The sequence below is a fragment of the Rhea pennata genome, chromosome 10, assembly GCF_028389875.1.
Source record: "Rhea pennata isolate bPtePen1 chromosome 10, bPtePen1.pri, whole genome shotgun sequence".
NCBI classification, from domain to species: Eukaryota; Metazoa; Chordata; class Aves; order Rheiformes; family Rheidae; genus Rhea; species Rhea pennata.
In genome coordinates, this window is record NC_084672.1 from 22,604,172 (window position 1) to 22,665,399 (window position 61,228).

The window sequence follows — 61,228 nt, forward strand, 5'->3', positions numbered from 1 at the left end:
CACCAAAGCTGCGGCTTGGAGGATGAGTCAGATCAGGTCCTAAGCCAAAAAGTGTGTTCAGCAGTTTTGATTCCACCCGGTAGGAGGCAATAAATAACACGCGCACGCGTGTGCACGCGGGCGCACACGCGCGCGCGCCGGCTCGCCTCTCGCAGGCCTGGGATTGCCACCTATCGTCGAGGTTCAGCTCTGAGACTGGAAACTCTCCTCGCTTATACCGCTGCCAGATTTGGGGGCTGAATTTTCCCAGGCTGGGTCTCTGCGTCAGGCGGACCCCCCCCCCCGCCTCCACACACACACTCACACACACACGTGCATGCACACACGCACACACACTCTTCTGCTTGTTTTTTTCCCACCCAGGCGAGTCAAATCCTGCAGCACGGACCACCGTTAAGGTGTTTTTCTTGCATTCATGGAATTCCAGTGGCTTTTGCAGTCCCAAGGGATAACGGGCCCTGAATGTGACCTTCTTTTTTTTTTGGGGGGGGGGGGTGTTAAGCCCCGCTGTCCCCTGCATGGGGACAACCACCGCGCTGGGGGTGGGGGTGGGGGATGCAGCCAGCCCTAACGCGCCCAGCCGGCGCTTTTATGCCCGCGGGCGGGAGGGGAGGGGGGGACGAGCAGAGCCACCGCCGCCCTCGCCGCCCGCGCGAAGGGGCTCCCGGCCCCTTTAAACCCCCGCCGCCCGGCGGAGGCTCGGCCCCTTTCTCTGACACAGGCGCCGCCGGGGCGAGCCGAGCCGCGCCGCGCCGCGCCGAGCCGAGCCGCGCCGAGCCGCGCCGGGAGGCTGCGGCCGCGCCGCGCCGGGCGCCGTCCGCCGCGCTCCGCCCGCCCCATGGCGCTGCCCGGGGCGCCGGGCGCCGCCCGCCCGCCGCCGCCGCCGCCGCCCGCCCGGCGCCCGGGGAGCGGCCCGCGCTGAGGCCGCCGCCGCCGCCGGTCGGTGCCTGCGGCGCGGGGGAGGCTGCGGGGCCGGCGGGAGGGATGCGCTGGCTGTCCGCGCTGCGGGGCAGGGAGCAGGGTTTGGGGCGGGGGGGGGGGGGGGGCTGAGTTGGGGGCGGGAGGGGCGGTTTTGCCCCCTCCCCCGCCCTTCCCCTCCGAGGCGGGGCCGGGGCTGGGGCTCGAACCCGCGGCAGCGCTGGGGCTGCGAGGCGCCCGGCCGCCTCGCCGGCCCCGCTCCGGCGGGCAGAGCCGGGGGGGCCCCGGCGGCCTCTGCCCGCGGGGCAGGCTGCCGCCTCTGCTAACATGTCCCCCCATCTGACAGCAGCCGAGCGAAGGTGGCCCCCGGACGCCGCTTGTGCCACGCAAGAGCCCTGAGGGAGGAGGAAGAGGAGGAGGAGGAGGAAGTAAAGGAGGAAAAAAAAATACAAGGAAGGGCTTGGACTGGAGCCAGGGACGGGGGAAAAGGAGGATCTGGCTGTCTGCTCGCCGCTGTGCCGGTAAGTTCCCGGGCTGCTTGTCTGTCCGTCTGTCCACGGGGCTCGGGAGACCCGCGGTGTCGCCGGGGCTCAGACCGGAGGGGAGGGGGGAGCTGGGGCAGGCCCAGGCTCCATCCCGCACCCGCCGGCCGGAGGGGCCGCCCAGACACGGCGGGGTCCCCGCGAGCCCGGCCGTGGCCTGTCCCCGCAGCGGGGCCACGCTTGAGGCAAGGCGGGAGGGAAGACAGAGACACCCCCTACCTCCCCCCCAGGCTTTCCAGCTCCAGAAGGAATGGCTCCCGCACGCTGTCTGTCTGTCTGTCCCTGCAGGAGGGGGCCTGGGCAGCCCAGGACGCCGGGTGCCCCGCCAGAACACCGGCCCAGCGCCACGAGCGGCAGCCCGTCCTCGCCAGCACCTGGCGTCGGAGAGGAGGAACGGGGTGAAACGCTGGATTCGGGCTTCCCGGGACGTCCGAGGGGCTCTTCGTCCCCTCCCAGGGGACATTGCCGCCACCGCGGGCAAAGGCAGCCCTCCGCAAGCAGCGTGCTGCCGCCGGCCGCCTGCCCCATGGCCGCCCCGCGCCGCCCCACGGCCCGCGGCTGACGGACGCGCGCCCGGACCACCGAGCCCTCCTCCGGCGCCCGGGGCCCGGCTCCGCATGCCGCAGCCGGACCGGCGTGGCGAGGCAGCGCCCGGCCGAGCCTTCCTCCTCCGGCGCTCCCGCCCTGCCCCGCCGCGCGTCGGAGCGGCCTCGGCCGCCGCGAGGGGAGGCGAGCGTGCGGCTGCGACTTCCTCGGCGGCAGCGGGGCGTTAAGATGGTGAAAGCTCCCCGGGCGAGAGGGGCTCCGCGGACGCCAGGCCACCAGGCTAGGGGGGAGCAGGATGGACAGAGGCGTTGCGGCGGGGAGCCGAGGCCGGTAGGGAAGGATGAACTCCCGCACCTCCCAGGACAGGCAGCCCCGCGAAGACCCCGGCAGCGGCAGCAGCGGCAGCAACTGTAGCAGCGGCAGGAGCAACTGCGAGAGGGAGCGCATCCGGAGCCGCATGAAAATGGTGATCGGGCAACTGGAAGGCATCTTGCAGGAGCTCAAGGAGGTGGCCAAGGAGCTCCGGGAGGTAGGAGAGCCCGGGGCCGGGGGGAGCGGCGGCGGAGCTCCGGGCGCCGTCCCGGGGGGCTGAGAGTGGGGGTGGGGGGGGGGAAGGCGTTGGGGGGTGCAAGGCGTGATCACGCGTCCCCGGGGGGAAGCCGGTGTGCGTGCGTGGGGCGTGATGGCGCGCGCACGCACCCCCCGCCGCCGCCTGCAGGTTGCGTTCCCCTCCGAGCAGCCGGCGCGGCGGCAGCCGGCGCGGGGCGCGCGTGCAATCGCACGCCCCGCGGCCGCCGCGGCCCCGCTCTCCTCCGCGCCCGAGCGAGCCCCTCGGGCCGCCTCCGTGCGTCCGGCTTCCCCCCCCCCCCCCCGCCCCGTCCGCGGGCCGGCCGCCGCAGAGCTCGGCGCGACGCCGGGTCAGCCGAGGCAACGGCGCGGCCCCGGCCCCGGCGGTGCCGCGTTGCAGCCCGCGATCCCCGGAGGTCGGGAGAGGCCCCATCTTGCAAAACCGCTCGTTGACCTTGACTCCGAGCGGCCGCTCGGTTTGCCTGCGGCCGGGCGTCGCGCGGCCTCCAACGGACCCCCCTTCCCCTCGGCACTGCAGGAAAGGCTGACCGCCGCGGTGAAGGTCTCTAAGCCCCCGCAGCTCCCCGAGCCGGTGATCCCCCTGTTTGCCCGGAGCCCACGCTGGCTCTGCGCCAGCATCCTCCTCGCTCCCTCCAGCCAAAGCCCCCCGGGGAGCGCGTGCTCCGAGCCGGGTCTGCGGAGGGGGTCCGGAGCGCGGGGGGGGGGGGGTACGTGTGGCTGTACACCGTCGTGCAAAAGACTGAGTAGCTGTCCTGTAGTTCAGCTGTCGGGATGCACTTGTGCTGCTTCCTGTTAAAAATATATAAAAATATTTTGTGTGTATATATTTTATATATATATGCACACACACAAGCGTAGCTGGAGTTTCCTGCCGGCGCAGAGGCACAACAACGTTCGTTTGCTTGGTAATTTCATGCTGTCGCGGCTCAAAGCTTGGGTCTGGAGCCCCCAAAGCTATGGGGAGAAGGTGGACTCAGACGTGGCTGGTGATTTCGGACGCTTCCGCTGGCGCCGGGGGAAGCTGCGAACGGCAGCCGCTCGGCAGCCCGGAGCGGAGCTTGACCGCTCGCTTCTTGCGGCGGGCTGCGCGCGTACGCCTGTCTGCTCCGGGTACGTGGACCGAGCCAGAGGCGCTCGGCTTATTTCCGGAGCGGTGGGAAGCAGCCCAGGCTGCGGGAGCACGCAGGGGGCTTAGGGACATCTCGCCCGCGACGTGCCAGGCTGCAGGCGGTGGAGGGCCGGGGCTCAGCACCCCGACCCCGCCGGCGGCCGGGTCAGAGGAGTCTCGTACCGAGGGTCTTCCAGCAGAGCCCTGGAGGGGATGCAGAGCTTTACCGGCCTGGCAAGGGGATGCAAGCAAAGCACGGGCGTCCCTGGAGCAAAGCCACCCCTCCAGGATGCTCCGCAGGAGGCTGTATTCGTGCAGGGAGCAGCTGGGCATGCCAGGAGAGGTGCTCTGGGCAAGGGCGCCGGGTTGGCGGGGTCCTCCTGAGCCTCCCGGCGGGGGCTTTTTATCGTCCCCTTCTGCCCCATTTGCCCTGCAGATGCTTCGGCGCCTAGAGGGGTTGGAAAACTATGAGGTCAAAGCAGCGGGAGACGATCCCGGGGGAAGGCGGCCCCGGGGACAGCTCCGGGTCTGCAACCCGGCTTCGACAGCGCCCGCGCGCCGATGCCCCCGCGGCTCCGGAGCGTCGGGGCAGGAGCAGGCCGCCGGGGAGCGCCCGGATCCACGGGGAGAGGCGCGGAGCACCCGTTAGGCTGCGGCGGCGAGTCGGGCTCGCGGGATCCCCGAGATCCTGGGCGCGCGGCACGTCCCTCGGGAAGGTTGCGCTCCGTCCCCGGCGTTGCGGGGAGGCCGCCGCTCCGGGGGAGCCGGATCCCGGCGTTCTCCGCGGGCCTGCCCGGACGAGGGAGCCGCGTCCGTCCCCCCCCCCCGGCTTTCCTCGACCCGGCTCCGGCAGAGCCCCCCCGGCTTTCCTCTCCTCCTCTCGTTTCTTTGCCAGCTCCTCCTCCAGCAGGAAGCAAAACCCGTTAAATAACCCAGAAGAGGCCCCCGACCCTTGTTAACACCGATGGGGAAACCAAAGCCACTTCAGCAAATCCCCGAAGGATTAAAAAATAATAAACAAAATAAAGGCAGCGGAAGGCAGAGCTGTTTTCCGTTTAGCCCGAGCTCACTTCACGCTGCCCCGAGGGCCCGGAGAGGCCGTTACAACGGGACAGGGGTAATTTATGCCCCCTTTAACGGCACTTCCATAGCGCTGCAGATTTTTAAGGCCGGACGGGACGCTGCGCGAGCAGGGCAGGGGGAGGGCTGAGCGAGACCCGAGCCGTCGTTTCGGTGCAGCGGAGCCCCCGTTAGACTGCGGCGCGCGGTGCTGCGCGCAAGCAAGGTTTCCTGCCGCCGGAGCAAGGCGCAGAGAGGGGTTTCCAGATGCGGAGGGGGAAAGGCGGGCTCAGCTGCCCGAGCCCTCCTCGCGCGCCCCGTCCCCGTCCTTGTCCCCATCCCGCTGGCTGGTTGAGGGGCGCCTGGCGCGCTCCCGCCGCCGCGGCTCAGCGCACGCGCGCGGGTGGGAGGAGGCAGACTGGGTGCCTTGCTGTATTTCTGCCAAAAAGCCCTGCCAGTTCTGGGGGTGGGTGCAAGTTGTGAGCCAGCCCCGGCGGGGCGGCAGGAGCCGGGGAGCTTCGGCGCGCTTCCCGCTCGGGTTCGCCTGGGTGGCCCGTCTGCCGGCACGTCTCGGAGCAAAGTGGCCCAACGATGCAGGGAGGTGGCTCTTGGAGTCCCTCGGTGACATGTTTTGGGTAAGAGGCCCTAGCGGCTGTGCCAGGCCCGAGGGAGGAAGAGGAGCACTGGAGGGTCGTAGAGCCAAGGTGGGCCCAGCAGGTCCATGTGCTTCGACATTTCCAGGCTGGTGGAGCCTGCTCAGCCCCTGCCAAATGCTTCTTCAGGCTACGGACCACCGTCCTGTGCCCTGCTGTGCCCCAGCTCCGTGGAGATGCTACTGGGAAGAGGCATCCATGGAGAGCTGGCAGCATGCAAGCCAAGGGGCCAAGCTCAGCCCTGCGCCGCAGGGTGGCTTCTGCAGGAGGTGCCATGAAACAGTATGGTCCAGAGGGGACTTTGCCCCATGGCACAATCCTTGGACACCAGCGATGGTTCAGGCTGTCTCTGTCCAGCTGTAGCTGCCTCAGAGAAGCCGCTTGTAGTGCGGAGCTGTGCGGCCAAGTTGACCTCAAGCCTGGCCACCAGATCTTCCACGGGAGAGGGGCCTTAAGTTTAACCATTCTAAACAACTTCTATGACGTTTCCATAAAACTTCACAGAAATTCGTCATGTTTATACAGTGCAGTGTAAAACTCGGTGCAACAGCAGGCACTGGGAGCATCATACAGCAGCGCAAAGGCTCTCCGTGCAGGCAGCTGCAGTCCAGGCACCGATGGTGTTCAGGGCTCAGCGACTCCAGAAAAACACCGACTCCAAAAAAACACCGCAGGAAGGCCAGCCTGGGGAAACCCTCCCCTGGGGCACTACCAGGGTGCTTAGGAACATGGAAGTGTCATGCACACAGCCGTCTGCAGCAGGAGAGACTTACTGTTTTGGTGCTGCAGATCTGGTCATTGCAGACCAGAGCGCAGGAAGGGATTAGCAAACTGAAGGAATCACCTTGCAGCATCCCAGGCATGTAGAGATCTGGTTTTCTCTGTCTCTCCCAGTACCACAGGCTTTGGAAATTCAGCTCCTTATTTTGCACACACGATCAGAGCGTGTGTGCATGTGAGCAAGTTACGTGGAAATCTCTTCTAAGCCCACCCAGAGAAGTATATGGTAGACACCAGATGGCAAATTGTGAGCTCTAGGAAATCAGCATGGTGAAAGAAAAAAAAAAAAAAAACAAGCACCTGTGTTCCTCTACCTTGTACTTAGCAATTCTCCTTTTTTTTTGGTTGGACTTGCCTCCTCCTGCCCAGCTGAAAGCAAGAACAAGCTCCCTTGCGCCAGAGCTGCTTGTGCCTGCTGCTGATGGGCTTGGGGGGTTCTGAGATGAGCACAAGGCGGAGCTGGATTTTGGAGACTGCAGTGTGTATCGTTCTGCACCAGGCTGGGGATTGATCCGTGGGGCCCAGGCAGCCAGGCAATGCCTCCTGTCTGCCTATAAGGAAAAAAATGGATGATTGATGCTGGTGATTTTGCCTTTGTGTTTTGGGAGGTGAGGCCACCTCAAAATCCAGCTTGCAGAGGAGGACTGTGCTCGCACATCGGTGGAGTGTTTCGGAGATAGCACAGGAAGGTTGGGGGACCATCAGTATCTGCACTCAAATGTCCCACTCTCATGGGGTGTCCGCTGCCAGCTGCTGAATCCCAAGGTGGTGTCAGCCAAGTTGGACAGAGAGGGAGAGGTCTCATGCATCTAGCATCTTCCTGGTGGTTAGAAAGGAAAGGTGGTATCAGCCTTCCTGGAGAGGAATTCCCAGCTAGCAGCAGCACCTCTGTTGGCACTGCTATCTGTCAGGCAGTGATGTAGGGCAGACAGGAGCGCACAGGCAGGAAGACACCCTGCCTGCTGATGATGCAGCGAGGGCCAGCAGCTCCCTGCCCGAAGGGAGCCGAGGCAGGACCCTCCCTGGCAGGGCACAGACCCAGGGGCCTGAGCACAGCAGGCAGAGCCAGGTGCTGGTAGTATGTCTGTTGACACAGCAAGCAGTGAACTAGGGTCATCCAGGAAGTCCAGTGAGAAGTAAAATGAGATGGGGCTAAAGAGAGGCCAAGAGACAAGCTACCACGAGCATCTGAGGCACTATCTAGGAGATGACCTACCTGCAGTGCTGATCCAAGGTCCCAGCAGAGACAGGGCTGAGGACAGACACCTCCACAGCAGAACTCAGGCAGGGACTGAGCCCCCAGGTTGAGCTAAATGGGCTCCTAGGCAGAGGGTGGGGTGGGTGGGGGTCCCAGGTGGGGCTGGTCAGGGCCATTGATGCCTGTTAGCACCCTCAGGGCCCTGACAGTTGCAACTATTTGTCTATTGTATTGTCCAGATTGCCTTTTATCAAAAGTTTTAGGAAATGGGGCTATTAAGAGTGTGTCCAGATAGTCCTTGCCTGCACGGTCCTCTTCTTCTGGGAGCTCTGGGGTCAGCTGCAGCAAGAAATTAGAGTGGTGGCAGTCACCAAAGACCACAGGGGCTGAGGCTGCTGGAAAGCCACGGCATAGGACCACGGTCAAGGAGCAGGCTGAGGGCTTGGGCAATAGCAAGAGAAACCAGTGCTTGGCAAGAGGAGAGGGACAGAGCCTCTGATCTGATTTATCCGCTCAGCTGAACATGAGGCATTGCCCGGGTTTCCCATGGAGTTTAGGAGCCCCCAGGAAGCGCTCAGTGGGTGAGCTGCACTGCAGCAGCTGCCTGGTCCAGCACCCTGCTTGCCCACCCAGGGAGGTCTCCTGCAGACACTTGGGTGGCAAAAAGAGCAGGCAGTGCAAAAAACACTGCATTGGGAAGGATGGAGGGACATCTTGCCTGGGGCTGGCCTAGGTCCTGGCTGACCCGTGAAAAGGCACATCAAGGTCTTCCACAGCAGCTGAGGTATCCCAGTGCTGTTCCAAACCACGTCTAAGCTTTTTGTGATTTTTTTGGGGGGTCATCAGGGACATCAAGAGTTGCCAAAAAGGTGAGAGGCCAGAGCTGCATTTGCTTTTGTGGTTTGTCGGTGCCCAAGATCCCAAAGACCCCCAGCTGCAGGGTATGGCCTCAGGGTGTAGCACATGGCAAAGCTGAGCTCTTGGAGACATCACAGTGAGCTGAACGCTGGGCACTAGGCAAGTGAAGCCACCGTGGGACCTTGAACACCTCCATTTGGGCAGTGTCTCCTCTATCTGGGGCTTTGCTCTTCAGGTGGGAGTTGGGGTTGGATGCGCTTAGCAAGTGTGAGTCGCAGGGATCTGCTACTGCATGGGACACTCCGCCAGACCCATCCAAGGAGACCTTCAATAAGCAGTATTCAAGGGCCCTTGGTAGCCTTCTGCTTCTCTGAGATTTTGCAAAGCCCTGGTGGGAGGTTCTGGGTGACTCCTCACCACGGGGCAGCTGATGGCTTTGCAGATCTGCAAGACCAGTCACCCAAGGGTGATTCCTGCTCTGTCACTGCTCACCAGTTCAGCTAAGGCATTTCTTCTGGTCTGTCCCTGCTTCAGCAGCGAGTTTGAGTCTCGGCCTCAGCTCCCAGTGGATAATTTGGATTGCAGGCTGCTCCGACCGGGGAGGCACGGTGGGGAACAGGCCCGGCCCTGGGGAAGCTGCAGGTCGGGAGCAGAGCCCAGCGCTCCTGGGCTCCCCAGCCCGGTCCCCGCTGCTCCGCCGGTCCCGAGACGGCAGGCGACCGCGCGGTTTGGGAGCAGAGCTGCTTCACAGGGGAGCTCCGGCACGGGAGCCGGCTTTAATCCCCTGCCGCTGCCCCGGCACCCTCTGCCGAGGGCGATTCCCGTCTGAACACCAGCAAGCCTCCCGGGGCGTTTTACGTGTCCATTTTATTCAGGGTGATGTTTTACCAGTTTCTTTTCTCCGACTCGCCTCTCCCCCTCCCTCTCGCTTGCCTTTTGTGTATATAATTATTCCCCAGCACTCCAAGACAGGGCTGTATTATGTGCGGGGAAAATGATTATTAATTCTTCACCTGAAATCGCACACTGGAAGTACAATCACGCAGGAGGCAGGGACCGGAGGCGCTTCCGCCGAGCCGTTCGCATGCCGGCTGCCTCCCACTGCCCTCCCGCCTGCCGGCCTGGGCCCCGCATAGGGAAAAAAAATAAATCCAGCAGGAGTTTGATCCTCCTGGCGAGCCGGGCAAAGGTGCTGCCAGGCCCGAGCCCCATCCCGCCTCCGCAGCGTCGGTTGGACCAGCGTGGGAAACCAACCGTGGGAAATATTCGGGGGGGGGGGGGGGGGGGACGACTAAAGGAAATAACTCAACCACCTTTATCCTGCTGCATAACATGTTGCTGGTCTGAATACAGCCTCTAAATCCCCCTACGCCTTCGTGCTGTGGGAACGGGCGCTGTCTCCGCCGGGCATCCCCCAGGTACCACCCGGCCCCGGAGCAGCGTTGGGATCTGCCAGGTCTCCGTGCGGTAAAGCTGCTCTGGGAGGTTCCTGAGCTGCTGGTTTTAGTGGAAGGAAGATCCAGAAATGCTACTGTTATAATAAATACCTTAATAATGTTGTAATCGATAGGTGATTAGCCAGGAACGCTTTGGAAAGTTCACGAGGAGAAGGCAGCTTATTACTCTAATGACACGCTTTTCGAGCGCTGCGCGATGATTTTTGACCATTCAGCGGCTGATGGTTCTGCACGCGATCCGGAGGTTTGTGGTGCACTGGCACGGGCAGCGCGGCGCAATCGTTTATGCTTGCCAGCTCGGGGAGAGAGGCCCCTGTAACCCAGCTTTCCTTGGCTCCGATTAATCATTTATTTGCTGTTAAATATTTACTCGCCTTGCCTTCTCTGGAAAAGGGTTTGGAAACGCGGGAAGGCGCCTTTGCTGGAAAAGTTTGGCTGCTCAGTTGCAGGGGGGGCTTTCAGGGTGGCTGAAGTTGCTGTTTTCCCAGTGGAGGAGCGAGGCAGGAGATGGTTTTCGAGGAAACGGTGTCAGACGCCTCAGGGTTGACTTTGCCCAGCGGCATTGCCTCGGGAAGGGGGGGTTTCTGCCCAGGCCACGTGGACCCGTTCTAGCTCCCTCCGTGCTCAGCACACAGCGAGGGAGAGCACGGAGGGAGGCAGGTTGGGGCCAGCACGGGAAGCAGCCACGTGGGCTGCCTGGGGCACAGCCCGTGGAAACTGCTCTTCCTTCTGCGCCCAGACCAAGCAAGCTTCTTTCTTTTTGCGTGGAGGTGGGGAGCATCTCATGCCCCTTTTGACAGATGGAGAGCAGCATCTGAGATGCTCCAGTTCCTGAAAGGACCATTTGAAATCACTGAGAGCAGCTGGCAGGCCTGGGTGGCACCCTGCCAGCGCTCAGCACACCTGGACTTCAGGTCTGGGATGCCCTAAATCAGGTTTTTTGTAAAATCAACGTCCCCATGATCAGAGCTGCAAGGAAGAAGGTGCAGGCACCACCCGAGCTCCTGCCCTGGTGCTCCCAACATTGCGCTGTGCTGAGCTCAGGAAACCTGCACGGTCCCCCTGCATTTTGTTGCAATGTCCTACCAAAGGAAAAGTCCCCAGTCTGGCAGGGGGGATCCTTTCGCTCTGGGTTGGGAGAATGCAATCGCACTCTCCATCCTTGGTTTGCAGCCCATTCTCACGCCATCCGCCAGCTTTTCCAGGGAGCAGCACGCTGCCGACACTGCCTCTTGCTGCAAGAAGTTCAGTCCCTCTTCCTTTCAAGTGAAGTCTCCACCAAAACAGAGATGATGCTGTGGAAAAAAGTGCGTTCCAACAAACTGTCATTTTCCATTTTTTTTTAAAAAAAAGCCATTGAATTGAAGAATTCCCAGGTAGCCGGCACGTGCCCAGCGCCCTGCTCTCCCGCCCCCCGGGGCGGCCGCCCCTGTTTAATCGCCCCTGGCCCACGAGTGGTTTCTCCCCAAGGCTGAGCACCGCCGGCCCCGAGCGCCGGTTCACTTCAAAGGCAGGATTGTGGTGAAGCGGCCGCCAGCGCGCCCGACTTTGATCATCTTTGAGCATCTCCCGTCTCCTTCTGCAGCCCACCGTCTTCTATAGTAAGAGCAATACGTGTTATCAATTACCACCTGCACAGCTCTTCACCGGAGCTGATGAATCCATGCAGCCCATTCAGATGAAGCCTTTGAAGTCCCATCTCCTCCTCCCGCCTCGTCCATAGACTCTCCAGTGGCTTCTCGAGTTTTGAGGAGAATTAGCCTACGAATAGGAAACAGTGTGGCCAAAATGTTCACATTCAAGCCACCAAACCTAACTCACAGCTAGAGACCCACATGGAAAGTACTTGATTTGCAGCTGAGCTGGTTATTAAAACTCCTACTGAAAAAAATGCACCAGATGTTCAACATCTGCCTACCCAGGTATCCAGCTGGGAAAGGAAGTAGCCAATCTGGGACATCCAGGCTTTTATCATAAAACCTCCTGGCTCCCAGTGCTGTTTGAAGGTGTGGGGACCTTATGCAAGACCCCAGGGAGCCCACTTCAGGTCTCGTACTAACAGGGCAAGCTAAAGAGCAGGGTACACAGGTGCTTAAAGACCTTCTCATGAAGGTCATGAGACAGAAGGGAAAAGGTTTACTTGAAAACTCAGTAATGGAAATGTAGGTTATAGAGTGGCCAGAAGGGAAGAGCACAGAGTTAAAAGTATTTGGCAAGTGTAATTGCCAAGTACTGGGCTTGTGGCAATGGTCACAGAGACAAGGAGAAGGCGGTGGCTTCCTCTGCAGGTCTTGGCATGCAGGCAAGGACATGGGGTGGATGGAGGAAGTCAGAGCTGTGGACAGGCTGGCCCGTTCCAGCCAGCAACCTGATGGCTTTGCTCACTGTGTCCCCCAAAACACTTCTTCCAGATGGGCTAGTGGTATGAGTTGATTCTTCAGGCCTGGGATACTGCCAGGCTTGTACCTGCCCTTCCCTGTCCTGGAGATAGCTGCTTTCCCCAGGGGGAGGGTGACAACGGTCACCCTGTGAGAGGGTCACAGTGGCTGCAGTGGTTCGCTGAAACACCTAACGCGGTCAGAGAGCAGGACATGCTGCCGCTGGGCTCCCTGCTGCAAGGAGCCCGCACAGGGCTCTGGCACACATGTGGGCGCTGTCGAGATGCACGTGATCACAGTAGACAGGAACAAAAAAAGCAGAAAAAGACATTAAACCCTGTGCTTGGGGGCTGACAATGATCGCTCCTCAAGACAAGGATGAAGCCCGCAGAGAAGCACTTTCTCCAGGGTCCCTGCATACCTGTGGGTGCACACACTGCCCACCCTGGGTCCTCAGAGCAGCATCTCCTGGGTGGTCAGGCTGCAGGAACAGGTGGGAAATCCCACTGCAGCTGCACAGCTCCATCCCACCTTCCCCAGGAGCCGTCCCATTCAGTCACTCAGTCCCATAAGCCACGTGGAAAATGACCGGATCCACCTCACATCCCAACTGGGCCAGCGCAGGCGTTCCTTGTGGGGTGGTAATGCAGCGATGTGGTTTCAGAAGAAGGTGGCCCGGGGACTTTTTCCTCCAGGCTGGGCTGGGCTGCAGCCCGAGGAAGGCAGGCAAAGGCAGAGAGCGCCGTGGTTCCTCCCTGCTCTGGGGAAGCGTTGTAGGAGCTGGCTGCTGCAGCGAAGAGAGGCCGTAGGAAGCGAGCTAGGCACCTCCCATACTCCATTCGCATCACGTCCTCCCCCTCCGTCACTCCCGCCGCGCCGCCGAGAGGCTCTTGCAGCCTGGGTGGGAGTGTACAAAATGGGGCCCCACCACACCTGCCCCCAGCCTGGGCTGAGACCCCCGCCCCCACACGACACAGCTGGGTGCTCTCCCCCTCTGGGTCCCCTTTCTCCTGTAGCTGGAGGAAGCCTCCCACACCCAGGTTCCCAACCCACGCTGGGCCCAGGGGGCATCTGGGTCTGGCCTGCAGGTCCATCCCTCACCCCCCGACTTTGTCTATCCCAAGCTGTCACCAGGGGTGGCGGATAAGGGGCACGTGCCTGGTTGGTGGATGAATCCTTCCTCCTCTGGGCTCTTCCCTGCATAATCTGCAGTCTCCAGCAGCTGCCAAAATTGGCACTCACAGATATCTCAGATGGGGAAACTGAGGCACAGAGCAGGAACAGGTTCCGCCCAGGTGCCTCGAGATGGGGACAGACCCCATAACCCATGGTCCCTTGCTGTGAGCAGCAGGACCCACTCTGCCCCCAGCGCCGTGCAGGCAGTTCATCAGGTGCTCAGAACGAAGCTAAGCAACAAGACTAGCGCTAAGGTGTTTAGCTGGAGGACATCACCCCCACGGCCATCCTTGGAAATAAGCAGGCTCTTCGGGACCCATGTAGGGAGGAAAGCTCTGGTCTTCAGGGTGGGGGCAGCCTGGGCAGCTCTGCAGTTTTGCTTCACGCCTGTCTCCACAGCTCTCCAGGCACCCGGTCCCATCCAGTTGCCCACTCTGCCTCGCGCTGGCTCTTCCTCCTGCTGCTCCAGTGGGGAAGGATGAGCAGAGTTCCCCCAGCAAGGCCAAGGCCACCCCTCTCTGAGCTCTGCCGGAGATGGATCCATCCCCGAGCCCCTGCTCAGAGGGTGCAGTACGCCCCTTGGGCTCACCCAGACTTTGCAGGTGCAAAGCCACTCAAAGCGTCATTGAGCATTACGGTGTCAAAATGGTGCAAGATAAACATTGGAAAGGCTGCGAGCTGCCAGCCTCTGGGATTTAAGCCAATCTCTATGTAGTTGCCAGCAAGGTGAGACCTAAAGGCAAGGGAGGAGGAGGGCATCGCCCTCTCAGCACCCAGAGGTCACCCCCCAGCAACCATAGGGACAGCCCTGTTCTCTTCTCCATTAGTGGGCAGCAGAGCCACTTCTTGCCTCTGCAGACAGTGAGACCTTCATCAGGGTCTCATCCAGAGATCCCCCAGCCAAGGCTCCCCTGCTCCCTCACTGCTCCATCGCACCCAACTCTGGCAATGATCTTCCCACGACAGACCATCAGAGTGTTTTTAGCGGAGATGGAGAACAGCGTGGAGAGAAGACCAAATCCTACTTTACATTTAAATCCAGGCCTCAGCAGGTACCAAGTGTCACATAGGTACTTAATACCCCACCACCACCCATTTAAAATAGAAAGAGCGTGGAGAGCGCTTCCTAAAAATAGCCCAGAGCGAGCCGCGGCTGATGTGACACTAATCCCCGCGTGCCGCTGCGGGGACAGGCGCCTGGTAGCTCACACCGGAGCTGGCAGCAGGGAAGGAGATGGGGAGCTGTGCTTTGTCCCAGCACCACCAAGCTCAAATCACAGCCTCCAGCCAGTGATCCTGGGAACACACCAGCTTTTTTTTCCCAGACCTTTTATTAGGGAGGGAGGGAGGGGTATAGGAAGACTCCCCTATCGCTGATGGGAGAGAGGGACCCACCAGGTTCAACTCACCAGGTTTTGGAGGTCCTTAGGTAAAGCTGGGAGAAGTTTCCCCTGAACCTGGTGCTGCAGCCACAGGCCTGAGAAGCAGCTGGGGCAGAGCCTTCCCAAAAAGCAGAGGTGATCTCATTTCAACTCAGCATTTCAGTGAAACCATTTTCTGCCTTATTAAAAAAATAATAATAGCTGGGTGTTTCCCAGGACAGCTCTTTTCTCCTTTCTCCTAATTCTATTTTATTACTGCAAAATAAAAGATCACATGCTCTCCCACCCCCAACTCTTCCTCATATTTCCCCCCCTTCTCCCTCAAAGGAAAAAAGTTAAAAAAATACATATATATAGTTGTGTCTTGGGAACAGAAGCAATTATCTTCTCTAATTTGGACAGTTATATGCAGGTTCTGGGGTTCACACAGTGTCTGCTGGTCAGGAGGCTCAAACAGGGGTCCCACTTGGCTCGCAGCAGCCTTCAAAGCCAAAGCATTGCTGTAAGACATCCTCCAGCAAAGGACCTGCTAGCCTTTCCTGGGCTCCTCGTGTGGACAAGGGTCAAACAGGCAAGAAAGAGAAAAATCCAAGTCAATAGGAGAGGGGGAAAAAGCTCAGGTAAAGCACGTGTGTGCTTGCACACACACTTTCCATTATTGCTTGATGACCCTGTCCAAGAGCAGCAAGAGCAGAGCTGCCCCCGGGCAGGATGGGACCAGCCACAGAGTCTATCAACAGTCCCAGATGGAGCAAGCAGTGAACCAGGTCCACAGGCCACCCAGGAGACAGGGTTAGAGACAGAACTTGAGGCAAGCTACTTACAATGTAAGGCCAAGGTCCATTCAGAAAACAAAGCTGGAGACAAGGCTATAACACACATCCAAGGGGTCCACCCAGGAGATGAGCTACCTACAGCCTAGGTCCACCCAGGACATAAAGGCAGAGACAGGCAGCCCTAGCAGAGCTCAAAAAAGCAATTGATGCTCCACCTGAGCTTAAATGGGCTCATGGGCAGGCGGTCCCAGGTGGGCCTGGTCAGGGCCATTAGTGCATGTTAGTGCCCTCAGGGCCCTGATAGCCCCTGGCATCTCCGAAAAGGGGCTTTGTTCCTCCTCCCTGAATGCTTAGGGCCTGGTGGTTGGAGCACTCCTCTAATTTCCAACCAAAACTTGATCCTGGCTAGGCTGTACCCGTTTTTCCCTGGAAAGATGTTTTCCCACACCTTACATTGACATGATGTTACTGGTCAGCGTGCTCCTAGACAGCGATCCTTGGCGCTTCAGCCCAAACTTTCCTGGTGAGACAAAGCCAAGCAGCTCCAGGATGCCCCAGATGCTCCCCTCACTGTCCACACTGCTGGAGGCCACTGGCCAGGCCAGCAGCTGGCCCTGCTGGTGGCCTCGTCGGTGGCCCAGGCGCCATGGCAGGCTGAGCATCAAGGCAAGCAAGCAAGAGTGGGTCCCACAGTGCAGCTACTCCTCTGCCTTGGGGCCAAGGGACACCCCACTTGCAAAGAGGGGACATTCACCAGCCTCTGCTGGGAGCCTCAAGCCCTTCCATCCTTCCTTCCTTCTTTCCTTCCATCCTTCCTTCTTTCCTTTAGTCCTTCGTTCCTTGCTTTCTTCCATTCTTCCTTCATCTCTTCCTTCCATCTCTCGTTCATAATCCTTACTTCTTTCCTTCCTTCTGTCCTTCCTTTCTTTCCAGTTGGAAAACTTGTGGTTCATTTCCACCAGGAAAGAAGGAACTAGGAAAGAAGAAGGGAAGGAAAAGGAAGGGAAGAGAAAGGCAGTAATGAAAACTAGCAAGCAAAATGTTTGCACTCAGAGACACTGCCTGAAAAACGCCAGCAAAAAAGTTCTTTTTTGTTGCAGAATGATGGGTGTTCAGGCAAGACTAGGGAGTAGCTGTAGCAAAAATAATCTTAGGGCACTGGGGTGAGATGCGGAGCTGGATTTAGCCAAGGGGAGGACACAGCATCCCATGGGAGGACCCAGGCAGCCAGAGAGCTGCTGGGCACCTGCAAAGTGACCGTGCCGGCGCTGAGCCAGGACTTGGGGAGCTGGCATCCTTAATAGGGCTCCTGCTAATGAGCTTTTCCCTTTATAGTTTTGCTTCCCTGTATGTTGGGAAAGGCTCAGCCTCGGAAAGGGGTCTCCAAGCAGCTGTTGGGAATGGGAAGGAGAAGGTGGGGGTGCATGGACAGTTCAGTCACTGCAACACTGGGCCAAGAGGTAATTTTGACCAGACAAGCGTCCGTCCCTGAGTATAATCTGTCCTTGCGTCCATCCAGCAAACTCCCAGCTGGATGGATGGATTGCCACCAGCAATGTGCCCCCCAAAAGCGCCTGCATTCAGGGCAGATGTATTTACCTGATCCAAGTCCAAGATGCTGCTTCACCGTGACAGAGCCAGGGCAAACTCCCCGCAAAGTGCCTCTGGCCAGCGAAGGGCCCCAGCACCGCCACGGCTGCTGTTGCTCAGCGTTTGCGGGGTGCCGAGCGCAAGGTGCTAGCGCACGCAGATGTCCGTGCCGGGGTGAAATGCGGAATGCAGCACTGGATGTGCCAGCGCGGACAGGGAATGCCAGAGCTCCTGGGTGCCTGCCGAAGGATGCCGGGGTGCAGCCTGGGGCTCAGCACCCCGTCTGCCTCAGCCCCGCTGCAGGCTGGCAGTGCTCTCTGCAAGGAGGGCACGGGCCCTCTGCCAGCTCCCCCAGCGAGGCGAGCGCGGGGTTGAGAGGGGGGAGCAGGAAGTCCAGCCACCCTGCCAAAAATATGCGCTTAAAAATGCTGCTGATTTTAGTTTTCGCTTCGTGCACTGCCTCCCACACAAGAGAAATGCCACACACACACACGCACACACACACACGCACACACGGAGCCGTGCAGAAATATCAGCCAAGAAATCACACACTTCACCCAGACACAAAGCGAAGGCAAGGCTCGACACAGATGTAGCACCGGCGGGGAAGGCTAGTGCTCAGCCCCTGCGTGAGCCTGGGCAGGATGAGGCCCTGGTTGTGCTCGGGGCTCAGCAGACCTGGGATGAAAGCCCGCATCCCCCGAGGGTCCGTCAGGTGCGCCAGGCGGTGGGCGAAGTCGAGGGTGGTGGATGGGAGCGGGAGCCCTGCGGAGCCGACCGCCCCTGGGCTCGCTGCGGCGCCGGGCACTGCGCCGCCGAGGGACGGGGACAGCCCTGTCCCGGTCCGGTGCGAGGAGAGGGTCGGGAGCGATTGCTGCCGCCCGTTTTGCAGGCAGGAGAGCAGGAGCCGAGCGAGTCGCTCAGGTTCACGCAGGGACTCGGGCTGAGCCGCGAAGGCAGCCCAGATGTCAGACCATCTGCTCGGCGCCTTGCGAGCCCCCTCGGCCTCCCGCTCCAGCCCGCCGCGCCTGTGCCGTCTCTCCCCCTCCCGGCTTTGCCCGTTCGTCCGTCCCTGCTGCACCGGGCCGTGGTGACCGAGCGCCTCGCTGTGCACCCACGCGAGACTCTCCACGCACGTGGCACGATGGGCGCACAGGGATTTGCCCCCATCACCCAGGGAGCTGAGCGAGGCTGGGGCTGGGATCCAGCTGGCCCAGCTCCTCCTGTGTCCAGTATCCTCTGGCTGCTGGAGAGGAGAGCAGACTGGGAGGTGATGCCTTTAGGAGCCAGCGTTCAGCGCCCTGCTCCATTCCTGAACCGGCCGCTGCTGGCCCAGTGGGAAAGGTCCAGCAGCACATCCCAGTGGGAAAAGGCTTGGAAGTCCTGCAAACTCGAGCTCAGGGGCCGTATTCTGCTATCACAACTTGCCCACGCTGAGCTGACAGTGCCCATTAGCTTGTTCAGCATTTCCCCCCGTCGTGCTGAGCATCATCATCATCCCTCCCAGTTCAGTTCGGGTGGGTGTGGTTCAACTAGTTTGTCTCCAAGTGGGTTTTTGCTAAGCATCATGCCAACCTCATGGGGAGTAGCGAGACTCACATCGCTGGGCCATGTAAGTAAGTCCCTCGATGCTGGTGAAATGCCCAGCGGGAGCTCTGAGGTGACTGACAACTTGCTTCTGAACAGCTGTATGACACTCTGCCCTGGAAGCAGGACCCCCCTTCTTTGAACCAGAATTGAAAGCCGTGAGACTACTTGTCACGGTCTCTTACTGGTGCCCTGCTCATGTTTGCCAGGAGAGAAGAGTCCCCGTTGTTAACGAAAGCAGTCTAAATCAAGTCGTGATCAAAACAAATATCTTGCTTTAATTAACTGGAGGATGTGCAGGTGTTCATGAGATAAGTGCTATGAAAGTTCAACAACTTGATCTGTATTTGTGAAGGGAAAAACCCTGTTCCAAGCTCGACGTCTGCCTCTGATCATACCCTTCAGATTGATAGTGCAGTAGCTAACAACATCTTTAGGGACGCATGACGCCAATTGAAAATTTTTAGCAAACAGCTTCTGCTCTCCAGAAACCACACTTTCCATGATCAATATGTCTCATACAATTTAAAATGGCTTTTGTATAAACGAAAGTATTGAAGGTGGATGTCCAAATGATGATGACCCTGTTGCTTCATAAAGCCTTCCTTGAACACCTGCCTTCCCCCGAAGTGCTGACTGAATACCAAATCCAGGGACTATAACTATCCTCCAGATTTCACTCTGCTCTGATCTATAGTTCTGACTCCAAAAATAAGTGCACAGTTATCCTATAAAAGCAAATACCTTGACCTTAAAGGTGATGTTCAAGAACACATCACAGCATTAGCAAAATGACAGCTAACGTAATCATGAACAGCAGCTGAACATTTCAGCAAATCTGAGCAGAATTTGTTCTCCATCACATCAAGCCTGCTGGTGAAGACCAGGGCCCTGACTTGAGTCTTCAGAGAAAAGTGACCTTTTGGTTAACTCTGACTGCACTTTGTTCAGGACACCTGACCAAGGCTTGCACTGGACACACATTTCCCACTTTTTTGTGGTTTGTCACCACTCCTGTGGTGGCAAACGTCTTGTTGAGCCACCCAGACTTCCTCTGGGCGAGGACAGGTTGCCACATTCATCCATCACAGGGGCTGATGTGCTTCACGTGTGAAGTCACTGTACCAAAACTTCTGTCCTTCCTACTGAGTGGGGTCTCCTCGTGCTTGTAGGCAGCTATTGCCATGGACCTGGACCCCGAGAGATTGCAGGAGAACGCTGTTCCCAGAGCTCCATGTCTGAGAAAGGGCCACCTCCTGCGAAGGTGCCGCTCTGGGGGGAGCTGTGGGGCAGGAGACACATGGCACCTGCCTGTCACACCACAGCTAGGCGCTCGGTGAGGGGGACACAGCACTGGCTCCTGGACCCAGCGACCAGGAGCACGTCCGTGCTTTACATCTAGCCCTTCTTTAACCTATTTCTCTGGCTGGGCAGGCGTGCTGCCACCTTCTCTTGGGGCACGCAGGCCTCTTCCACCATCTGTAGCCCCTCGGGTGCCTCCAGGGCCTTGGGCAGCACTTTGCGGCCATCTGCTCAGGTGGTTTGCAGCGGCCTTGGGTACGCAGAGAGCTTGCGCAAGGAGCTCGGCATTGCCCGACGAGCAGAGGGAGGGCAGGTGGCCTCGGCACGGGCCGGCTGCTTGCTTCTGGGCCCTGGGAAAATCTAGGTGACCCTCGGCTGGAGGGGTGGCCAACCTGCAGCTCCTGATGGTCACGCTCGGCTCGCCGGCGGCCCGCCGCGGGTGCTGAGGCTGCCCGGTCGCCCCGCGACCAGCCGAGCGGGTGGCCGGCCGGGGGCTCTGCTTTCTCTTCCGGCCCCAGGAGCGCGAGTCACCGGGCAGCGGGAACTGGGACGTGACGGTCTGCTGCGTTCAGTTTTACAGGGCTTGTTTTACTGATGCCCGAGCAGCGACGGCCGCGGCTCGCTCTGCCCTCGCCTCGGGCCGCGGCGCGGCGGGGGGCGGCGAGAGGGGCGCGGGGGGCCGGGGCGGGCCGCCGCGGCCTCGGCTCGGTGCCACGCGGGCCGTCCCCTCCGCAGGTGGTGAGCCAGATCGACCGGCTGACGTCGGATTTCGAGTTCGACCTGGAGCCGGACGACTGGACCACGGCGACGGCGAGCAGCACCTCGAGCAGCGAGAAGGGCGGCGGCGGCAGCGGCGGCGGCGCGGAGCTGGGCCAGCTGGACCTGCTGGCCTCCGACATCCTCTCCGACAGCTGGGAATTCTGCTCCTTCCTGGAGGCCTCCACGCCGTCGGACCCCGGCGACGGCCCCGAGCCGCCGGCGCCGCCGGGCCGCCCGCTGCTGAACGGCGGCGCCCCGCTGGCCAACGGCCCCCGCGGCGGCACCCCGGACTCGTCCAGCGAGGAGGCCTTCGGCGGCGGCGGACCGGGCCCCCGCGGCCCGTCGGCCCGGCCGCCCGGCGCCCGCGAGCGCGTCCGCTTCAGCGACGAGGTGCTCTACCACGCGCTGTGCTGCGACGACGACCGCGGCGGCGGGGAGCAGCAGCGGCGGCGGCGGCGGCGGCCGGCGGCGGCGGCGGCGGCGGTGGCCGGGCTCCGCCGGCGGCCGCCCACCAGGAGCAGCGGCACGCAGACCGTCGCCGACAAAAGCACCCAGACGGCGCTGCCTTACGCGCCGGCCAAGGCGAAAATCCCGAATAAAAACTGACGGACGGAGCCCGGCGCGGGGTTGGGGGTGAGGGCGGGGGGGACGTTGGGCCGGGGGCCTGGGCAGGGGCAGAATTATATATATATATAAATATATATATATATTTAAATAAATCAATAACTGATAATAAAAACAACGTGAAAAAGGTGGCAGCGAGGAAAAAAAAAAAAAAAAAAAAAAAACCAACTACCTAACCGTCTTTTTCGAGGCTCAGGGAATTTTAAACTGTTTTGTGGACGGAGGACTCAGATCTCAATAAACCGTACCTACCAAATGGCAGCCTAATCGGAATAGCGGAGCGGTGTTACGAGCGCACACGCGGGCCCCGAGAGAGGAGAGACCCCGCAGGGCCGAGCCGGCCGGCTAAAAACTCCTTCCTCGCAGTGACGGGGGTTTTTTGGTGGGGAGGGGGAGAAAAAAAAGCCTTTTCAGGCTGCCGTATTGGTTCCGTTCGGCCTTTTCCGCCGGAAAACCGGGCTCTCGCCTGCCCGGCGGGCGCAAACCGCAGCCCCCGGCCGCGTTTAAAGCCCGTTTAAGGGCCGCGCGGGCAGGGGCGAGAGCGGCCTCCTCCGCGCTGCTGCTACGGGGGCATCTGCAGCCGCGCGAGCTTCGTTCCCCGCGTTGACCCTCCGGACCGGCGGCGCCGCGCGCCGAGCGCCGCCGGCCCCGAGGAGCGGAGCGGCCGATCAGCGCTCGCCACCGCGCGCCCGGCGGCCGAGGGCGCGAAGCCCCCGCGGCCGGCGCTCGGCTCCGCAGCCCTCGCTGCCGGAGGACGATGGCGGGAGGGGAAAAAAGCTCGGGGGAAAAAAAAGAAAAAAAAAAAACACATAAAACAAAACATGAACCACTGGGAGTTCCTATATAAGTCACTTCCAAGGGCGACTTTCTGCTAGGCACCGAGCTCTCGGTCAGACCCCCAAAAGCGGCAAAATTTTGCGTTTCCCTGCCCTCCTCGAGGTGGGAAAGGGTTAAATCAGCGCACGGCGCTGCGAGGGGCGAGAGCGAGCGAAGCCCCGGTGGGTCGGCCGGCCGGCTGGCAGCGCTGGTGCGGGAAGGGCGCCCGGGGGCCGCAGCAGCGCCGGCCCCCACCGGGGTCCCCGCCTGGGCGCGCTGGGGGAGGTGGGCTCCGTCCTTCCCGGTGCCTCCGCAGGAACGCGGACGTCCCGCGGTTCCGGCCGTTCTTCCCTCTGCAGACCTCAAGCGCATCTTTTCTTTGCCTTTCCTGGATGTGAAGGCTGGTGCTGGCTCCGCCGCTTGTAACTGAGTTGACTTGAACTGAGGTAGGTTCTGGTCAGGCCCGGTATTTCTGTGAAATTCCTCCAAGCTAGCCCAATCTTGCAAAAAAAAAAAATAAAAACTGAAAAGTCTCCCCAGAATAAACCTTCTCAGCACGTTTTGCTTTGCTTAGGGCTGCAAATAGCCCCCCGCGCGTCTGCCGGGAGACTTCACTTCTGAGCTCGTGGACATGAAAAGCAGCGCTCAAAGCCGCTACCCGGATACTTTCAAGCCTCCGGAAGAAGTTCAGCCTGGGGATCGCGCTCAAGGAGAGCGCCGTGCCCCGGCCGGCGGGGGCCAGGCCGAGGCTGGCGAGCGCGCCGCGGGACGCCGCTCTCCGAGGGCAAGGCCGTGCCTCCCGCCCCGCTGACGCAGAGCGTCTCGGCTTACCCGAGCAGCGTGCCGGCGCCGTACGCGACGCTTCCGCGTTGTAACTCCGCCAGGAGCTCTCTCCGCGCCCTCTGCTCTTTCCCCGTTCCCTTCGGGGCTTGCCGGAGCCGCCTCGGTGCAGCGCCCCGCGAGCGGGCCGCCGGGGCTCGCGCGCCCTTCGCTGCCCACCCGGCCGTGCCTGCGGCCGTGGACGGCTGCGCCGAGGCCCGCGGCATCCCCGCGCGGGAGCCTCTGACCCGCTCCGCGGCTCCGCGCTCCAAATTTTGGCAGGACGCGAGCAGTGAGCGTCGCGAGGGGGGACGGCGGGAGCTTGCCGGGAGCAGCAGGACGTTGTACAACGCGCAGCTCCAGAGCAAGCCCCAGCTTCAACTGGGGCCTGAGCACCTCTGACCCAGCCCTGGGCCCATGGCTTTCTCCAGGGCCCATCTGTTACCAGCCCCCCCCTCCCCAGCTCCTCGTGCTCCACGGGATGCTCGGGGGCAGGAGCAGCCACTTCTGTCGCGTTCCCCAGCGGTGAGGGACATCCACTGGGCCACTCCAGCTCGGCTGCACCTTCTGCAGCCCGGTTTTGCTCTGCAATGCAGGGAGCAGCGGGTCACGTGCCTCCTCGGCCGTGCTTATCTCCGGCTACGCTTCCACCTGGCGCGTGTGCCTCAGAGCCAGATAACTCGCCCGCAGCACTTATCTCTCTTGCAAAATTCACTCAGCGAGGAAACGCAGAGCGCTCCCGACACGGCGCGGCGAGGCACGGCCGCCAGCCGAGCCGGGAGAGCGGCGGTGGCCTCGGGCTGCGTGGGGAGGAGGTGACGCGCGTGCACGCAGCGGGATGCGCAGCCACACCAGCCAGTCCTGCTTCAGCTCCGTAGGGCCCAGAGACCTTGCAGGCCACTGGCCATCAACACCATGCTCTCTTCCGGAGCACCACCACCAGAGCAGAAGGTCCTCCTCTGTGCAACCACAGACCACCGTTGCCCTATCCATCACCTAGACATCTTCCCTTCCCAGCTGGAGATTCTCCTGTTGTTTGCTTAGCTGTTTGATAGGGATGAGCACAGGATGCCCTTGAGGAAAGCAGTGCCTGGTGGCAAGGTGACGGCCAGCATGGATGTGTCAACCACTTCAGCCTCAGCCACCTTCACTGGGGCTTCAGGCTGGCATTCCTCTTGCAGCCCCTTGAGACACCCACCTCCATGCTGATGTCCCTGTCCTCATCCAGCCCTGTGTTCTACTTGGTTAAGACCTCTTGATGCGCACTAAATGTGAAACCCACCTCCCTGCTCTTCTGCCAATGCCTCTCCGTCCCCTAGCACCCCAGAGCTCCTTAGCCTGAACCCCCATCTTGCTCATGACTCCCTATTGCCCTGCTCTGAGGTGGTGCAGACCCCCTTCGTGGGGTGCGTCCAGTCCCACCCAGCCAGGATAGCAAGGCAAAGTCCCACTCAAGCCAGCAGGAAGGCTGCTCCCAGCCACCAGCAGCATATTCATGATCTCCTTGAGATGTTTCAGTCCCTCAGAGCTGCCAGAAGCAAGAGAAGCTCCGGTTCCCACATCCTGCTCCAACAGACCCACCGCTCTGACCTTCCCCAGGAGCAGCAACATCTCCATGATGGGAAGAGAGCTTGTACCTGCCAAAATATGCTGGAAAAAAAAACCCTTCTCTCACAGCTGCAAGCACAGGGCCAGGAGGTGCCTGGCTGTTCAGACTCCTCTCCAGGCTCATCAACCAGGGCAGAGCCTGCTCTTGCCTCTCGCTGAAATAAAACCACCTGTACCTCTTCCCTGTGCCAAGTCAAAGGCCTCCCAGTAACCGTAAGAAAGCAAGGCATAAGCACAGCCTGGCTACACTCAGGCCTCAAATAGGTTCTCACGGCCATGATGCACCAATTAATTCTCATTTGCGCCCTGGCACTTGCCAGCCTTTAATTTCACAGCTTGTTAGAAGCCTCCTTGCTGCAGGATGGCTGCCAATCGATCTGTGGCTGGGGGGTGACAGCTTCCCTGCGCTCGCAGGCTAAACAGCTCAGCCAGCAGCCTGGGGTGGGCTCCAGCCTGCTCGTTTGCCTATTAAACCGATGACAGAGGGATGTCTGCATGGCATCCCCCAGTTACAGCCTTCCTGCAGCACCTGCATTGCCCGCAGGGAAACAGGACCCAAGGGATAAATATCCCAGCAGCAGGGCAGAAGCTGCACCAGCCGGCGCCCCGGCATGCCGCTGTGAGCAGGACCTGCTGGAGGGGAGCTGGAGCCAGCCAAGAGGCCGGCCCGCAGGCAGGTTTGAGATGGTGAAGCAGGTCAAAGAGCAAGCCAGGAATCCAGGCCACACTCAGGATCAAAGGGGACCAGCTGGAGGGCAGAGCTCCTCCAACAGGGCTCGGGCAGGGACTTCCTTTGAAGGCACCAGGCTGAGCTTCAATAGGGCTCCTGGGCCCAATGGCAGAGCGAATGTGGGAGTCCCGGGTGAGGTTGGTCAGGGCCATCAATGGCATGTTTCTGCTGCTTGGTTTTGCTCGTTCTGTCAGTGCTGGCCTCACCCTGCAGCAGGTGTCTGTGTTGGATCAAGAAACAACATTGGCCAACGCAAAGAGCCAACAGTGTTGCTGCAGCATGTTGTAATATCCAAAGAAACAGGGTTTTCTCCTCCACTGGAGTTCCCGACCAAACCCACTCATTCACAGCAGAGTTTAGTTTTGAGAGCATGGGGTGGCCACGCCATGAAGAGGGACAGCCTCAGCTACAGCTGTATCGGTGCAGAGATGGCAGCGAGATCTTAGGCTGGCCACAGTTTAGCGGTCAAGATAAACAGAAATGTGTTGCCCGAGCAGTGAGCTGGAGCCCAGGCTCTCCTGCTGGAGGCAGGGAACTGGAGCAGTGCCTGGCTTTTGGGTGGAGGGGGGATCGAACCGCCCGTCACTGCTCAGTGCTGGGATTTCAGAACGGTGCAGAAGCAGCGGCGGACCGCCGTGCCACAGGGAGCCTGCTCTGCTTAAACCTGCCTGCGAAGAGCACAAGTTCAAGCCCATTTCCTCCTGGCATGCGGTGGCCCAGAAGGTGCAAGCTGAGCAGGCCTGTTTGCCTTGGAGCCCCACCACGGAGGAGGAGCCCCCTTGGGCCAGGAACTCTACAAACGTGGCATTAACTATATAGTTAAGTTAAAGGATGTGTTTCAGCAGGTGTGTCCGGAGGTGTCCCCCGCTTCAGCCTGGACCAGGTCTGTTCTGGCTCCTGCTTTCCTTACTGGGCTGAGTAATTATTAGGACAGGAGAAACAACCCAGGAGGACCCAAGGAGAGCTGCAGTGCGCGTGGTGCCCAGGAGGCAGCCACTGCTGGTCTCCTCGACCGCCGGTGAGGGAGAGGGGTTTGGCTGGGCTGGTCCGGAGCGGACGAGCCCCAGACCCTACAGGGGGGCTCTCTGGCACCAGCCGGCGCAGGGCCAGCGCGGCCAGAGCCCCGGACGTGGCTACGCTCCCGGATAGTAATACAGACTCCTCTTGTAGTGTGTTATGTTCGGGAAGAAATGTGTCTTGCTGAGTGACAGCTGGGTGCTCTTCCACCACTGGGTGGCAGTGGGCACACGCGCACCCGTGCACACGCGTGCACGCCCACACGCACCTCTGCATCGCCTGGCTCCAGTTAGGTGCTGCCTCTTGCCTTGCTGCCCCTCCGGACCCACCCCCCCCCCCCCAGGTGCTCCCAGGGTGTGAGAACCTGCGCCGAGCATGAACACTGCAGTGTCCCCGTGCTGGAGCAGGGCTTCATGCTGCGGATCAGTGGGGACCCAGGGAGTGGAGCTTTTCCACCTGGTACATCCTGGGCTCTCAAGAGCCCTGCCACAACACATCTCCTCTGGAGGTAGATGGAAACGGCACCTTTGAAGCTAAAACAGTCACTTACCTCCATGTCACTCAAGGCAGGCGAGGACCATGTCCACTTCCTGCTCTCTGGGAAGTTAGAAATACCATAGCACCACCCACAAGGAGAGGAAAGATGCTGGGAGACCCTCCACAGAAGAGCTCTGAGGCCCATCTAGCCCTCCTGCGGCAGCACTGGGCTCCTGCGTGCCCAGCACAGCGGCATCCTGGGTCCAGCCAACGTGGCGTATGGGGCTGCAGAGCCTGCGGGAGTGCAGCTGCAGCGGAGGAGCCCTGGAGGTACTTGTAAGACAAGGGATGACATGCTTGATGGGACTTCTTAATTAGATCTCACTAAACCAAAATGTACCGGGGCTCCCCTGGTGGAGCAACGTCAGACAAAACATTAATCACGCTCCAAATAAATAATTAAAACGCTGTGGCTCTTCAAAGGAGAAAAAAAAAAAGAAAGAAAAGAAAAACAGGAAAAATTAAAGCCATCAGTCCCAGCTCATGATGAGGACCACAGCCGCTGGGTGTAGAGACGTTGTGCCCTTGGGGAAGGAGTGGCTGCGTCCCCAGGGGCAGAGGTGCTGGCAACAAGGTTGCCACAAGCAAGGGGCTGGGAAGAAGGTATCAACCATGGTCCGGACTGTGGGAGCCAACATGGGGGGCAGTGGTGGGGAGCATAGCTCAGGTTCAGCCTGAGCCACCTCCAGCTCTGGTCACTTCTTGCCACCAAGGCCACATGTTTCAGGTTCCCGAGGAGGGCACAGCCCTTGAGATTATCTTCCTTGTTTGCAGGAGAGAAAACGCAAAGCACGTTAGCCTTGGCCAGCGGGGCCAGGCTGAGCCTCAGCTTGGTCAGACAAAGCCTCATCCACCCCCAGTGACAGCAAAGGCAAGCTCATGCAGGAGAGACAGGCTGGAGATGATCACCAGCCCACCAACCTTGTCCCGGTCACTAACGCACAGCAAAGCCTATGTGGCCAAAGTCCGAGAGGTGTCAGGATGGGGTTTAAGACAGCCAGATCTCTGCTTTGCATTAAAACAAATTTATTCACAACTAACCTGAAATGATAGATGGCCTCAAATGATAGATGAAAAACATGCTCCTTGCCAGCACCATCACCGTTGGCTGTATTTCCTGGGGTAAAATGATTGCCCACCTTCTGGTTCATGCAATCTCATGAGACTTTATCTGCTCTCATTTCTACTTGTCCAAGACTTGTAGCAAGCCAGGAAGGGAAGTAGTGGGAGAGGAGAGGGACAGTGAGACATAAAGTTGCTCTTCTCCTCAAAAGCCTCTCCTTCTCTGCCAAGACAAATAGGAATGAGAGGAGCACTGTGCTTCCTGTTCCCATGGCAAGTCATGAAAGGTCCTTTCTTACTAATGGAGCATCCCCATAGGGAGTTTTTCTGGAGAGGAATGAAATATGTCAGGGGAAGCAGGGGATGTGAAAGGGCTACCAGAAATTTGCTGAGCTCTTCAAGTAGGTACCAGCAAGAGCAGTGCCCAAATCTCGGTGAGTGCCAGTGGCTGCCCAAGGCAGTGTGGGAAAATCCCAGTGGGAAAAAATTCTTTGTCTAGCACCTAGGAAACACTTCTGTGAAGAAAAAAAGAAAAAGAGGCTTCCAAAAAGATACAGCTCCCTCCCCATGCCTCTTTGCTGGACCGGAGATGATTACTCAGTATAAGCAACAAGGAGCTTAAATTATGCATTGAGCTATTTGCCTGGAAGAAGATGATTTAGAAGAAGCCAGGCTGGCCTCCCCATGGCCACCTGGCCACGCACACGTGCTAGCGGGATGGTTCTGTGCAAGGCTTGGCACTTGGCTTTCTCCCACGCACTGGGACATCCATGTGTCTCCACCCGCATCACCCGATGGGTTGGACACCAGCTAGCATCCACGGTGACCCTAAGGCCCGATGGAGCCAGAGGCCTAAATCTTTCCTGGCAGTGAGCTTGGATCTGTAGTGGGACAGCCCAGAGGCTCCAGGGAGGGAGGTCACGGCCACCACGTCCCACTCGGCAAGCTCCTCGAGACCCTCTCAGCCATTGCCACTGCACGGCCCCCGTTCTATGCTTGCCCCAGCGCCAAGTCTTCTCCGCTTGCACCGATTTAGCACGCTCTGGCCGAATGAGAGCAGAGAGGACATAGCGCCCAGGAAGGGTTTCTCTTCCCACTGCATATGTTGTCTTTGCTTTGCCGCCACTTTCTCTTTTTTTTGGAGGAGGGGAATGGAGGTATCTTTCTTTCATCTAACATTTTCTCCAACGTATTTATTGAAAAGCGAGACAGCAGTTCAAAGCCGGGGCTGTGACTGAATCGGGCTACTCTGCTCACTCCATGGCCAAGCCGAGGACTGCTGAAATATTTAGAGCCATTACTGTGTTCTTAGGTTTCCGTTTCTACCCCCCAGCATTCAGGGGCTGTGATCCTACAGGGAAGGGGGTGATGCCCTGGACCCGGCCACCTGGGAGATGCCACTGCTCCTTGTGACACCCGCATGTCATGCCCCGTGAAACCTCGCGCATGGCACATGTCCCTCACCTTCCTCCTCCTCCTCCTCCACAGCAGCATGCACGTGTGCAAACACCCAGCTGGCTCCGGACCCAGAGCACACACACAACCACACATACTCCAGCCATGGCCAAAGGACTCGTCTGCAGTCTCCAAAGGAGCCAGCAGAAGCCAGAGGATCGGGCAAAGCAGCAGAGCTCCCGGGGCCCAGCGTCCTCGCCTCCCCTGAACCCAGACACGGGCACCCCTCGCTCAGGGAACCAGCCCGAGCTCAGAGGTGGCACCTTGGTGAGAAGGGTCTATCAGAGGGCTGTGCTGGCCCTTGGGTCCTCAAGCCAGCAAGGAAAGCGCTGCTGAGAGCAAATTTGGTGACTGGCCTCGACTCGCTGCGGCTGGCTTTGCTGTTCAGTTGCTGTTTTATTTTGTGTATTCGGTTTCTTTAAACACGCTATTAAAATCTCTTTAAGAAAAGAGGAATAGATCTGCTGCTTGAACGCTCCCTGGCCAAGTGTTTAAATAAATCAAGAGGAGGGATGGCAGGATACGCAACCCAAATGGTCCGGGACGGTTTGCTCCGTGCATACAAATGCCGCCCGGCTCCCGCTGCCCGCCGCAGGGGGAGCAGCCAGGCTGGGACCGTCCCAGCACCCACATCGCACGGGTCTCCTCGGGCTTTTCCACTCAGGCTAGTTGCCACCAGCAGAGACACTGAGCCACCGTGTCCGAGCGTGTTCGCCCACCTGGGTGTCTCGGGGCCCAGAGCAGTCCCAATACAAGATCTCATTTTTATTAATAGTGCAAAGAATACCAAGTGATGCTCCAAAGCGCCTTTTTACAGAGGCCCTGATTTGCCCCTAAACTTTCGCAAAGTAAGTCACTTGTAGGCCTAAACCTTCTCTGAACAGAGCCCTCCCCAGCTTCCAAAACAAAATCACTGCTGCTTGCTCGCCGCCCCAGCCCGGCAAGGAGGCATCTTGCAGCATCCCGAGAAAGCTGCAATATCCGCACTCAGTGCCGGGCTAGAGCTGGCGAGAGGACAAGGCACGAGGGCTCGGCCAGCACGCAAAGCTCAGGCGTACGGGGTGGGGAGCACCCGAAAGCAAGCCCTGGTGCTCCCGGCAGGCTGTAGGGTGCCCGCGCCGCCCCTTGCAAGCCCGGCACCCGGCTCTTTGCATCCCCATGGCCCAGGGAGCGATGGCTCCATCCCTGCCACGAGCCCGGCGGAGGCACCGGAGCTCGCTGGGAGCGAAGGCCTCCACCAAACCGGCTTTATTGCATTAATATTTGCTGGTAATGAAGTTAGATAGCACTTAGAGTCCCAATCAAATTAGGAAAGCTATAATGAACAAGAAGTGGTGCATTAATTCATTAGCAGAAATTACACTAAATTATCTCAGCAAATAAGGCAAAACTCTAATTTACCAGTGGTGTTTTCAAATGGCTTTTACTCCTTTGCTTCCCTTTGCGCCATAGCGCATTTTTTATGATAGCAAAAACAAGAGAAGTGAATTAAATCCAGGTCCTTAGGGAAACAGCTTTGTCGCTCAGCTGGGAATAAATAGCCAGAAGAGGAACTTTCCTCTTCATCTCCTTTTGCAGGAGGCACGAGGCAGAAATCCGGGGCTTCGCCCTCATCTCGTAGGGCACGGAGAGGACAGCCAAGCCCAAAGGAAGTGAATTGCGGCCCAAATCGTGGCTGGAGACGGGGGCTCCGAGGCCGCTCTCCACCCCGGAGGTGCTCAGTACCCAGCCGGATGAGGCCCGAGCGATCCCGAGACTTTTGGGCCGAGGCACGAGCCAAGACCTCCCCACTGCCCCGGCCGCTGGGGAAGTTTCTTCATCCCCGAGTTTCTTCGTAACCTCGGCGAGCAAGCTCCGGGCCGGGATGCCCACGACAGCCGCCAGCGCTTTACGATACACCATCATCCGTGGCGCGGGGAATCAGTCACGCTCCCCGATCAGGCAACCGAGGCTTTTAAAAACAGCCAAATAACAAGCAATAAATAACAGCAAATGATCTCCAGCACTTTTTCTAGGACACTGCCTCAGATAGAGCTTGCTGGGGCAGGAAAAGGCACCCCGGCGCCTCTCTTGCAGGCGCCATGGGATTGAACTGCCACCCGAGGACCGTGGCACGGTCCCTCCACTCGCGCTGGCAGGTCAAGCCCTCCAGGACTACTCAAACAGGCCAAAAATCCTCTCCTGCCTCACTGTAGGAAATAGGTGTTATTTACACCAAACAACCCGACCCCACGGGAAACACCTCCGCAGCAGTCACTGCCTGTAAAAACTGCACCAGCAACGAGTCCCAGGGCTTAGAATAATGTTCTGCTTTGCTAATGGCCATGGAAAGAAAAAAAGATCACATAGCAATTTCCTTGGACATCTGCAGACAGTGCATTAATAATGCATGTCTTTGGGAAATCAGCCCCAACATGGAGCTGCCGATTTGTACATGCTTAATACACAAACGTGGGCATCAAAGTTTAATGCCTGCTTTGAGGGGGCACAGTCCCGCGTGGATGCAGAGCGCAGAGGATGGGCACAATTCATGTCACATCCTCAGCCTGGCATGATTTAGGAAATAAATACTTGGCAGGGAGCCAGAGTCCTCGTGCCCAGGCAGACACGACACAGCGCTGCCATTTAACTCCTGTGCATCACTTCTGGGGGTGGTGTCTTCCTCCTACCCAGGCAACAGGGCTGGAAAAAAAAACACATGCTAGCACCCTCTCCAGGTCTCCTCAGCCACAAAGCAGCCTTAAAACTAGGATTTTTTTTTCTCCTCCTCCTTTTCTCTGCTTTCTTCCAATGCAGGATTTTTTTTTTTTTTAAAAAAAAAAAAGGAAAAAAGGACAATTTTCTCATGCATTCCCATGAGTCCAGAAGGTGGCAATTCAAGGACCTGGAGGTGCAAGAGCACGGCTAGAGCCCCCACGAGCTGCAATCAGATCATCTTCACCTCGGCCCAAGGGACATTTCAGGCAGAAGCAGGATGCTTGGTATATCAGAGACCTTATTCACATGCCAACTGCATGGCCAGAGGCTCGGGCTGATGGGGCAGAAAGGAGCCCTCAGACATGGGCATCAAGGCCCTCAGCCACCTGTTTTGAAAGCCTGCCCTGCAGCAGGAGAGGCCCCTCTTGCTCAGCACACACACAGCATTTAAGGCAACCGGGCTCTTGGCTCTGAAACTGCAGTAAATACTGTTGAGGAAATCCTCAGGTTTTGTGGGGCTGCAGGGCTTGGCTCTCTGAACTGCCCTGATCTAACCCGGTTTTGTGTCCAAATCGCAACCCTGGCAGCTTGGGGATGAGAGGAAAGGCTCATTCCTTTAGAAACTGGAAAATAAACCCATGAAATGACGCTCTGGCCTCAGTGACCGCGAAGCGATTTGTGCTGGGCAGCGATTGCTATTCCAGGCACAGCCGCACGCGCCAGCCTGCGGAGCCGAGAGCCTTGAAGGGGAGACAGCCCAGCGGCCGAGGCTTCACCTGGCGAAACAGCACCCAACTCCGGCCAGCGGGGCCAGGACTTCACGAGCCCTCCAGTGCAGGGGGCTGCCCTTACCACAGCAGGAAGCCTGGGTTTTCAACTAATTGGGAAGTTTGGGTTACTTAATGAGCCTGCCTTATGGACCACGAATCCTCTGCAGAAAGGTCTATCTGCTGCAGCAGGACAGACATGGCAGGGGGGTGAAGAGAGCCTGGTTTGCAGTACAGGCTAAAAGGTGCCACGAGATAGACTGAATCACCCTGAAACCAACCCAGTTCTGTAGAAGGTCCCAGGAGAAGACCTCCATGCTCTCAGCTTGGAAGAGCAGGGTGTGTAAGATGGGAGAAAGCAGAAAGGAGATTGTCAGGAGCCAGCAAGAGCTAATGGTGGAAGCAGCTTTCCAGGAGGGTCTGGGAGATGGTGGAGGGGAGACGAGACAGACAACACAAAGGCAGGGCTGGCAGACAGGCTTCAGGAGCTACCAGAACCACCAGGCTGACCAAAATAAGCCTCCCAAAGAGCTTATGCCGGGCCCTGTCCCCAGGGGATGGAGTCCAGTTCTCAGAATAATGCAGCACGAAGGGATACATTTTCCTCTTCTCGGTGCTCTGGATAGTGCACAGCACTGGACCAGCAGTGTGGCTTTTCTGCCATTACATACAACAGGCCCTCTGCCTGAGGGCCAGCTAGGCATCCACACGTGTGGCACAGACCAAGGGGGCGGTTCCCCCCCAGAGGATTAGGTCTTGCCATAACTTTGGGAGCCCAGCACAAGGCCACAGAACAGCTAAACTGAACATTTCTTCCTTCCTCTCGTTTCTCCTTTCTGAGGTTGCTGCTCTATCTCCAGCCTGCCAGGCCTTCTGATGTGACAGCAGTGCTTGCACTCACTTCCCTGGGCATCTGCAACTAGGGTCAAGCTGGGACTTGAACTCTCAGTGGCAAGCTTAAGGCACAAAGCAGACCTACTCAGTATATATCTTGAAAGGACCAGTCCAGGATTTACCTCCTAGTGTGTGCGAGGAGCAAGATATGGCAAGGCTGCACAGCCACCAAGCCAGGCAAGACACAGGCAGGAAGGACTCTGAATCTGCCCAGACCTGCTGCAGATTCCCAAAAAAAGGAAGTTCCCAGCTCACTTCCTCAGAGCTTTTTCAGTTAACTAATTATGCTACCCATATTTAAACACCCTTACTGCCTGATGGACCTCCCAGCAAGGGAGAGGAGTACAGGACAGAGCATCCATAGGCTTAAACTCATGCTGTGCAGAAGAGAAATGGGCATTTACACTCTCCCTCTTCCATAGGGGGCAGGTTAGTCCTCTGAGTACAAGTTTCCAAACAAACACAGCAACCAATCCATTTTTATCCTCAGATTTCAGTAAAAAGCCTGATCTTCTTCTGTAGAGTAAATTATCTCTTTTAATTGTCTTGAAGGCCACTTACAGCCTCTTACCAGCATCTCCATTTAATACACCACTTACAGCAAGCTCAAGACAAGTGAGTAACTAACACATACTCGTTCCCATTATTAATCCCTACAAATTGATTGTTCTGCCAGCATATGCAGCTTCCTAATTAAGTCTTTACTCAGGTGCTCACGTGCATAGGGCAAATGAATACTAATGAAGTCCAGAAGCAGCAGTGATTGGCCTTAGACCTCAGTCCTATGTGAGCTGCGGAAGGACAGGTTGTTCACAAGTAGGAAAGCCACAAGCAAGCGGATCATCACCTCCAGCCCACTATGCACTGAGACCACCATGCACGTTTCTCCTGTGCACAGTTTATGGTCCCTCAGACTTCAACACCAACTTTCCAGGAACATAGAGCTGCAGAAAAACTGAGCTGACATCCTTCCCCTGGGCATTAAAGTATCTCACTATCCCAGGCCCTCCCAGGAGCAAAGGAAAGAAGGTGCCATAGTCTGCTGCTAGGTCCCTCCTGCCTCTAGCTTTGGCCCTCCAACCCTAAGCAAAGGCTCACCAGCTTTCAAGTCTTTCCAGCCCAGCAGTGAGTAAAGCTGGGGAAGGCCCAGCTATGGGACAGACCCAGCTGCCTAACACATCTCTGCTTGCTTTGAGTAACCCGGACCAGCACTGCTCAGCACCATCCATCAAGCACTGCCCAGTCCAAGCTCAGCACCCTCCACAAGCCTGCAACAGGTTTCCCAAGTTGTGCTGCAGTTCCCATGCAGCAGGGACAGCCTGCTCCTCCCTCAGGGCATCTCTCCACTCCTTTCAGCTACAGACTACTCCCAGTTGTATTGCAGCCACAGAAAATGGCACTAAGTCTCTTCCAATCCTGTTCCCTCTGCCTAGCAAGCTGCATGAGAGTCCTGCACCAAGGCCCTGACCTCTTCCCTAAACATATTCAGGCAATTTAACGAGGCTGTAACAAGCCAGACAAAGCTGGACCAGCAACTCTGCATCTATCACAGCTCCAGCAAGAAGTCGCCATGCCTTGCAGATGGGAGAGCAGTGCAAGGCAGCCCTGAAAGTATCTGGTGCTGCCCATTTCATAGAGCACTCCATGACAAGCAACCATGATCCTGATAAAAGCCTCCCATCACCTGTGAGACCTCTGCCCCCTCTGGGTCCTTAAGCAGCCTACAGTGATCTCAGATTTAGGAGTATTATCTCAAGGCTGGACTTCTGGAAGCTATTTGAGTCCTTTTCCTTCTCCGCATTTTCCAGCACGAAGGAAGCCAGGGCAACAGCCTCATTTAGCCCCAAAAGCCTTCCTGTTCCTTTTTCTTTCTTCTCTCAGCTATTGAAGCAGGGGAGAGGCCAGGGCTAAAGAGTTTCCTTTACAAGGGTGCCTCTGCATTTCTCTGTTTATCTCCTGTCTCCACCTCCTGCAGCAAGACAGCCTCTTAACAAGGATCCTCCTCTTTAGGGGAAGGGAGAGGAATGCAGAGACTCTCCACTGCAGTTAATCACACTCAGAAAGCAATCTCTAGACCTCACATTAATCAAGCAGAGGCTATGAAGCAAGAGGGTACTTTAAACACACCTTGTTCTTCAGTCGGAGCTCAGCTTGCTAGCTAGGAGGACAGAAACCAGGGTCTCTTGTTAGTCTTCGGCTCTCCTTAGTCTGGAGAAACATTTTTCCCCTGGTAAGCAGGGCGGGGGGGGGGGGGGGGAAAGGGAATGTTTCTGGATTAACAAGTAGCAAGAAATTAATAGTTATATTAAATCAAAATAACACTAAAAGCTGCACAGGCCCTGGCTACCGTGAAGGGAAGCTGACATTATTTTTTAAGCAGCAGTTAACTGATGCTCAGCCCTTCCTTGGCTGGGAACAGGGCTCGACAGGAGGGGGTGACTACTCAGAGCACGTTCACTACCAGCGTAAGTCTCATCTTCTGCAGCAGAGTCCTCAAAAGAGGATCCGAGCACAGACGATGGGATTAGTGCTTAAGAGGATCAGATCCAACAGGACTGATCCCAAAATGGGGCTCTTCACGTGCGGTGTCGGGGCGGCTGAGGAGGCAGGCTGGCCATCGCACGGCTGATCCGAAGGCAAGGAGGCTGCAGCTCTCAGTTCTGCCGGCCAGCTTGCTAATTAAGAAAGTTTCTCTTCACTCCAGCAGAGCCACCATTATCACCACAGCTAAAAGCGTAATTCGGGAAGCCATTTCCAACAACAGCTTAATTGAATGTACAGATTAAGCAGCAGCACATGCAGTCTCACACTCGACACGTCAGCTCAGGAAGGAAAAAAAAATCCCTTTCAGCACCCAGTAGCTCCTCAAGCCTCTTGCACACGGTGTTTCTGGAGAACACTGTGGATCTGCACCACACTAAAGAGCAGTTGTTTCTTGTTGTGACTGCCAGGTTTCCTCCCAGTTTCATGCCAAAACTATCAGAGGGCAAGAAAGAGTCCCTGTGTCCTTGACTGGATCTTTAAAGCCTGCAGAAGAGCATGTCAGAGCAGGAGTCCATGGCTTGCTTCAAAAAGTTAGAGAAAACCATGCAGCTTGGCTTGTGTATTTAGTACCCGATAGGTTTCAGAGGGAGGTGGAGCAGGCAGAACATACCAGCCTAGGGCTGTGCTCTTTTGCAGCCAAAGAGCCTGTGCAATAGATACAACACCCAGAGATGCACAGGTCTCGGGCAAACCCACCGCATACAACTGTGACAAGAGTGCTGTCCTGTTCAGCAGCAAGCTTTCTTAGGAGAGAAAGAAGAGGTGAGATCTTAAGACAGGGACCTCAACACATACTAGACCACCTAAAAAGGACAGGCTACAGCTCATACTCAGATGACACAACTGGCTCTCCTTGCCTTTGGGAAGACAAGGGATAAGCTTTCAGAAATACAGACTGCCCCAGGCATCACAGCTTGACCACACAGCCCTGAGGCATGTGTGCTCTTGTCTAGGTAAAATTAAGGAAGAGGTTTTAATCTTCTGTAGCTTCTTCAGAAAGTAGCTTGTGCTTAAAATGAAGGCTGACATCCTGATCTGGGAAGACTTCAGCCCAAAAAGCTTACCTAGCTGCTTCATTATTCCACCTGATTATTTCAGGTCTGTTGCTAGATTCATGGCAGAGGGAACATGGGAACTACTCTGAGCTGATCCCGAGGCTTTCAAGCCTTAGTTAGCTGAGGGAAGGGACTCTGCTTAGCGCTCTTTATAGCCCGTGGAGCACACGTGCAAAGTGATTTTTCAGAGCAAACAGGATCAATCCCAGGACAAGAAAAGTTGCATAAGAATGTTAAGAAAGGATTGTTTGCAGAGACAGAACTGTATTCAGCCTTTGTTTTAAGTATATGTAGATCAACAAGGATCTGCACAGCTAGATTGCAGCCTGATGGCTAGGGAATTTGCCATTAAGTTCTTGAGCTATAAAGTGCTATTTCCAGCATTCAGCTACCAGGTTTAGGCCATACATTTACCAGTAGCAGTCTTCAGATATCACTAACAAGAGCAAAGGCCCAAACACATGAGAAGGAGGGCTGCCAACATTCCTCTCAAAGCTGGTTTTGCTGCTTTACCCATTTTGTTCTTTATCTGGAACCAAGAGTAGCTTCCTCAGTTCAGAAAGGACTGGTACAAACAACAGGTCTCAATAGACAGGGTCCACAGATAAGGGTAGACAGTAAGAGCATGAGGTACAAGGTCGTTCAGACCAGACTGGTGGATTGGAGCCAGCAGGTCTGGGGATTCCCCCAGCTCACCAGCACAACCCAGGTACAGCCATGATTTGATGAGCCTATTCCCACTGCTGTACTCACCTAGGAGCACAGGGTCCCATATTGGCACAAAACAAGCATGTTCACCTGATCCAAAGTAAACTGAGATCTTTTTAACCAAATAGCACCACAAAGCAGAGGGCTGGAGAGCCACAAGGGGAGGAAATTCTGGGACAGGCTGAACTGGAAGCAACAAATGCTCCCAGGCTATTTCTGCTCCTAGTAGGGTAGACTGTGTGGCCCTGTACAGGGCGCACATCCCAGGGCAAGCAAGGTACCTCTCAGAAGCGTTCAAATTGCTCGAGCTCCTGTGATGTGCAAGCCCTCAGCATTTAGATTGAGGACCCTAAGAGCCCCAGACCAGGTTGGGTTCCACCTGACAAGACAAAGCCTTTAGCAACTTAAGTCTAGATGCCAGGATAAGCCTGTGCTGTGTAGGAGAGAAAGCTGCAGAACAGAGGGAGAGATTTAACAGTGTGTTAAGGTCCATCTTGCACTTATTGACTCAGTTTAACATTAATGAGGACTGTGTTCTATGGCACAGTCCCTCCAACACAGGAGAGAAAAATCCCTGGAAGGAGACAATAACCCAAGTCTCATCACCAGACCTGCCTATTCCAGAAGAAGGCTGCAGCTTTAGCCTCTGCCACAGTAAGAGCCAAAAAATGAAGGTTTTGGTCTTTACCCTGCAGCCATCTTCAACAAGAGCAGTTTCCAGCAGGCAGACCAAGTAGCTCTCCTTCCTTACCCTCTTTAACTGCAGAGTCATCTGCTCCACCTTTGCATCCAGCCATTGCCCTGTTCTCCTCGTAGCTGGAGCTGTTACAAACCAGTGGTAAGTGTAAGCAATGCACACCTTCAGCCTCTGCCTCATCTCCAGCACCACACCAACATCATCCAGTTCTCCCAGCAGAAGCCCAGCACCTGCATGGTCCCAGTCAGGGGCTGAGCCTGAAGGGGGCAGTGCAACTGTGCCAGGGCTACCTTGATTCAAACCATCAGCAAGCCCCAGATAGAGCCACTGGGGTGTCCTCCTGTATCACTCCTGCTAAGGAGGAGTAAACAAGCCTTTTAAAGTTAGTAATCCATTTAGTATGTGTTAGCGACATGAACTCTTCTCTTGGTTACCTGAAAGCAGGAGCCATATCTTGCCTGCATCTAGCATTTAGGACTGCAGTCTCAATGACACTGCAATAGAGCTGGGAAGCATCTCCATAGGAAAGCTTCCTACACTCCCAGCAGTAAGCACTGTGATTTGGGAGATGTTTTCTGGGCAAGGAGCTGCGCTGTAGCCCTAGCCTACAGGGCTAAAGGCTCCAGTGCCAACCTACAGGCTCAGCAAGTCAGTGGGCGGGCCCCAACCTACCATAAGGTGAGAGCTCTTCATAGCCTTAGCCATGCTGCTGGTCCAGTGGCTGCTTCATACACACTTGCATCCACTACCAAAGGTGGATAGACCAGGACATGCTGGTCACAGGCCACACTAGGAGATGGCTTCCCTGGAGCTGGTGCCTGAGTACAGCCCTTGACTCCCATCCCATCAGCAGTGTAAAGCCTGACTGGTGTCCCTGCTCCCCACCCAGGGCAACACAGGCTCACAGCAGACAGAACCATTACTATTTATTCCAGGAGAGGAGTTACAATGACACTCCTGCAGGAGGTCAGCTGCAGTTTCTGCACACCAGGAACAGTCCAAGGGCAATTAAGCTCAGCACAGAGGCTGCAATGAGCATGACAATTTGGACCAGCATAGGAAGTCCTTCAGCAGCACCTAGAAGAGATAAGATCCATTTACTAGGCATTTAACAGCTTTCCGCCATCCGTCAGTGGCAGGACTCAGAGGCAGGCAACTTTGGTATAATCATCAAAAGACAGTCTAGGGGACTCCTTTCCAAATTGTCTGATTTTTGTCTAGGAGTGAAGTCATGAAGGATTCAGGACTAGATCATCCTGGAGTCACCTTCAGTAGAATTTAAGGTATGTTCACAAAGAAAAATCCATACCCTGTGGAGTCTTCCCTGCTGGCAAGAGATCTTCTGAGGAACTCCATAATCCCTGAGTTGGATCAAGGATTATTAGTGGTCCAACTGAGATCTCAGCCTCCAGTTCCTTTGAGGACACATCTAAAGGGAAAGGGACGTGGAAGTTCTTAGAGGAAGCAACTCATATTTAGCCTGCATTTCAAACTGACCCCTTTCCACAGGTAGGTCTTAGTGAAGTATGGCCCCCAAGAAGTCAGGTTTACAGTAGTTGTAAGGATAAGGACATACAGGCAGTTTCTTGCCCAAGGACATCAGAGAAGAGCTTGTTTTGTCCTTGAGACTAGATCTTCTCTAAAGATCTTTCAGCAGACTTTGGTCATCCCAACCTGGAGAGTCACCCAGGTTTGGAGTCCACTTTAGATATGCAGAGATTTACCTTGTCCAGAAGGCGCATCTCTTCTCAAGCGCCTCCCTGGCCATCTGGCCAGAGGGTTATTTCTCCTGGAGTACCCTCCATGTAAGTGGCAGTGGCCAGTCTCACAGCAGCTGCAGATGTCTCCAGTACCCTCCACTGGAACCCAGCTGAAACAGAACCAGTTGTGAGACCTCTTAAGCTAGTCTCCACCCCCTCCCTGTATATACCCAGCTACTCACAGGTTGCTGGCTTTGTTGAAGAAACAGGCCTTGTTTAGTGGATTTGGGGGCTGGTCAACTGGGGAGACCTTCAGGTGGCAGGTGATATAGATCTGGAAGGGAAATTAAAACAGCATGCCCAGAATGAGTTACATTTGTTCATGCAGAGCAGCATCACTTCGGGGAGTGTGAGGGAGGGAAGGGTAGATGCTACATCTCACCAAGTTTCTGTCATCTCCTGCAAATTTGAATACATCAACTATAAACTGCAGTGTTTCCTGCCTTGATCTTGGGGACACAAAGGCTGAGGTAGTCTCATCTGATCTCCCATCCACCAAACACCTAGACAAAGGTCAGAAGTCAGAAGCTTCCCAGCCAGCTGCAGCAGTACCCCATCCAGACAGCAGTCGATCCCTTACCCATTGAGGTCAATCAAGGCATATCGGGGAGAGGAGTTCCTGTCTGGAGTCAAGGTAGCAACACAGTCATCTACAAAGAGTCTTAGAGGGACATGGTTCCCTGAGCTGACATCAGCTTGGAAATGCAGGCTCTCTCCCAGCTGGAATCCATTGGAGAGTCTTTCTGCACTCCAGTCATCTAGAAAGCAGTTTCAAGGTTACAGGTTGCTTTTGAGAAAACTATTGCCTGCCTGTGCTCAGGCTTCACCATGGCAAGTAAAATATGCCTTGCCGTAGACAGTTCCTTCACGGCACATGAGAGGCTTAAACAGCAAACTCACATGTCATGCTTCCACAAGAGCCAGTTTCAGCCCAGAAGGCAGTTCTGCTTGAGCCCTCAATATCCATGGCCAAAAGCCGGCAGGGCTTGTGATCAGAGGGAAATATGGATTTCAAACGTTGTACCTACCATTCATGAGGCGCAGGGAGAACATCAGCTTCTCCTCTGCTGACAGGGTGGAGTGGAACGGAGCCCACGTGGGCCTGATGGCATTGCTGCTCACATTATTCTTCCTGAATAAAGAGATGCGCATTAACCAGGCTGTCACTCATCCATGACAGCCACCATCATTCTAGGCCCATGGGAGCAGAGACAGCTTTAGCTACTCACCTGGGATAATGACATTCAATAGGAACCACGGCAGGGTTGGTTCTTATGATGACCAGGTTGCCAGTAGGAGTAGGCTTGTAGAATAAGCTTGTTTTGTAGATCAAGGAGTCCAGGGTCATCTGGAAGGAGCATGGGAGAACCAATAAGTTAGCAAAACAAGTCAGTCAGCCACAGAAGCTGAGCACTTTCAGACACCAGATGCTGACTGTACTAGGACACCTAGGTCTATCAGCCACAGAGACAACATCTCTCTTCCCTATTTCCTAAACCAATACCTGTAGGACACCATGAAGCTTTCTATTAGTGTGCCAGCAGAGTAGAACAAGGGAGATGACCCCATAGGCTGCATGGGTGGTCAGTCACGAGGACTCACACACCAGCAAATACCTTCATCAAGTATGCAAGGACTGTAAATAACACTGTAGGTCTACAAACATCCTCTTCCCGGTAGACTTCAGCATACTACGTCCAGTCAGCCCCTGCCCTCTCCTGATGGGGGGCAGGGGTTGTCAACACATTCTCAGAGACCCCCTTTCTATGCTTCCCCAGTGATAGTTACTTCAAAGACGCATCAGACTCTTCCTCACCAGCCCGCCTTACCTGCAGGGTGCTGCCACACTCGTGGAGCCCAGCCACAAAGGTCACTGTGTTGTCCGCAGAATTCAGGGCTGCAGGCTGGCAGGCAGCAGGGCCCAGGGTCAAGTCCGCAGCCCTCACCAGGCGCCCTGTGCCAAAGAGGTCCCTGTGCACAGTAACCACCATCTGAGCCTCCTGGCACTGCACAGCCACAGGGTGCAGCGGGGACGCAGCCTGGAGCTGGGAGATATCAACCCAAGCCCAGGGGGAGGGCTGAGAGAAGGAAGGCACATGAGGCTGTCTCCAAGAAGAGTCTCCTCTTACTCTCAAAAACCCTGAATCCCTCTGAGAGAAATCCCAGGGACTGTAAGACACTACTTTAGCAAGCACCCAGCATAAAAGAGCAATCCTCAGGCTGCCTCCAGACCCCATCTTGACCTCAGCAAACCCAGCATACAGAAAGGTTGCTGCTCAGCAGCCTTTATACCTGCACTCCCAGCATCCCAGCCCAGCCCAGAACTAGCACACCTGGGGGCTGCAGCCTGGCCCACCTGTACCCCTGCCCAGCCCCTGTAGCAGCCCAAGGCAATGGGACCCAGCTGGAACTATCCCTCCCTCTTCAGGAAGGCAGGGTGTTTACCCCAATCCAGCAACTAAGGCTTGCCCCTGAGCAATCAAGTCCATCCCAATTTTTTTTTTATCTTGCTTATTTGGAGTAACATCAGCTTGGCCCCTCTAGTCCTCCTTCCTGGCAGCAGCAGCAGAATGAAATTAGTGTTCGGTCACACCATTAGTCTTGCTAATGGTGAGGGAACAGCACCGGAAACCACACTGGTAGCAGCAGCCACTACCCTGGTGGCTCAGGGATGTGAGGGAAGGTTGCCATTGGCAGGAGAGCAGACACAAGTTCCTGCCGCATCCAGGAGTCCCAGCTCTGGGGAAGGTGGTGAGGAGCACGCTGCATCCTCCTCCAGGCAGAAAGCCCTGTCTCAGTGTGCCACGGGTCTCTTCTTGAATGTCGCCCTTGCCACCCATATTTCAAGAGGCCATATTCATCCCCAGTGCCCAGCATGACTGCTTCAAGAGAGGAGGCAAGGCCAGCGGGTGTCCTAGCTGTCCTCCAGCAACGCTGGCACTCAAGAGACCCTCTACCTGTATACCCAAGTCCCAGATGGCCACAGACCCTCTGCTCTTGTCCTTGTGTCTATGCGCACACCCCTCTACCCTAGGTGAGGTGAGACAGGCCAGTTTTGGCCACCAGCATCCCAACGGATCAGTCAGGCTCCCTCAAGCTCTATGAGCTGCTCTGCAGTGAGCAGTGAGGCACCTGCCATGTGCCAGCCGTCACAGGAGTCCATCTTGCTGGGTGTCCACCCTAGAGGCCCTTGACATCTTCCTGTGCCAGACAGGCAGGAAAAAGACGCATCACAGCCGTGAAGGAGAAGAGCTATATGGAGAGCATTGCCCTAATGGAAAAGGCCATGCTCTCTGCTCCATGAGCAGATGCCTGTGGAGCAGAGGGTGACGCGTTTGTCAAGGTGAGACCATTGGGAGACAGCAAGCAAGTTTTGCAAGTTATCAAAGTCACTGACGCACCCAGAGGAGATCCAGAGTAACCGTGCACGCTTGTGTGCTTCACCCCGGGAAGGACAGATAGTGTTTTCAGCACCATGGCTGGGCTGGGAAGCACCACCAGCCTCCCACACACCAGCAGTGTCAGCGATCCCCCAAAGCCCAGGCCCCTAAGCACCTGTAGTTTCACGTTGTAAACTGGCAAACTCAAAAATGGAGGGGACACTTTCATAACCCTCTTTTAACTGCAGAAGCCACCGGGGCTCCCATATTGGCAATCTGTCCGTATTCGATTTCATGGGTATCTGCTCTGCCTAATCGTATCTCGAGTAATGAAGGCATCATAACCAGTTTATTTGCATAGCAGGCAGAGGTACCAAAGCTGATCTTCTCATAACAGCTTCTGATAAGTGAATGGCAGGCATAATCAAGAGATTAATTGGCCCTCATGTGTTAATTATGCTAATTGGTAGAGCTGTTCATGTGTACAGTACGATGACTAATGGCTCTACATCGCTGAGTTGGATAAAGAGGTTGAGGGGTCACACAAAGCTATTTTCTGGAGTGGCAGAGAACCAGTGAGCAGCTCTCCTTTGCTGCCCTGACCCTGGTGTCCCCTGAATTAGGTGAAGGCCAGCTGCCCACGTGTGCTCTTTACTGATACAGCTGAACAAGACATGGGAGGCCTATTTAACCCGAGTGGTTGTATCAGGAGGTGCATTCTTAGAGGTGCCTTACATGTGTGTCCAAGAAAATGGGCTTTACCAGCTGAAGTTTCTTCCTCCCAGTCTGCTAGTTTCTGCTCTGCAGTGCAGGTTGGGGTTAGTTCAAGCAGCACACAGTTTACTCGTAGGAGAGCGCATGATCATGAGCCAGAGAAGCAGGACCTGTAAGGGTGAGAGTAGCTTGCAGGAGCTACTGCTGCAACGTGAATAACCACACACACATGCCATCCTTCTCTGGTTAGATCTCCATGGCCCTGACTTGTCCCTGATAATTTTATGAGTGATGAATAAATGATACAACAAGAAAAACCTTTCTAGAACATGGGGAATGTCTAAACCCAGGTCCTCCCTTGTGCTAGGTTAATGTCTTTTACCCTGCAGGGACAGCGGGGCCAGATTTGCAAGTCATTTCTGTCCAGAAGCTAGATGAGCACAGCGCGGAGCCCCGGGCGGTGTGCCCTGCATCTCAGCCTAGTACAGCTTCAAGCCTCGGTGCTCTGCCTTTCTAAAGAGACGTACGTAGGGAGCCCAGCACCCTCGGAGGGAAGTCAGAGCCCGGTCCAGCTTTCTCACTTGCTTTTCATGATACCAGCAGCAAGTCTGGCAACCCTGAGGACCCACGGCTCAAACTGCGACATTCGACTGTCCAGACCACAGCCCAAGAAACCCAGTGTCCAGCCTGACTGCTGCAGATTTGTGCTCAGGGCCAACACATCAAGTCCTAAAGGGAGACAGGAGGCTGCTCTAGAGGAAATAACCGTATTTCTCCTCAAAGGCAAAAGACCAAAGAGCTCTGATGAGGTTAAAAAAGCTGGTGTTGCAAACCCATCCTCGACCCTTAGGGATACAGGTCTGGAATTTTCCAGTCTTCGCCTTTTCAAATCTAATAAAGATACACATGTACATACAGAGAGAGGGAAAGACGATGCGAGTTATCAGTTTTGGCACAGCACTTAGTATTGCCCAGATGATGGACATTTCAGCCCCACCTCATGCCTTTCATCTGCTCCAGCCAGGCACTGGCAGGTCAAAGCACCGAGAGCAGGACAGTGTGAAAATGAATTCAGGTGTCCAGGATGAAATGAGAATGGAAGATTCATGGGCCTTAAATGTTGCTGTTTCCTGCTGGTATGGAGAAGGCTGAATCTGTTGGGTGGAGAACAGCTTTTATTCTCATTTGGGTGCATTAGCAACTTGTGATCGATAGGCAGGAAAAAAAAAAAATCCATCCACCATCCCCTGGCTCACTCACTGCAGCATCCATCACTGTAATCTGTGTTTAATGGCGCTGAAGGAATAGCCCTTTCAATCTGTGAAGTCCTCTGACTATATATTTCCTCTGGTAATGAAGGACACTGGGGGACATCTCCCTTCCCTTTCGCAGCTGTGATCTGTCTTTGTTCCCAGGCTAGCAGGAACTCCGTTCCTCTGGTTCCCCTTGGGATGGGTCCCATCAGACTTTCCTGAAACTCCTTCCATCCCTTAATTTTTATACTTTGTTTCTCAACCCGGTTGAACAGTGCCTAAAACACGGGCGAGCAAACAGTTGTCCTCTGGAGGAGAAGTCCAACCTTGTGGGAGAAACTGGGCAAACAGATGACCTTCAGAGTGGAATAAAAGGTATGCTCCACATGCAGCCCCCAGCTCCGGCACTGTACAACGCTCTGGCGAAAGCCAAGGAGCTCCAACATCTGCCTTTTTCCCTGAGGTTGGAGAACCATTTCTCTTCTGTGCATGGAAGAGAACTGCACCCTCTACGCTTCATCCAAGCTCAACTCAATGTCTCTTCTGAAGGATCTGTTTATTTGCCAGGGTGCTTTTTCACTGGAGTACTGAATATTTTATTAATAGGGGAATTGAACAGTTACCTGGCAATGTTTAAGCCACTTCTACTTACCTCAGACAGTACATGCTTCTCCAAGGATCGTTAAGCAAGGACAACATAACGTCCCTGTTCCCCTGTTGCCCCGACCAAATGATGATACCGCCAGGTCTTCAACGCACTCCCTTGGATGCAGCTTGCAAAAGCATTCGCGAGGGATTTGTCTCACCCGGCTTGAGTAACGATTGTAAAATGGCATTGAAATACCATCTGGGCACGCGTGCTGGAAGCCACCCTCATCCCACTCGATAGTTCAGACGTGCTGCTAAAGGGAAATGGATCCGTCTCGCTGAACACAGAAAAATCGGGGGATTTACTTGGAGTTGGAAACTCGTAGCACTCATTAATTCTCCTGGCCAGAGACCGTTCTAAATGCCAGTTAGGGATTTTTGAGAAATACCACTGTTTCACTGCAAATGTCTCTTCAATGACCTCTGAGTCACTGAGATAAATAGGTACTCTGCTTTTTTCTGGTTCAGATCAGTTATAGCTGCTGATTGATAAATCGCTAAAGTGGTCCATGACAAATCGCACAGGGTAGCCAAGGCTGTAATTAAAATGTCTCTAACCTGCTTGGTCATCTCTGACATATTGGGACCAGATGCACTGTGGTTGTAGGGAATAACATGCTTGGGACTCCATCCGGAAAAATGGGTCTCAGGAGAGAGAAACTGGCTCTAAAACATGCCAGATCTGCCTCAGATTCTGGGTGGACTGACAGGATCGTAGATGAAGTGGCCGGTTTTGTTTCCTCCTTAAGGTTTCAGGGAGTTTCACTAATAAATAGCCTTAGAGCTACTAAATAGTCTTTAACAGCTTTTGCTTCATCAGGGCTGGCAGTCAGCAACCTCCGGCATGGGAAACCTGTAAGCCACCAGCAAGACATCCAACCTACAACAGTCGCGTTCCTTAGGAGACCTTACCAATCAGTAAAAGAGCCACAGGGCAGACCTTTGCCCGCGTGCACCCGCGCGCAGCCCCGGCCCCCACGGACGCGGCGCGTACGTCTTTGCCCAAGTCAGAGGGGCGAGTGCGGCACGGGAACTCTGATTTCTCCGTGGAGAGGAAATTCATTTCCTGAGCAGCTCTAGCAAGGAGCCGGATGAATACTCGAGTCTCCATTCCAGCTGTTTCAGAAAACAAGAAAGGAAATAAAATGAAGATGGGTCCTATGGAACAAACACACCCAAAAGGAGAAGATCATTGCAGGGGGGGGGTGAAATGCCCTGCTTTACTGAGGAGCAGAGGGTTGAGTTTGGGGTATGTGCAGCTGCCAGGTAACAAGCGCCTCCAGTGACTCCCTGGGTTTTAGGCTGATTTGTTTAAATATTTTCTAGATGCTATTTCTCAGGAAAAAAAAAAGCTGCAAGCGCAGGTGGAAAGTAATAAAAACCTCCACTTGCCTCTCCTAATATCAGCTTTACATTAGGATCACACTCCTGGCTTTGGGGAGCCGGGGGCTCCATCGGCTAAGTGGAAGGAAGAGCCAGCCCGAGGCTGTTTCTCGGCTCTGCTTTTCCCAGGAAAGTTCAACGTTACGCTTGCAGCAGCCTGGAAATCAAAAGCGGCTCAGCCTGGTTGTTCCAAGCTTTCCAGCTAAATTTGAGTCTGGTCTAAGAGACGCCAAGACACCTGGCGTCTTTCAGGCCGTTAACTGGGTATCGGCAATGCTATTTGGAGGCCGGGGCAGCAGCGCGTGCGCGGACGCGTGCCGCCGGAGGCTTCGGGCAAGGCCGTTCGGCAGCGGCGAGCAAGTCTCGCGGAGGCGCCTAGGAGGGTTCCCGCTAACGCACGTCCGCCCGGCCGCGGTCCAGCCCGCGCGGTCCCCGGGGACGGCGGCGGCAGCGGAAGGCGGCAATGAGGAGCAGCATCTTTGTTTTCATCCCGCTCTGTAATTAGGTCAATAGGAGAAGCGGGCGCCCTTTATTTATTATTGATGGAGAGAACGAAGCCTCCATCGATCGGAGCTGGGGAGAGACTCGCCCCGGCGCTTTCTGCAATGACCTGCCAAATTAGATTTTTGTTTGGAAGGAGCGAGGGTGTTTGGATGAACTCGTGGCCTTGTCTGTCCCTGGAGAGGGATGAGTCGGAGGAGGAAGAGCAAACTCGAAGGCACTCGGGCAGCTGAGCTGCTGCCAGCTTTCACGCCTGGGTCCGGCTCGCTCTCCGTTCCCAAATAGCTCTGGCTGCTGCCTGGCAGCCCGGGAAGGCGCAGGCCTTGCCGCAGGCAGAGAAGAGCTGGAGCTGGAGAGCAGAGCTCGTCTGCCACGGCCATTGCGCCCTGCACCAGCCCTGTGATGTGCTGTCGGCTGTGGTCAAACCCAGGTCGCTGCATCCATCCACATTAAAAACCACCAGACCCTCCGTTATCCAGGACGGCGCAAGGAGGAAGGCGGCAGTTTGATGGGCAATGGAAAAACCCTGCCAACACAGCACAACGTCCTCGGCACTGCGCCTGGGTGGCAAGCCTGGCCCTGAGCACCGTCTCTGCCTGGGCACTCACGGAGCAGGGTGTTGGGTTCAGCAAGGAACCCTTGAAGAAGACCTCGGATCGTGTCCTTGCCCTCCGTGTCCAGCCCTGATACATCCCCCCACACACACCATGGCCCAGCTCTCACTGGGGGTCTCACTGCTCAGATGTAACTGCCTTCCTGCCTCCTACCATCCCTCCCTCCCAACTCCAGGAGCACCAGGAACCGGCATCCCCCACCAGCTCCTCCTTGGAAAGTTCAGCAGAGCTTTCAGTGCCTCCTACTCTCACAGGGGTCCGGAAAAGGGCAGATGTCCAGAAAAGCAAAACCGACAGCTGGAAAGCAGCAGCCAGCAGCCAAGGAATAGGTCAGGTCCTGTTTTATGCAGTCGAGCTCCTTTCTCATGGAGGAGATGGTGCTCTAAATGCCACTTGTAACCGGTGGAGACAGGCGCTCTACATCTTAATTATTAGCCTGGCTTTTTGCCTCCTCATCACACCCCAGATGCAGGACGACCTTGGGAATGAGCTCTCTGCTTTGCTTTGCTTAAAGCACATCTTGTTCAGCCAGATCACTGGAAACAACTTCTTCCAGCAGGCGCAGGCAACCTGCACAGGCTGGGCTGCAGCACCCCATGCCCGCGCTGGGCGCGTTGCCTGAGAAAGCACGTCGGAGCCACCACCGGCGCCGGGCAGCCCTGTCGGCACCCTTGCAATTAGGAGCCCTTGCATGAAGCCACTGTTTGCCTGTAAGGAACCACAGAGGCTGCCAAGGCCAGAAAGAAAATAAAACAGGATTTATTTAAGATTTCCTCCCTCCCCTGGAGAAATAATTTGACTTTTGCCAAAAATCCACCTCTAGGATTTACATGTTTCCAATGTTTTCAGGTGTTTGTGAGAAAATCATTGAATGTGCACAAAGAAACTCACCCAAAGCATCTACCTTTTCACCGTGCAAGGTGACGGTCCCAGTGCAGCAGTCACCATCTGGAGGAACAGTTCCCTCATCTTATCTTTCTTCCCTCTTTACCTAATTGCAGGTAATGGCCCGTGGACAGGACCATCGCTTAGGCTGCTTGAGATGCACAGCTGCATCTGGCCGTGAGAGACGGCAGCTGTGTAACACGGCATGGGACAAGGGACGGGAAGGCAATGGGAAGGGTGCAAGGACGTAGTGGACCACGCACGTCTAACCTTGGTGGAAATTGTCATGGGAGCTTTAAAGACCATGCAGGTTTTCAACTTAATTTAATTTAATTTAAGATTGCAGAACCATCATGTAGAGACCCCCAGGGAAACCAAGTGTGGATGGTTTGTGTCTCACGTAATCAAAACCTAGTGGCAGCACGAAATCCTTCCTTGCCTCCACCCATGGTAAAGACATCTCCTATGGTGTCCCACAGCTCCCTCCTGCCCACTGTCCCCAGGACAGTTAATGGTTTTAATCCCCCCAGCCCAGCCCAGTGCCTGGGTGGTAAATGATATTAATGGCACCTTGCGGCACCTCATTAAAAATTGCACCAAAGCTTAATTCAGGCCGTACATCAAGGCCCGTAAATGAAATAACCATCCATTGCCTCTCTAATATAAGTTTGATACCAGCACGCTTTAACTTGTCTCACTTTTAGAAATATTTTTCTATTAAAATGCAGAGCCTGGCTTGGCGCCCAGAAACGACAGCTAAAAATAAGACTCAGCTGGCCGCAATGTCGGCGGGTGATTTAGGACGGCCCCTTCTCCCCGACGCCAGCCCCACAGTCCCCTTCGCTCCCTGCTAGTGACCCCTCAAGGCTGCCAAGCCATGGGAAACATCAGCCCCCTTGGGTGATGGAGTTGGGCAAAGGCAGCCTCCCAGCTTTTCCCATGGCAGGAGAGCTGTGGGGTGGCAGGGACCGGCTGGGTCTACCTGCCCCAAAAGCTCCAGCAGACATGAAAAATGCAATGTCCCTCCAGGAATTTGCTCTTTCTTCTGCTGTTGCCATCATTAAAATAAAGAGGAGTTAGAGGGGCAGGTCTCTCCCTTGCCCGTCTGGCTGAGTGATTGCCCCACGCACAGGCCGTGGGGTGATGGACGAGGCTGCCACGGCGCGAGATGCAGAGACGGTAGCGGGGCTGGGAGGAGAGTGATGGAAAGGGAGCCGGGACTGCTGGAAGGGACAAGTGGATGCCTGGCCCTTGACATTGCTCACCCACATCAGGTGCCTCCTGCCCAGGTCCCATGTGGGTGTCCCTGTCCCCCCAGGTCCTACTTGAAGCCTCGAGCAAGGGGTCATACCGCCACGGTGAGCTCCAGCATGGCCAGCACCTGAGCAGCCCTCTGTGATCCCATATCCCACCCAGAGCTGAAGCTCCCTCTGCCGTTCCTCAACACCCCCCAGAAAGGCAGATCTCATTTCTTAGGTCCCAAGCTCAATACGGGTAATTTCCATCTCCTTCCATCACCTCCAAACTGATGTAGAAGGCTGCACTCTGGGCATACCTGTCCCTCACCAGCACATTTGTGAGAGAGATGAACCATGAGGGTGGCTTGAGGTCTGCACACCCAATTGGAGCCACCAGAGCCAAAGCTTCCCATCTGCATCAGGGACACGAGAGCACACAGTCTTCATCCAGCTGAGATCCATAAGGCAGGTGTATGCAATAATTTGGGGCTTCCTGGAAAATCCACCCAGATATTCCCCCTGCCAACACGACCCAGGTCTGGCAAAAGCACATGAACTCCCAGGCCATGTATGTCCAGGAGTGTGGTCCCCTTAAATACACCTCTGCATGTCTGCATTTTACAGCTCTGGGAATTCAGATACTTAAGTTAATTCTGGGCAAACCTGAATAGCCTTCCCTGCTGACTGTCTTTCAGCTTGCCAGTCTGGGGATAGATTAATTAAGCTTGTCACACCCCTGTTCTACAGGCTGCCATGCCACTTGATGCATGGTCAGACCAGAGGACACATCCTAGCCTAGGGACACACATACCTAGAGGTTTCTCTTTCTGCTGGCCACGCTGGAAATCTCCCTCTCAAATTTGGCCCAGAAACTCCCCGGGAGGAGGCGACGTCTTTGGGAGCTCATTAGGAGGAGTCGGATTTAGGACCTCACTCATTCAAAGCCCTCAGATCCATCTTGTGCCATGCAAACGCAAACCCTGCCAGTGCCCTGCTCCCTATTAGGATGATGGATGTTGCAAAAAATGAGCCAGAATGTAACAGGATTAGAAGAGCCTTGATACACAATATAACCAGGTTGTTCTGCGAGCGGAGGGACTGATGAAGCTTGTTTCCCTGCGTGTTGGAATCCTTTGTCCCGTCTCCTCCACTGCGAAAATCAGCTCCCTTCCTCATCTCCTCCAGCAACCCAGCCAGAAAGAAAATATCACACGCTGTCAGCTCACGTGGAGCAACTCCTTGGGCTGAGCGGCCACCAGGACGCTTGTGCTGTCCCGCTACCTGTGAAGTGCGGCTGCAGTTGGCCAAAAGGTTTACAGATGACTGTCCTGGAGGAAGGAGAAACTGGGAGATAAATAGGAGAGTTTGCATTTCCTAAGGAAATAGGGCTTTGAAGTGGGGAAAAAATAAGCTCATTCTTGCTCCCCTTCTCCTCCTCCTCTTCTGCTGGTTCACACAGGGGTGTATATGTGTAACGCAGCCTCCCGCTTCTGGTAGTCCAGATATGGGAAACATAGCTGGGGAGGAAATGATCTTGGGCTCATAAGAAAATGAAAATCTCTCCCATTTCACTGGCATTTATGTTGATATTTTCCTACAAAAGGAATGCGAAGGCTCAACCCAAACGAAGGCCTTCTGTTTCCAGCTGCTACTTTGCCTTCATGGCAAGTACGGTGGTAGCCCATCTCCAACAAGGAACCATGCGTAGGCTTTCTGTGTACATTCCTTAAGACAAAAATAGTATCTACATCTCTAAGCAGCTTGCTTTCCCTGAGAAGCTGCACAGAGCAAGGGACAGACAGGTCTGTGCTCCGGCTGCTCCCAGCTACCATCCCTTTGGAGCATCTAGCATGGCTTGGCCATAGACGGAGTCACAATGTCCCAGTCAGGGATGACAATGTCCCAGATCCCCAGCGAGGCATGGCAGGGTGGTGGCCTTTGTCCCCAGGACCTTCCAAAATACGTCTGCCCCCGGTCCCACCTGACAGTGTCACCACTCCATGATGTCCCCTTCAGAAGTGAATAGCGATCAGTGAGAGCTGCTTTCCAGCCACTCCCAAGAACCACGCACAGGCTGGAAAACACTGTCCAAAAAGATCTAAGAATTTATTTGTCAAGGCACAAAAACCTCCAGATTCTGGAATTTAAATAACAATTAAAAACAACAGAAGAACCATTGATTCCAGCACAGCAGTGACTCCTCTGCCAGCCTGAGTGGGACCAAGGACGCGCGACAAGTGAAAACATTTCTCGAGTCTGCACTTAAAAACCAAGGAGAGGTTGGTCAGGGTTTTCCGGCCGGCCGGGGACAATCCCCACGCGCAGCTGTAACGCTGACCCAGACCCGGCTTTGGGCTGTGCCCCCCGCACCCAGCCGCCTTCAGCTCGCCGCCGCGGGCCCTAGCTCGGGCAGCTGGTGGCCTGCCCGGGGCTGCGTTCCCACCGCACGTACAAACTAGCTGTGTTAAACCAATTGCTTTCCAATCGCAAAGTCAAGCGCCGGGAAATGCCAGGCTCGAGCGCATCCCCCTTGCGCCCAGGAACTACGATTCAGCCGCTAATCACGCGGCCGCCCGCCGCAGCGCCCGCGGACCCCTGCCTCGGTCGGGCCTCGCAGCCCTTCCCGAAGGAGCCGCTCTTCGATTAACCACTTTCTCCTCGATTTCAGCGTGCATTTGGGGATGTCCAGGACCAGACTTTACCAAGCCTTCAGCGTTACGCAGCGCGCGACGGGCACGTCAGAGCCCGGCTGCAGATCCAGCTGGGAACGTTCGCCTCGCGCACGCCCCACGAACGCGCAACAGCTACTTAAAAAACTTGATGGAGGTGGTTTTCGCAGCACCTCCCACCCCAGGAGCTGCAGCTGAGCAGGAAGAGAGCCCCAGGAGCGGCATTAACCACCTTCTCCTTGCTACAGCACCCCGTCTCCATCACCCAACACCTTCCAGCGCCTGGAGCAAAGGAGGCAGGGGACGTTTCCTTCCAACGCTTGACTTGGCAATTGCAATAGGACCTTTAACACAGGAACTGAATCACACGGGCGGCCTGGGTGCCTCCGAGCATCCCACCGGTACGCAGGGTAAGGACAGAGAGGCCATCCTGGACAATCTCATTAGGGGCGCAAAGCAATTAAGAGGTGGTTCTCGCAGCTGGACGCAGAGGCAACAGGAGGCTCTGAGCCCGCCTGCACTGGGGAGGACGGCGGGCTCTGCCTGGCCAGCAGGCTCCCCCGGCCCGGCCTCCAGCAGGCACCTCCGCGCCCTGCTGCCGGCTCGGCGGAGAGAGGAAGAATCCACCCTGGGCCGATTCCCGGCCCCACCACGCGCTTAAGGCAAAAAAAAGAAAAAAAAAAAAGAAAAGAAAGAAAAGAGTAAAAGGAAAAAAAAAAAAAAGGTCCGGTCAGAGCTGCTGCAGCGGTGCAACGTGACGAGGAACCGTCCTCCCACGCGTCCGGGGCCGAGCCCGAAGGCGCCGCGCTCAGCCCACGAAGGCCGGGCTCCTCCGCCGAGCCCGTCCCGCGAGGCTTGGCCAAGGGGGAAGCGGGGCGCCGCGGGGCTGCCGGGGCCCAGGGCAGCGCCAGCCGCCGCCGAGCCGGGGAGACGAGGCGCGCGGAGGAGCAGGAGGAGGGTGGTGGTGGTGGTCCCGGTGCGCGGAGGGCCCGCGGCGGGTCTGCGTTGGGGCGGTCGTGCGCGTCCGCGGTCTCCCGGAGCTCGGCCCGGACGGTTCGCCTGGTCTGGGGGGCTGCTCCCAACTCTCCCCCAGCTCCCGTCAATCGATTTCTTGTTCATTATCTGCAGCAGGGGGGAGCAGAAGAAAGGGGAAGCCAAGAAATGAGCCAAAAAAGCAAGAAGCCCCCCGTGGCGGCACCGTGGAGGACGCCACGCACGGTGGGCTCCCAGCGCGCGGCCCCGCCACCCAGGTCTCCCGCCACTCCCTTCCAACAAAATAGATAGATACATTTAAAAAATAAAATAAAATCAGAAAATCCCAGCGGAGATGCCCCCCTTCCCCAGGAGCTGACGCCAACCGCAGGTCGAATACAACAGCGCGCGGGTGTGCTTGCTCCACCGCCGAGCTCCTCCTGACAGCCTGGGGGGAAGATATGGCCGGAGAGGAGAGGAAAAAAACGGGGAACAAAAGGCAGGGAATAAAAAAAGAAAAAGCAGAGCCAGCTAATGCTTCAGCTAAAGGTGTGATTCAGCCATGGCCAAGACCAAACCTCGGCTGAGAAAGCCTGCCTTTAATGAGAGGGGAAAATAATTAAAAGGTTGAGGAGATCTTGGAAGGGAAACAAGCGGGCGAAGAGCGGGGCCGAACCCGCACCGAAAACGCCGGACCCCTACGCGGGCTGCGGGGGGTCGCAGGGCGTCAGAAGCACCAACTCGTTGCCGTGGGAGAGGACGCTGCAAGGCAGAGCCTGGGGCTCGGGCTCCAGCTCCCAGGAGTTCTCATCAGAAATTCGGCGCAACCCGGCTGCTACCTGGGAACCCGCACGGGGAAAACGTGCGATCCCAGCGGGAAAGGGAGGGAGGGGACGACGGCCGGCGCGTGCGGCTCAGCCCAGGACGGTCCCCTCCCCGCTCTGCTCCCGGCACCTTCCTGAGGTCAAGGCCTTCACCCAGCAGCAACAGCACCCAGTAGACTCAGTAATGCTCTAGGTGCAAAGAGCAGGACGCCTCAACGTGCTTCAGCCCAAGGGGGCTCACCGCACGCCGGAGAAAGCCGACAAATGCATCGAATTGGCTCAAACCGCTTCGAGAACCTCGGCCACAAGAGCCTCCCCGTCTTTGACGTGCCTTCGCCAGCACAAGCACAGGCGCCCCGTACCCCGAAGGAACCACTCAGGAACAACTCCCCGTAACACTCGCTCCTCTCCCGGGCAGAGGAAGAGAGGACAAACAACACGCCAAAGACGGGAGTCACTTCGCTCAATCCGTTACTGGGACATAGCAGCCGAGGTCGGAGCAAGAGCAGCCCCAAATTAGAGCTGAGGCTGCCCCAAGTGCTCGGGAATAACTGAGCCGGGGAAATTTGACTGCTCTCCTAGAGCAAACGGCCCCCCCAAAAAAAAAGATGGATGATGGAAATGCAATGGGTATTCTACACGCAGATTTTAGTATCGCTTCTCTCGTGCTTTGCAAGGAGCCTTAGTCATCAGCTGGCCGGTTTGCCGCGGGACCACCGCAAAGCGCCTGCGAAGCCGGGACGCGAGGGCAGAGCTCACGCGGAGCGGCCGGGGGGGAGCCGGGGGCCCGCGTGGCTCCCGCTCCCCACTCACCTTCTTGGGGCTCCGCGCTCTTCAGCGGCTGCAAGGCTGCAAGAGGCAGAAGGGCAAGCGGTCAGCTCCCCGCCGCGTCTCTCCGACCCCGACCGCCCGGCTCCCGCAGTAATTATGCCCCAAATTCCCACCACAAACCAACTCCCTTTAACCTCCGAGGCAGCAAAAGCCACCACGGAGGCGGCGTCGACGCCGCGCGCACGGGCGCGCTCGCTCCCAGGGCGAGACCAGGCGCGAGGCAGCCGGCACGCAAGCGCGGGGCGCTGCGAGCGCGACTCTGCTGCGCTCGCTAGCAGGAAAACGCAGGAATTCAGCCCGCTCGCGCCCTCCAAGGCCGCGTTACACCCGCGAGCCCGCCGCCTGCGTACGCCACCCACCTGTCTTGGGCTCTTCCCCCTCCTCGATCTGCTCCTCCGTCCCTGCAAAGCAAAAGGCGGCGGCACGTGAAGCGCCCGCAGACGGCTCGCTCCGCGCCCGCGACCTCCCCGCACCGCGATCGCCGGGCCGGGCTCCGCTCGGCAGCCGGGCAAGCAGGCAGCAGAGCCGCGCGCGGGCCGAGCCAGGAGCGGGATCCCCGGCGCGCTCCGGACGGCCGCGCAGCATCGTCCCTTACGGCTTCTAACGGGCCGCGAGGTCCTAGTTACGCCTACAGAGCTGCTGCCTCCAAAGCGCCGAAACGCCGCAGCAGAGCGGGGACCAGGGCCGAGAAAAGTTCAGATGCCACCAAATCCGATGCGAAAGCAGCAACAAATGCGGCGTCTCGCGGCAGCGCCCCGCTGCCGGGCTTGCGGGAAGGGTCCCTGCCCGGATTCAAACCGCTGACGCTCGGAGCGGAGCTTCGTGGCTAAGGGCGTGCAGCGGTGAGGGAAAAACCACGAGGGCTGGGAGCGATCTCGTGATCCAGAAGGACTGAGGTCAGCTGGCCTGGGGCCACAAAATCCTCTAACAAAAGCAAAAATTCACTGCGGTTTCCAGTAGAGAGGAAAAATAAAAAATAGTAATAATAAAAAAAAAATCAAACCAGATGATCAAAACTGCCTTCAAGCCAATCAGTATCTTACGGGTTTGATCTTGTGTTGCAAACCCCAGGAGACAGAAACGCCCAACCCACCTTCTGCGGACAATTCACCGGGATGTGCTGGAGCAACACGCTCGGGCTCGTCCGCCCCGGCCGCCCGGCCGGCCCCGGGGCTGGGTGCCAAGAGCTCGCCCGCCCCCGCGCAGCGAGGGCATCCGCGCCCGCCCGCCCCAGCAGCGCCGCGGAGGGAGCGGGAACCAAGCCAGCAGCCTCCGGTGCCGACTCTGCTCTGACGGCGCCACGCTCAGACGCTATTAGAAAAGGGGTTTGGGTGTTTTTTGGTTTTTTTGTTTCTTTTTTCTTTTTTTTTTTTTTTTTTTGCTTTTGGCAAAGTTCTTCTCTCGCTGGCTCCAGGGCTGAAAACACGCGGAGCACAGCGGCACGTCCACAGGAGCAAAGCCCCCCTTTGCACGCAAAAGGGGAACGTCCAACACGGAGCGGGCGCAGGCCAGAGCGCCCCGGAGCGCCTCCGGCGAGACGACCGCCCGGCTTGAATTACTTCTTCTCGGGGGAGAGGCTCCTCCGCGCGCGCCCGCGTGTCGGAGCGCGGCGAGGGACGTCTTTTCTTCCCCCCCTCGGATCTTCCCTTCCCGGACGGGCCACGGGCACGACCGTGCCCCGGAGGCCAGCCCCATCCGGCGCTCCCGCCGGCTGCAAACCTCCTCCCGAAGGGCCAGGCGCCCGGGAGGGGACCGGGCACCGCGGCCGCCGCGCGTTACCTGCGTTTTCTTCCTCTTCCTCGTAGCTCTCTCGGATTTTCTTCTGGCACACGTACAGCAGGGCGGCGAGCAGCACGAGGACGCAGATGGCGAGTCCCACCGTCACCCAGAGCGCCACGGCGGGGAAGGCGAGGTGCTGGCCTGGCGGGAAAAAAAAACCGGAATACCGGCCAGGCCCCCGGCGCTTCCCACGGGATCGGGGACGGCCGGGCGCGCTCTGCACCGCGCGGCCCTGTGCGGGCAGGTTTTCACGCAGCAAGGCGCAGATATCCCTCGGAGGATGGGGAGGACCCGCGGACTGGACCCTCGGGCTCGTCCACCCCCCGCCTTAGGCGCTGCGGAGAGGTGACGTCCCCAAGGCCTGGCCCACGTGGAGAGCAGGAACCTGCTGGGGAGCTGCTCCTTCAGCTCCGCTCCCCCCCCGGGGCCTTTGCTTCAAGCACAGGCAGACTCGACTCCCTCGTTTCTTTTTTGAAGAAATCCCTGACAACTGCGCATCCCGGGATCAAACGGCTCTTCAAATTTTGAGGAATTCGGAAATACCTGCGGTGTTTCGAGCTAGGGTGGAAGTGGCAGGACGCACGAGTTGCCCAGCTCAGGGCCCCTGCCCGGGCGACGGGAAGGCATTTATCCCGCGGGCTCCAACGGCGAATTCACGTGCCCCTGCCAGCCCCACCGCAGGAGAGAGGGTAACGACGTCGGCTCCTCGCCACGGCAAATACTGCCCTTGCAGAGGGCCTGAAGCCAGGCCAAAGCTTTCCCTCCATCACTGCTCCCTTACAAGACGCAGGGCTGGCTGCGTCCCCCAGCAATTCCCTCCGCGGCACAAAGTCACACTGCTACCAAGGGAGACGAAGCAGCGAACATAGGAAGCCAGGGCAGGACGACGCGAGAGAAGACGTTTGGGGGGTGCTGGACAGCCTCGGAAAGGGGGAGACGCAGAGCCTGTGCCCCCCGGATGCGCTGCTGGTTATTCAAACGTGCAGCAGGCCGGGAAGAGCCGAACGAGCCGCACGTGGGGATGTTCCCAGGCAGCGCAGCTCCCCCACTGGGCCCGCAGACCCTCCATCCTGCCTTCCCAGTGAACCACAGCAGGGAGGAGACAAGGTGAACGTAGACCTCTCCAACGCACGCAGCTCCTCCTTTGCGAGGAGGACGTGGGATGGGGATTCACCACTGCCAAGAGGGCACCACTGCTCCTCCAGAAGGAGCAATCACTTGCGGAGGAGGCATCGTGGCCTCCGTCGGACGTAGCATCTGACACAGGACTCCCGCAAAGCTATCAGAGCCCTCAATGAGGGCAAGCTATCCCTGCCACCAATGGCTGTGGCTAGAGCCTTGCCAGAGACAGCCCTGTCTCCAGGTAACGTCTGCTCAGCTGTGCTAGGCTTTCTGGACGAGCTTGGTGCATCCAGCCAAAAAGGTTTATGCTCCACCAGGGAACCTTCCTTCACAACCCAGCAACTGCTGTACCAAGGATAATTAAACACTAATTAATGTTACCAGTGAGCGTACAAGGTTATAATGAGCTCCAAGGCATCTATAAAAGCCGAGCTAGCGAGAGCAACTGGAAGCCATTTGTAACTGGCAGCAAGCTCAGCACCAGCATGCCGAGGACGAGCCCCACAAAGCATCCGATGGAGGCCAGGGAGTCAAACTCCTTGGGAACAGAGCCGGTACCAAACCCACGCTCTGCCACGTAGAGCAGGAGGAGCACGTGGCTTTAGAGAGCCCCTATCTTCCCCCCCAGGACCCTCTGGGAGGGATCACGGAGAACAGAGCAGGGCCTCCAAGCACAACAGGAGGAGGAACAGCAAAGCCCCCAAATCCTCCCCCTGGCCCAGGAGGCCAGGATTCGGGGCCCTCAGCTTGGCCCCATCCCTACTGGCTCACGGGACGTTGTCACCCCTCCCAGCTTAGCCAGGGAAACCTGCTGCGCTGCTCATCTCGCCCCGGCAGCACAGAGTCCCACCTTCAGCCATCGCCCCCATCCGTCACAGGCTTGGCGTCCCCCAAAGCCTCCCACCTAGACTGGACCCCTCTCCCTGCACCCAGCCCCATCTCCTTCAGCACCCCACATCACTTAGCTCCTTGAGACAGCCCCATCAGTCTCCTTGACTGAGCCCTGCCCACGCTCCCCTGCCAGCCCCATCCATGATAAATGCCATTAAACTCTTATTTATTGGGCCATCAGAGCAAGACATTGTCAGAGGGAAGCGGCAAGGCCGAGCGATGCTCTGACGGCACAGCGCTGCCTGTACAGTACGCAGTGGTTAATAAACTAGGCCAGCCTATATTTATGACCTGTTTTCACAGCTCCCTTGACTTTTCTTCATGCAGGGCAGTCTCCTCGTCAGGAGAACAGCCCTGAACTGTAAGGGAGCCATCAACCACGTGACACGTCATTGCCTGCCCGCTGGGACTCTAATTAACAGCGTACAGGCGTCACAGAGATGTAACGAGCGGGGGAACTAAGCAGAAAGTTTGCCAAGATAGTACTTGCCATGCAGAATGGCCCAGGTGGAAAAACACATCCAGACCTTTCCCAGCTCTTACACAGTTCTTGAGAGAAGCTTCCTGCAGCTCAGCAAGTACCTCCATAGCACAACCCTCCAGAGACGAGCTGGGATGCTGAGGTGACATGAGAGGAGAGCACAGCCCAAAACCACAGGTCCAGGGATTGAGATGTGAGGCAGAGCAAGGATACATGGCAGTGGCCTCAGGGGAAGCTCTGGGCTACAGCAAAGATCACCACCTTCTTCAGAGAGACCCCACCTCTGACATTCCCTTGATGGCTTACCCGTGATGGTGACGGAGGCTTGTGTCTCCTGCTGCAGCACCGGGTTTCGCACTAGGCAGGAGTAGGTGCTGCTGGGCTCCACCAACACCTGGAGGACGCTGTGCACATCAAAGAGACCCTCCTCGTTGGCCACCTGAGACGTGGTGATGTTTTCCGTGATGTTGCTGCCGTGGCTGTCTTGCCAGAGGACAGTGGCTTCAGGGTAGCCACGGGATGCGTGGCAAGTCACTGCCACCAGATCCCCTGGCTTCAAGTTCTTGTTTGGCTCCAGGTTCAGATTGGGCTTGGAG

The 61,228-nt window shown here is 56.9% G+C and overlaps 3 protein-coding genes across 5 annotated transcripts in view; 1 reads left to right on the top strand and 2 right to left on the bottom strand.

Annotated features, from left to right (window-relative positions):
• Nucleotides 1–892: 892 nt before the first annotated feature.
• INSYN1 (inhibitory synaptic factor 1) lies at nucleotides 893–21,622 on the top strand. Of its 3 annotated transcripts, none has more exons than XM_062583853.1 (4): nucleotides 893–939; nucleotides 1,265–1,439; nucleotides 1,749–2,535; nucleotides 20,634–21,622. In XM_062583853.1, the coding sequence occupies exons 3-4, from the start codon at nucleotides 2,347–2,349 to the stop codon at nucleotides 21,261–21,263; spliced, it is 819 nt and encodes a 272-aa protein (XP_062439837.1). In that variant the 5' UTR covers nucleotides 893–939; nucleotides 1,265–1,439; nucleotides 1,749–2,346; the 3' UTR covers nucleotides 21,264–21,622. The 3 variants fall into 3 exon arrangements, with proteins under 3 accessions (XP_062439837.1, XP_062439839.1, XP_062439838.1); XM_062583855.1 differs by having other exon boundaries at nucleotides 903–939; nucleotides 1,268–1,439; XM_062583854.1 differs by lacking the exon at nucleotides 893–939 and having other exon boundaries at nucleotides 1,180–1,439.
• Nucleotides 21,623–39,654: 18,032 nt separating this feature from the next.
• Nucleotides 39,655–42,684, bottom strand: LOC134144842 (zona pellucida sperm-binding protein 3-like). Its single transcript, XM_062584051.1, has 9 exons — nucleotides 42,277–42,684; nucleotides 41,677–41,795; nucleotides 41,476–41,579; nucleotides 41,028–41,205; nucleotides 40,830–40,950; nucleotides 40,630–40,721; nucleotides 40,412–40,557; nucleotides 39,997–40,116; nucleotides 39,655–39,764 (listed from the first exon to the last, which is right to left on the bottom strand). The coding sequence occupies exons 1-9, from the start codon at nucleotides 42,682–42,684 to the stop codon at nucleotides 39,655–39,657; spliced, it is 1,398 nt and encodes a 465-aa protein (XP_062440035.1).
• Nucleotides 42,685–53,150: 10,466 nt separating this feature from the next.
• Nucleotides 53,151–61,228, bottom strand: part of CD276 (CD276 molecule) — a 15,548-nt gene continuing 7,470 nt past the window's right edge. Inside the window, exons 4-8 of the mRNA XM_062583837.1 lie at nucleotides 60,939–61,228; nucleotides 58,139–58,279; nucleotides 56,719–56,760; nucleotides 56,342–56,377; nucleotides 53,151–54,854 (exon numbers count right to left, since the gene is read on the bottom strand). The exon at nucleotides 60,939–61,228 is cut by the window's right edge and continues 7 nt beyond it. Coding sequence (XP_062439821.1) covers nucleotides 54,832–54,854; nucleotides 56,342–56,377; nucleotides 56,719–56,760; nucleotides 58,139–58,279; nucleotides 60,939–61,228 — 532 coding nt within the window. The 3' untranslated portion in view covers nucleotides 53,151–54,831. The remainder of the gene's footprint in view (nucleotides 54,855–56,341; nucleotides 56,378–56,718; nucleotides 56,761–58,138; nucleotides 58,280–60,938) is intronic.

Coding starts and splice junctions, on each gene's coding strand:
- INSYN1 (XM_062583853.1), top strand. CDS start 2,347: ATGAACTCCCGCACCTCCCAGGACAGGCAGCCCCGCGAAGACCCCGGC. Junction 2,536..20,633: donor TGGCCAAGGAGCTCCGGGAG/GTAGGAGAGCCC, acceptor TCCCCTCCGCAG/GTGGTGAGCCAGATCGACCG.
- LOC134144842 (XM_062584051.1), bottom strand. CDS start 42,684: ATGGGGTCTGGAGGCAGCCTGAGGATTGCTCTTTTATGCTGGGTGCTT. Junction 41,580..41,676: donor ATTGAATGTCATTATCCCAG/GTGAGTAGCTAA, acceptor CTCTTTATTCAG/GAAGAATAATGTGAGCAGCA. Junction 40,117..40,411: donor AGATGCGCCTTCTGGACAAG/GTAAATCTCTGC, acceptor CTTTCCCTTTAG/ATGTGTCCTCAAAGGAACTG.